Below are 66,121 nucleotides of genomic sequence, written 5' to 3'. Positions count from 1 at the left end.
GGCTATATCTTGATATCATGCACGTTTGCATACATGTAAGAATGTTTATACATATATACATATTTCCCACTCCTAAACTTTCCTTCATAAAATGAATATTTAGTATGGATTTGGAAGGAAGCAGTTATAAGAAATGGTCAAATGAGGGCCTTGGGTAGAGAGGAAATCCACCAGTAGAGCAGATGCTTAGCATGCACAAGGTCCTGGGTTCTACTAGTAGCAAAAAAAAAAAAAAAAAAATCAAATGAGAAGTAGGTCCAATTTATTTTTTTACATTGCTTTTACCTTCTTGATACTTTATGTCCTTTAGACAAAAAACAACAAAGTCAATTGTTCCCAGAGTTAGCATCTTCATCTTAATTAGTGTGATTTTTCTTATCGACAATGAGTAGCAGGCAACCTATTTGTGTTTTTAATTTTTGCTTTGACTGACAGGGACCTCAGGCTTTGTTCTCATTTGCAGTACTTGTTTAAGTTTTCAGGTACAAGTTATCTTCCTTCCCAGTCTTTTCCTACTCTCTTTGCTAAGTCTTTTTATTCTAGTTATAATATGCTATACTTTACTACAGCTGGGCTTTTTACTCATGCTGGCTCAGATCCCTTCTAACACAGGTGAAGCATAAATATCTTGTTATTTAAAACGTCTAACAGGTATAATTATTATTAAACGCCATCATCATGAGCTTAGGTACTAACCTGATTTTGTCCATTCCTGTGCTATGGTAGAGGTTGAATACACTTGTCTTCTCTTTTGAACTTCTGGCAGAACTTCCAGCTCAGAGCAATAACAAGCAGTCAGCGCAGTGCCCTGAGCTTCTCCTCTCCCAGGTGACTGTCTTGGAGGCCATGATGTGGTCCTGCCCACCGTCCCTGCCCCCAGTTACTATTTAATGCACAGCTGTCCTTTTCCAGCAACCCTCTCCTAGGCCATGAACTGGATCCTTTCTCCCAACCACCCACCAAAGAACCCCTGAGGGCTGGGGTGCTTCTGCCAGAAAGTGTCTAGTTACTTCATGCACCTGAACTACTCCTGTGTTGGAAATGGTATGAACTTAGTTTTTGACACTCCAAAGCCAATTGCTCCTTCCTAAACTAGACAGCTCTGAAGAGAAGTATTGAAGATGCTTCCCTCACAATCTGAGGACTCTTCCACCCCCAATCCTAGTGCTGCCAGTCGTTGTACAAATACAGCCTCACTTGCCCATAATCCACCAAAAGTTGAAGAGTTGGCTGTTCCTTGGGTTTTGCTCAGTTCTATAAACTGATCCTGCATCTCCTCTGAGGGTCTCTTTTTCAGCCCCTCTTCTCATTTAGCTTATTGAGAAGTTCTCTGAAACATCTCTATCTGTTTCTTGGAACATTGGATCTAGCATGGCATTGGCTATGAAAATAATTTGGAATGGGAAACATCTGTGGTTATCCCTACAGGGTGGATCTACTTCCTTGTGAAATAAGATGTGATGTCATGAAACTACCCCAACTTAAGCCTCCCAACAATCTCTGATAATAATTTCACCCCAAATCTTTAGTCACATATTTGATAAAAATATCATAGTTAGGAATGACATCCTTACAATGGCATAAGTAAACATAGGGTCAGATTGCCACAAGTCAGAACATGGACAACAATAACTGCTTAGCACCTGCATGTACACATACATACATACTTTCCTGCACACACATTCATTCACACTCACAGGTGCTAAGTTCAGACATAACCCTGAGATTCTTCCCTGGCTTCTCTTAGAGGAGAAGAGGAAGAAAAACATTTTAGAGAAATAAGAGGGTTCTGGGGAGAAGGAAGAAATGCTCAATTCAAAGAGGCTGGTACTACCCAGTGCATCTCTTTGCTCTGCCAGCTACTCAGAAGACATGAACAATGGGGTATTTATTTCCTTGGCACAAAACTGAACAGGCAACAAGAAGTTCAAGGAGGGGGTTAAGCTACCCATTTTTAGGTTTAAAGTCCTTTCTCAACATCACAATAGGGCAGCAAATAGGAAAAAAAGGAAAGAAATTGATCTGTTTGAACTCTAGAAAGTTATGGAGCCTGCTTAGGTGCCCTTCAATGGAGGAATGGATAAAGAAATTGTGGTATGTATACACAATGGAGTATTACTCAGCCATAAAGAAGCATGACTTTATGACATTTGCCAGTAAATGGATGGATCTAGAGACTGTCTTGCTAATTAAAATAAGCCAATCCCCAAAAAACCAAAGGTTGAATATTTTTTTCTGATATATGGAAGCTAAACCACAATAAGGCGGGGAGGAGGGGAAGGATAGAAGTTCAGTGGATTAGACAGAGGAGAATGAAGGAAAGGGAGGGGAAATAGGGAAAGGAAAAACAGTGGAATGAATCTGATGTAACTTTACTATGTACATATATGTATACACCACAGTGAATCTCACCATTGTGTACATCCACAGACTGGGGTCCTAATTAGAATAAAATATATTCCATGCTTGTATAATTATGTCAAAATGGAATTCCCTATCATGTATAACTAAAACTAAACAATCAAATAAACAAATAAATAAATGTAAAGAGAGAGGGGGAGGATTTAAAATTTGATCTGTCTTCTCCAACAGGACCATTAGCAGAAGCAGCAAGACCAAGCTGATGCCATCTGGTTGTGACCTTATCCAAACAGTGTGGTGTGCTTTCATTTCAGCTCTGGAGAGAGGAAGAAAAACATTTTAGAGAAATAAGAGGGTCACATAAACCACCGTACCCCTATTGCATCAATATTTGGGGCAAGATTACCTCTGTTGGTCTACACAGCTAGCCTGCACTTCTGAGAACCCCCAAGCAGTGGCCCAGTCCCTGTTCCTCTGCATTTAGCCTTCCGAGAATGAGAAGTCAAAGCTCAATTGGGGAAAATAATGTGGGAACCAAACAAATTTAAATGTGATGTTTGAGCCTTTCCACTGACCTATCAAAACACTACTGTTTTGCTATAAGAACGCTACAAGAAGCTTGTCTAAAAGAGCTTGTCTCCAGTGCTCTTGGCAAATGGGCTACAGCTAAGAAGGAGGAAGTGATTTGGTGAATACAGTAAATGAACAAAGACACTGAGCTACAGCCCCAGCCCCATCCTTCTAATTTTCATTCCTTCTGTTTGGGATTTTGATTGGGAAGGGTGGCGCTTTGCTCCAGAGTTCTGAAATATATTTGATATTTCTTCCAACCATTTCATCTTATTAATCTCTGCAGCTCCTCCTCCTGGATCCTTTCCTCTTCCCACATGAACTGCCAGCAAGTTCTGCCATCAAGGCCGAGGGACCATGGCAGCCACGCAGCCAGTGACAGAGGCCTCCAAGGAGGATAAAACACATACTCTCCTAGTTCCACAATAGCTTAACTAAGCTTAGCTAAACACTGTAATGTCCTTTCCTGGTAGAAAAAAATAAGCTTCCATAAATCTTCTAATGATTTTATCCCAGGAACATTATTTGAGGTAATGTCTTGATTTCTCCAGGTTTTGTTAACTGTTGCTGTCCCCAGTGCCAAACTGTGGACAAGATTTGTTCTCACCTGATCTGTTACATACTACTATAAATTTGGGGGGTACTGGAGATTGAACCCACAGGTGTACTACTAAGCTACATCCTTAGCCCTTTTTATTTTGAGACAGGGCCTCCCTAAGCTGCTAAGGACAGTCTGAACTTGTGATCCTCCTGCCTCAACCTTCAATCTTGGAATTGTAGGTATGTGTCACCATGCCTGGCCATGATAATATAATTTTATCTGAGGATACATTTCTGTCCTACTGAAGACCACATTACTTAGCCTCCCTTGTAGCTAGGTACAGTACCATTTAATTAAGTTCTGGTCACTCGATGGGAATGAAATGACAGACTTCCACTGACAACTTCTGACTGCTGTCCTTAAAAGGAAGGGACACGTCTTCCTTTCAATTTACCTACTTCCTGCTGGCTGGAGTATGAACATAAGAACCGCAGCTACAGCATGAGAGAGCAGCAGCATTTGAAGATGGCTAAGCAATATGGGGATGGAGCCTGACCTCCATGAGTGTGGAGCACCATATTAGTTCAAGGCTTCTTGTGCCCCAGACTGCCATACAAGAGGAAAATAAAACTCTATTTTTTTTAAGTCACTGATATTTAGATCCTGTTATTATTACAGCTAGGTCAATATCCCAACTGAAGATTTCACGTGAATATATCCATGTCAGATGGGGACTTTGCAAAAGGAGACTTTCAAAGAAAATAGGAAGAGAGAGAGAGAGAGAGAGAGAGAGAGAGAGAGAGAGAGAGAGAGAGAGAGAGAGAGATATCGAGGACCTGAAGTCAAGAAGCTGAGAATATAAAATTTCTATCTTTAGAGTAGTCAAGTCTCCTTCTGATTTCTTCTTTGCTGCTATCCCACCTACACATTCTGGTTAATGTCATTTGCATTATTCTGAGTTGTGTTCCAGATGCCTCCTGTGGCTTTGGATGGGTAGTAGACAGAGAAATGTTGAACCTGGAGATAAAGGAAGGGATATTTTCTCAGAGTATATGCTGGAGGTTTGTGGGAAACAGATTCATTTCACAACAGTGTGTCCATAGAGACTACAGTGGAGAGAGTGAGGTCGCTTTCACCCAACCTAGCAATAAAGTCTATGAGAATTATCAAAAGTTTAAGGCTGAGATTCAGAAGGTTCAAGTTCAAGAGAATCTCTGACCACACATGGCTGTTTTCTTCTTAGGAAACTAGAATCAGGGCCAAAGAATTTTCTGAGTTTCTGCTGAGGGGAATTCAGTCAGGCTGAAGATTATCATTCTGGAAGATGAAAAATGAATGCAAGAACTGGTTAGTGATCTCTCTACTGTTTCTAGTAGCCCTGAGATCCTAGAATAGCAAGGATAGTACTTATACATACTTAAGCATTTCGAGTCAATGAAACAGATTAGCTCAAGGAACGGAATATTGACTTCAGATACCCAGAAGTCTGGCAATAACCCTAGATGACATGGCACAATAATACACTTTTGATTAGATGCAGCAACTTTCCTGTTCTCTTCAATTCTGAATGCAGATCCCAGGGAGGGCACAGCAGTAGACTCTTAAAGATTTGGAGTAGCCTTAGCTCATAATCCATCCATCAGAGGTACTATCTACAGCAAAACTGTAGCCTTAGCTCCTCTAAATAGGTTGCTCAATTCTCACATGGTTTCAGAACAACTTGAAGAATGTATTAAGACAGCAGTCAAATCAGTAGGCAAAATGTCCTGAGGAAGATAGGTGCTCTCTTTAGAGCTGTCCTGGAAAATTACTGATACTAGAGATAGAAACTTTTGACTTAGTGATAGTAGAAAGAAAATCAAGTCAAGTGAGCACATATATACAGGGAAGGCTTTAATTGGGATTTCAGCCAAAGGGGTAATTAGGGCTTCAGCTGAAGGGTACAGCACTGATTCAGGGGACCAAGTTGCTCCTCAAACAAAGGATATTTAAATTTTATTGACTTGCTGGTATGAGCTAGGATCTGGTAATTTCTTTTTCTTTTTTTTTTAATATACAAATCAAAAATAAAGCTAATTTAATTTGCACATATACTTGATATACAAATATAACTGCTTTACATTTTGCAGAATTGTGAGATATTTACTAACAGAATCATGATTTCCTTAGTTTCAGCAATGACTCTCCTAGAAATTCTTGATTCTTCAATTTCTGAGTCTTTGTGGTTGTCTTTAGATAAGATTCTGGACAATAACATATAGCGTATGTTGTTGGATGTGACTTCCAAGAAAATGTCTTAAAAATGGGAGTCTTTTCCATTTATACAAAGACCTTTTAGTCCATCTCCATATTCTTCTTTTTGCAAACTTGATAACTAACACAATAATGGATGTGTTTTATTCAATACCATGCCTCTTGGAGGCAGCTTGCAGTGTGCAAAGCCACAAGGATCTAGTAATTTCTATTGGCCAGGGGGACAATTTCAAAAGATGCTTATTCTTAAGAGATTCAAACCATTGGGCCTTCATGGTCATCTTGGACTCTTCTTGTGGGCTCCGTGGTTGTGTGTGAACATCCTTGCTTTGTGGTTTCATCTGAGATTTATGATAGGGTTGAAGTGACTGCTAAAGCTTCTGAAAAAGGCATTAAAGTGGGTAGAAGAAAGCACATACCAGCTCCAAAAGGCAATCAACTTGTCTATTGGCAGAGTCAAGGAAAATCTGACCCCAAAGTTAAGGCAGAAAAGGAGACAGACATAAGACCAAGGCAGAGATTCCATTCTGGTAACCCATTAGTATCTGCAGGCCCAAGTGAAGAATCAGTGTTTTCGGCAACTACCCTCTTCAAATCCTAGAAAAAGTAACCTAGGCAACCATTAGCATCATAATCCATCCATCAGAGGTACTATCTACAGCAAAACTAGTGGGAAATTAATAATGCATTGCCCACCTGTGTAACTCCAAAATTAGTGATTTTTATGTTGATCAAGACAAAGTGAAGCAGGAGGGTTTCTTTAGGTTTTTCCCTGGTAATAATTTCATCTTGTGTGAACATTCTGCCTCTGTGATTTTTATCAGGATCACATGGCAGTTCTGTTGAAGAGTCCAAGGGTAGAGAAGCAACATGCCATGCTACAAAAGGTTAACTGTTTATTGCACTCAGGGGGTTTATTTTATTGTCCCAGACTTTGTCTCATCATGGTGGCCCCTGTCTCAATACTGTCCCTCAAATAGCATCAATTTGTGTTGTCCACAAACCCCAAGACATAGAAGGAGTTCAGTCAATGTCATGAGAGATGTCTAAGGTGGACATAGCTATTGTCTCTGGGAAGGAGGGTGTACTGATCCTAGAGAGCCGAAGACATTGACCTGAGTGTAACATGAGAGACCTGCCTGAGTGTAGGGATTCCCTGGCTGCTCAGTCAGCTGTGTTTGTCCTCATGTTCCTGTGGAAGGTTACAGATGGAGTTTTATGCTTGTTCTTACCATGTTCCTTGAATTATTTTGCACAGGATCTCCTGGAGACTGACCATCTTGGAAAAACCAAAGTCACAGGGAGTCACATGGAACTGAGAACTGGAGACATTTTTCTGCCTATCTCTAGCTACATATACCAAAAGCATGTTTAGAAACAGAGGAAGCATTAGAAGAAGAATCCTTGACATTAAAGGCAGACAAGGCTAGTCCCCAGAAAAGATGGGTAATGAGGCAAGAAAAACTAGTGACATTTATAGGGATTACCTTTTTTGGGTGCCACTATTTGCTTATTTACTTGGTGCCACCATTTCATGGAAGTACTAACAAATAATAAAAGAGAATTGACTAAGTTAATAAAATTGGTGATGAGTGATTTTACTATATAGAAGCTCTGGGCTTTACATGCACTTTTTAGTCCAAGCTGCATGGGTCAATACAGTTCTGTGACCATTATAGGATAATCAACACCTGACCAACACATATGTTCATGGATACTTTCTGGAGTTACTGGGTTTGTTCGTGGTAGCCTCCTCATTGATAGGTTCATGAAGTATTGCCAAATAAAGGCAGTCCAGGAAAATCCTAGAAAGACAGCTTTAGTCTCCTCAGAGAAATGTATCACCTCCACTACTATAGGACTTGCTCAATCAGGAGGTTCTTGAATGGATCCATATCTCAGTGATTAAAGTATTGATTGATTTCAAAGTCATTTAGACAGAAATGATGACATTACCATTCTTTTTAAATTTTGTATTGGTGCATTATAACTATACATATTACATACTCAAACATTAACTCAATATAGCAATATAATGTGATCATTTTCACTCCCCAGCGCCTCCCTTTTCCCTTCCCTTCTCCCTTTTCTGGTCTCCTTCCTCAATTCTACTGGTCTCTATTTTATTTTCATGAGATGGCCCTTCACCTTTTTTTCTGCTTTTTTTCTATCGCTGGTTTATACATATGAGAGAAAACATATGACTTTTGACTTTTGTTTTTTATTTATTTTGCTTAACATAATGCTCTTAAACCATCCATTTTCTTGCAAATGACATAATTTTTCTTCTTTATGGCTGTATAATACTCCAATATGTACTACATTGTCTTTATCAATTCATTCATTGAGAGACACGTAGATTGGTTCCATAGTTTAACTATTATGAGTTGTAATGCAATAAATATGCGTATGCCTGTATCACTATAGTATACTGACCTGAATTCTTTGGGATAAATACTGAAAAGTGACTTAGCTGAGTCATGTGGTAGTCCCATTCCTAGTCTTTTGAGGAAACTCCATTTTCATAGTGTTTATACTAATTTACAATTCCAACAACGTTAAAGTGTTCCTTTTTCCCCACATCCTATCCAGAATTTATTATTGCTTGTATTTGTGATGGCTGCCATTCAATTGCAGTGAGATCAAATTTCAGTGTAGTTTTGATTTGTGTTTTCTCAGTTGCTAAAGATATTGAACATTATTTTTCATGTTTTTATTGGCCATTTGTATTTCTTCTTTTGAGAAATGTCTGTTTAGTTCATTTGCCCACTTTCTGATTGGGTTATTTATTTATTTGTTTATTTTGAGTACTTTATATCTTCTGAATATTAAAACTCTGTCAAAAGAATGGCTAGCAAAGACTTTTTTCCCCATTTTGTGGGTTCTCTCATGCTCTTGTTTCCTTTACTGTGCAGCTTTTTAATTTGATTCCATCTCATTTATTAATTCTTGGTATTATTTCCTGAACCTTAGGAATCCTGTTGAGGAAGTCTTTGTACCTAAATGTTGCAGTTTGACCCTACATTTTCTGCTAGCAGTTACAAAGTTTCTAGTATGATTCCTAGATCTTTGATATATTTTGAATTGACTTTTGTGCAGGTGAGAGGGATATACTCTCATTCTCCTACATAGAGATAACCAGTTTTCTCATTATCACTTGTTTAAAAAAAAAAAAAAAAAAAACTATTCTCCAATGTATGTTTTTGGCACCTTTGTTAAAGATCAGATGACTGCATCTGTGGGTTCACCTCTGTGTTTTCTATTCTGTCCCATTAGTTTATGTGTCCATTTTTATCCCAACTTTTTGTTACTAGAGCTCTGTAGTATAATTTGAAGTTTGGTATTATGATGCATCCAGCTTTTTTTGTTTCCTTAGAATTTCTTTGCCTATTCTTCCAGATAAATTTTAGGATTGTTTTTCCTAGTTCTGTGAGGAATGTCATTGGTATTTTGGTGGGGATTGCATTGAATCTGTAGATCGCTTTTGCTGATATGGCTATTTTAACAATATTAAATCTGCCTACTTGTGATCATGTGAGTTCTTTCCACATTTTAGTGTCTTCTTCATTTTCTTTCATCAGTGCTATGTAATTTTCATTGTAGACGTAAGTGTTTTACCTCCTTGGTTAGATTTATTCCTAGGGGTTTGGGGATGGTGTTGTTTGTTTTTGAGACTTTTATGAATGGGATTATTTTTCTGATTTTTTTTTCAGGAAATTCATTATTGGTATATAGGAAAACTACTGAATTTTGTATGTTGATTTTGCAACCTACTACTTTTCTGAATTTTTATTAGTGCTAGCAGACTTTGGTGGTTTTTGTGATCTTCTGGGTATAGTATCCTATCATCTGCCAGCAGTGATTATTTGACTTGTTCCCTTCCTATTCATATTCTTTTATTTCCTTGTCTTGCCTAATTGCTCTGGCTAAAATTTCAAGGACTATGTTTAATAAGAGTGGTGAAAGTGGGTATCCTTTTTCCTGATTTTAGAGGAAATGCTTTCCATTTTTCCACATTTACTATGATATTGGCTTTATGTTCAATGTATATAGCCTTTATGATGTTGAGGTAAATTCCTTCTCTCCCTACTTTCTTCAGTGTTTTTATAATGAATGGGTGCTGAATTTTGTCAAAGGCCATCTCTGCATCTGTTGAAATAACTATGTGACTTTTGTCTTTAATTGTATTTATGTAGTAAATTACATTTATTGATTTGTATATATTGAAAGATCCTTGCAACCCTGGAATGAAATCAATTTGGTCACGGTGTACAATCTTCTTAATGTGTTGTCGAATATGATGCACTAATATTTTATTAAGGATTTTTGCATTTAAGTTCATCAGGGATATTGAACTGTGGTTTTCTTTCTTTGATATGTCCTTATCTGGTTTTGGTATGAATGTGATACTGACTTCATAGAATGAATTGGAAGTATTCTACCCCTTTATTTCATGGAATAATTTGAGTAGTATTTACATTAGTTCTTCTTTAAAGGTCTAGTAGAATTCAGTCAAGAATTCATCTGGTCCCAGGCTTTTCTTTGTTGCAAGGCTTTTTATTACTGTTTCAATCTCATTGCTTGTTTTTTGTTTTTTGTTTTTATCTGTTTCGGCTTTCTATATCTTTTTGGTTCAATTTTGGTTGGTTATACATGCCTAGAAATGTATGTATTTCTTCTAAATTTTAATTTATTGAAATATAAATTTTCGAAAAAGCCCCTAATGATTCTCTGGATTTCTGTGATATCTGTAGCAAAATCTATTTTTTCCTTCCTAATTTTATTAAATTGGATATTCACTCTTTTTCTTTTGGTTAGTTCAGCTAAGGATCTATCAATCTTGTTTATCTTTCCAAAGAAACAACTCTTTGTTTCCTTAAGCCTTTGTATTTTTTTAATTCTCTTTTTCATTGATTTTGGCACTGATCTTATTTATTTATTATCACTTTTTGGTTCTTTGGATTGAACACAGGGATGCTTAACCACTAAGCAACATCCCCAGTCCTTCCTATCCCTTTTTTGTTTTTTATTTAGAGACAGGGTCTCACTGAGTTGCTTAGGGCCTCTCTAAGTTGTTGAGGTTGTCTTTGAACTTGTGATCCTCCTACCTCAGCCTCCTGAGTTGCTGGGATTACAGGCATGTGCCACTGCTCCCAGCTAATTATGCATTTCTTTCTACTGGTTTTGGAATTGGTTTGTTATTCTTTTTCTAGGTCTCTGAGATGCATCATTAGATTGTTTATTTGGGATCTTTTTGATTTTCTTATGTAGGACCTCATAGATAAAACTTTACTCTTGGACTGGGAATATAGCTCAGTTGGTAGAGTGCTTGCCTTGCAAGCACAAGGCCCTGGGTTCAAAACCCAGCATCGCAAAACGCCCCCCCCAAAAAAAACCAAAAAAAAAAAACTACTCTTAGTACTACCTCAATAGTGTTCCAGAGATTCTGATGTCATAATACATTCTCAAATGATTCAAAGAATTTAAAAATTTTCCCCATTCATTATTCAAATTATATTGTTCAACATTCATGTATTTTACATTTTTATTTATGTATTTTGTATTTTTGTTCATGTAATTTCTGTGCTTTTTCTGGCTTTTAATCTCAAATTTCATTCATTATGAATTAATTTATTATAATATGATAAGATACAAGGAATTATATTGATTTTTTATATTGCTAAGACTTGCTTTGTGTCCTAAAATATTATCTATTTTGAAGAAGATTCCATGAGCAGCTGAGAAGAAAGTGAATACTGCTGTTGTTGGATGAAATAATCTAATGATGTCTGTTGAGTCCATTTGACTTAAAGTATCTTTTTTTTTAGGTTTGATTTTATGTCTGGATGGCCTACCTATTGGTGCAAAAGATGTGTTGAAATCACCCAGTATTATTTTGTTGGTGTCCAGAAACTCAAACCTAAAAAAAAAAAAAAATACTATAAGTCAAATGGACTCAACAGACATCATTAGATTATTTAGGTTCAGTAGTGTCTGTTTTATGTAATTAGGTGCACTGATATTTGGGGCATAAATATTTACTATCTTTACATCTTCTTATTGGATTATTCCCTTTACCAGTATCACATGACCTTGTTTGTCTCTTCTGATTAATTTTGTCTTGAAGTCTGTTTTGTCAGATATATGAATAGCTACCTTGCTTCTTTTGGGGGCTCCATTTGCACAGAATACTATTTTCCATCCTTTTACTTTTAGTCTTGTATTGTCTTTGCCTATAAAATGGGTCTCTTGCAAACAATATGTATTTGGATCTTCTTTTAAAATCCATTCTGCCAGTATATGTCTTCTAACTTTACATTGTTTTTGTTACCATTTCAAATGTTGTATCATACTCTTTTAAGTGGCTCAATGATATAATTGAGTTAACCATTGCCCTTCTGCAGATGATTCAGGTTGCTTGCTACGTTTGATATTTTAAAAAACACAGCATTTTTGTACATTTAATTTTTCATTCCTTGCAATATCTGCTTGTCAGTTGTTTCTCTCTCTCTCTCTCTCTCTCTCTCTCTCTCTCTCTCTCTCTCTCTTTCTCTCTCTCTTTTTTTTTTTTTTTTGTACCAGCGATTGAACCCAGGGGTGCTCAACCACTGAGCCACATCCCCAGCTCTTTTTATATTTTATTTAGAAACAGGGTATCACTAAGTTGCTTAGCACCTTGCTAAGTTGTTGAGACTGACTTTGAACTTCCAATCCTATTGCCTCAGCCTCCAGAGCTGCTGGGATCACAGGCAAGTGCCACCACACTTGGCTCAGTTGGTTCTTGATACAGATTTATATGCTATTATGCATTTGACACCAAAATGAACACATTTTAAGTTCCTTTTGCCGTGATGAGTTTTGAGTTTACCAAGGACTTTCACAATTCAATCTCTGACTGAGATAGTAAATACTTCAAAAAAAAATTTGTCTAGCAGGACCCCTTATAAACTTGCAGAATCCTAACTCTTTGGACTGATTTTTAGAGGGAGAGTCAGAATCCATAATCAGAAGGATTTAAAGCAGTAAAGTGATACATTTGTACAATGTAGGATGGTAGTTAAATCCCTGGTTTTTGGAGTAAGGCAGACCTGAGACTGAAATCACATTCTACTTGTTCCGTGATGTTTGGAGTAGTTATTTAATAACAGTCTGTATCTCAGTTATCTGTGTAAATGGAGATGGCATTTTATCATTTTTTTTTTCTGGATTGTAGATGATGTATAAGAAGCCTTGTTGACTAAAAGCTGGCAATAATGATGGTTCTACTTATATTTAGGCAAAAAGATCAGATACTTTCTGTATCAGACATTGAAACCATTACCTGATCTCTGAATCCCCTTCAGGGCATTTTCATGTAATTGTGATCCAGTCTCTGTAATTTGCTGTAATGAGGTTCACCAAAATGTAATGACATACTGACAAACTGGCATGTGACACATTGAATCAAATTGAAATACATAGAGTGATTCCACTCTCTTACTGAATCTTAAGGGAAAGAACCAGGAAGGCCAGAACTACCCAGTGCATATGTGACCCTCAGCATATGTTTCTTGCTGACACTGTCAAAGAAGCAATGGATGCTTGTGAAATGGCTCAATTCATAACTGAAAGGGATTAGTGGCTGGGAAAGGTTGCCTTTCATGGAGACTAAATTTTGACCCTGGTAACTTCTCTCCCTTCGTTATAGTTCTGAGAAGTACAGAATCAGTGTACTGTGGAGAGCCAATTAAATACCACTCATTATGCAAAATGAATAAAAGACCGTCTTTATTCCTGAGAAGCTTAGAGCAGGATGACTAGAACTACTGGTTGAGTACCTACTCTTTTCCATACATTTTTAAAGACATCATTTTTTTTTTATTTTCACGACATTATAAGAAAGGTATTTATTTCTCATCTTATAACTGAGAAAGTTGAGACTCAAAGTCCAAGTCTATACTGTAAGTGACAGAGCTGGAATTTGTCCCAGTCTGTTCAACTCCAAACTTTATGGCTCATTCCTTTACATCAAGATAATTTCCAGAAATTTCTTCCTCAACAGAACTATCATCTAATGAGTAGACTTGATTGCCACTGAAATCTGTTATTCCATTAGTTGACATGGTAGGAAAAGAGACAAAGTATTGTCAAGGATTTGTTCTAGGATCACATATTATATTTTATTTTTAGTCTCTTTTCATCTGAAGTAATTCTTTAGTCATTCTTTATCTTTTGTGACCTGGTGGAAAAAAAAAAAAAACTGAGTAACAAAATAAATTATAATAACAAATTCTAACCCATAAGGGGGAAAAAATCCCAAGAATGCATGAGTTCAAGATGATGTGCATCAATGAATGAATGAAGGGAGAAGGGCTGGGATAGGCCTCGGTGGTAGAGGGATTGTCTAGAGTGCACAAGGCTCCACCAAAAAAGGAAGCAGAGGAGGAGGGGGAACAGGGAAGACAGGGATAGCTCTTGTTGAAAAAAAAACAGTCAACTAATAAATGCAGTACAAATGATAGAATAAAAAATTCACCATTTGATTACCATATTAGTTATAATCTGACAAAAGTAATCAATGGATTCTAGGGAGTCTCATGGGCTCCCTTCTAGGTTGAATCTCTGGCGACAGGCAACGGGATTTCCTGTCTCCTCTGGAGAATGGAGAAGGGAAAGTGAGAAGGAAACAGTCAGTAGGGTTGTTTTCAAAATGTCTAGTAGGTAAAGGATCAATGAGGAATATTGTAAAGAAAAAAAATCAAAGCTTTACTTTGAAGAAACCTGGTAGATACCATTTTAACAAGGGATCAAAGTTAACCTCATCAGTAATGAAAGGAACACATGAAATGTACCTGCTGCTATGATGCACTGAGAAGGACACATCACCTGTGTGGCACTCCTCAAAACACACAGCCTGGGGCCGGAGATGTATCTCAGTGGTAGAGCACCTGCCTAGCATGCGCAAAACCCTGCGTTCAATCCCTAAAACAAACAAAACGAAATAGAAACAAACAAACAGAAAAACATGGTCTAAATTTAATCATGAGGAAATATCAGAAAAAAACTAAGGTGACAATCAATAAAATAAATGGCATACACATTTCAAATTCTGACTTTAAATCAGAAAATTTAGAGCTTTCCTAGGCACACAGCACTAGGAATGTACATACAAGCTGTCTAGGGAGATCCGGTTCTAAAGGGAAAAGATTAGGTCTTTTTTTCTGCTCTGAGTCTCTCTCCCAGGAGACACGTGTGCCCATCAGGATGCACTAACCATGCCAGAGGTGCTGTGCCTACCTGCTGCTCCCATGTCTGCAGAGTCACTGACTCTACCTGCCAGGAGTTCACATGTCTGTTAGATGTTTGGCCAGAGCTTTGAGTGCCCTAGAGTTTGGAGGTAATTTCCAAAAGGCAAAGAGGACAAACAAAAAGAAGTACCACTCAAAGCAGAAATATCCTGGCTCTAAGGAAAAGAACTAACTTCTACTGAATCAGCTGAGAAAAGTGAATTTCCAGTATGACAATGTCAAGGACAGTTGCTGGGTGGAGTGCAGCCTCTCTGAGATGAGTTGTAATCACCCCCTTCCTAATGCATTTCCTATTTTTCCCAGAGCTCCCCTCCACCTCTTGATCCAACTTTGGGGCTGGTCTGATAGGCTCTCCTCTAGGTAGCACTTCTGTCCCCTGGGCAGCAGGCACACCTGTCTCCTCTGGGAAATAGGGACGAGACTGTGAGAAGGACACAGTTTGGGGGATTGTTTGCTAGTAACCTATGGAATGACGAGCTGTTACTACACCAAAATGATGTCTGAGCTCTTCCCGCATACCGCATCTGATACCGGAGTCTCCTCCAGGCCATTGGCAGCATGGCAGACTTTTGAAATGTGACTATGAGATCTCCTCCTTGTCCCTTCTCCTTCTCAATGGCCTAACACCATAGGTCAGACAACAAATCAGGACAAATGCCTAGAAACAAGGTCAGTCTGGAATCAGGCCAAGACAAAGGGTCAAACTGACTTCATGGGTTCAGCAGCAGATCAGGTAAAAGTTGGCAAGAGGTCACGATATTGATCTGGGACCCAAATGAGAAGTTAGAGCAGAATTGGGAGTGACAGGGTGGGCTGAACCTCAAAATACATTTTATATAGAGTCAATTCAGGATCTGGCCAAGGTCCCTAGGTTTGTTACACAGTTGAGGGCTCCAACAAAAGAGACTGGGGACAAACTGGTGACCAGGTAGTGAGGATGAAGATCAGTGGTCAAGAGGAGGCTGGGTCATCCCAGTGCAGCCTGTATTCCAGTTTGCCCAGGGCCCACTCCTGGACAGCCTGTATTGGACCAAGTGGTACAACAACCAGAGCCTGGGCCATGGCTCGCACTCCTTCATCTACTACGAGAACCTGCTGCTGGGGGTTCCAAGGCTGCGGCAGCTGAGGGTCCGCAATGATTCCTGTGTGGTGCACGAGGACTTCCGTGAGGACATTTTGAGCTGCTATGATGTCTACTCTCCAAACAAAGAAGAGCAACTCCCCTTTGGGCTCCTGGATGGCACAGCGTGAGTAAGCCCCCACCAAGGCCACAGGGCTGCCCCTCTGAGCCTGACACCATCTCTAGGAGTGGGAACCACTTTTGCTGAGCCCTCAAGAACTGTATGGGTGGGCATTTCAGGGGACTTGATGGGCATCTCCTTGAGTCCTAAGTACAACTCTGTGGGGACCTTGGTGTGTGTCACTCAGGAATAGAGGAGACAGGCCGTAGCCTCTGTACCTCTTCCCACATATAGGTCACAATCACCCTTCTCTGCAGGCAGTCCCCACAGGGAAAGCATCTCTGCTCAGAAGTCTCTTGGGGGTGTGACAAAGGGGTGAAGCTGACACTGCCACACAAGTCATGTTTGGAGAGCCCAGCCCTTGGGACTGATGGGTGGATGAGATGAGGGAAGCAAGAGAAGGAGATGGACAGAACAGGACAGAATGGGGAGGAAATAGGAGTCCAGGTTAGAAATTTGGGGAGGTAGAACAAGGAATCTTGGGGTCAAACAGCCACAAGAGCAGTAAGGATCCTTTCTGGATTTACAGTCAAGGTGCTTCCCTTATGGAGACTGCTCTGGTTTGGGTCAAAAGTGGGATTTGTCTTTGTCATTGAAAAAACTGGAAAATGAGGAGATTTACATCTTAGTTTTAGTACTGTCACTATATAGCTACTTATGTCTTAGAAATCTCTGAGTCTCAGTTTCCTCATCTGCAAAATGTTGACAATATTTTCCTTCCTTTCTCAGTTTTTTAGTATTGAAAAATCATAGATGTGAAATATATATTATATGTGATTATACATATATAAAATTACAATAATATATGCATATATGTATATATAGTGTAGATATGTGATGCATACAGAAGTGGTCCAGCGTGGGTGAGGGAAAGGGTTTCTGTCGGAGGGATGAGTTGGCTGTAAATTAATTGCTAAGAAACTTATTTAATAGAAAAACCACAGGAGACAATTATCTCTTTTGAGTCAGAGTGGGCATGACGGATTGAGCCATGCCAGATCTGGCTCTCATAAAGATGGAGGAGCCCACCTTCCCTTCACTTATAGTTGTACAGGTAAAGGAGGACAAGAAGGAGCTTCTTCTGTGAGAAACAGGATGGGATGGAGTTAAGGAAGCCATTTGCTCTAGAAGTTATCCCAGGAGGACCAGCAAATTCTGGGTGGTGAGTCACTCTGCACAGATACCATACATACGCCAGGCGATCTGGAACAATCTCTCAATGATTGACAGTCCCTGAAAGCCAGATTTCTGTGTGATGGCTCACCAAGCCTGATTTTAATTACTGGCCACGGATGGCTTCCTGCACAATAATATATGTGTATATGTATATATAGTGTAGATCTGTGATGCATACGGAAGTATAAGGCCCAGGCAATCAAAGTGTTGCCATCGTCTTGAAGATGAGCTTTTGGACTGGCTCAGACTCTCTTTGCTCACATGGTTTTTTATGTAGCAGGTGGATGTTCGAGTCACAGGAGGAACAGAAGGCTCTTCCACAGCAGCAGACTCACAAGCTAACTAATACAAAATATATAATTGGATTTTAAAGTATTTTAATCTTCATATAAAATATAAGAGTTTTATATTAAATAATCTTCATATAAAAGACAATTGAGTGTCTCTGCACTTAATATTATATTTATAATATTTTCTGCTTTGGTAGCACATGGACCGCCCCCCTACTCAAAGGAGTTTATAGTTTCCTGAAGAGACAGATTTGCAAAGGGTAGTCACAATGATGGTATGTTCAAATCACAGAATGCCTGAAGGCAGAAGCAGCAGGAGAGTCACCTCATTTGGAAACAGTAGGAAGGGCAAGAGGGAAGAGGGTCAGAGAAAACATCACAGAGGAGGAAGTTGGACTCTGATCTCACCCCTGCGGTTTCCTCTGCCCGAAGATCCTTCCCTCTCTCGTCTTGTCCTGTTCCTGCTCAGTTCAAAGGCCAGCTCTCCACATAATGTCCCCGTCACTCAAAGAATGAATGTACTTTGCACTTTTCTTATGAACTGTCTCCTGTTACCTTGTGTCACACTGTAGAAATTTGCCTGTGTGCAATTAACCTCCTCTACTAGATTTCAAACTCATTAATGGAAGGTGCTGCCCTCTTACACATTTTTGTATCTGCCACACAGCCTAGAATATGGCTGACACACAGTGCTTGTTGAATGAAAGATTAAAACCTAATAGAAAGGGCTACATCATTGTTTCCCATTCTCCCAGATGCTTGGCTCTTCAAACTTTGGTAGCTGCTAAATTAAACTGCTATTTCTATTGCCCAAATAATAGAAGACTTTAAAACAACAACCACTCTTCCTAAAGTCATCTCCTCTAGTCCCTTGTTGGCAGTAAACATGTTTATAATGCTTTAATGCCAGTCAATCCATGGGGCTGGTATGCTGTTTCCTGCTTTTTTAATAAATACTACATTCTCATTGTCAAAGTCCTAGACAACATGAATGCAGAACCACTGTACCCATCAGCAGAGTAAAACCCTCAGCACAGTTGCCTGCTGCAGCAGTGGAAGGAGGTAAGAAGCAACTCAAGTCTTGGAAGATGGTGCCTTACGTACTCTTTATAGAAGGGGTCTTCCTCTTTCTAATAGTGGGGGGGTAATCAAATGCTTTCAGCCTTTTAACATAAATAATAAGTTTGTTAAGGTCTTGGTAAGTAAACTCAAATAACAATCAAATTTATGGGAGAAGTGTTGCAGCTTATCCTCGGCCTTTGGGAATCCTCTTGAGAGCAGACACTGAGTTGAGCAGGGCAGTGGCTATTCATTGACTGTTCAGGGGACAGGTATTGGGCACCCCCTCATGTCAGACAATTTTCCAAACTAAGCTCCCATCCCATACGGAAACAGTTTGATTCTTCTCCAGAATTTTGTGGGAAGAATATACTAGCCTACAAAATAGGGTTTGGTTTTTATGTGCTTTGGTCTTCCCCATAACAATTCAGTCTTCTGCATTTATCTTAATAACATTATCTACAAAGATGAAATCAGAAAATTATAGAAACCTGGGAGAAAGTCTGCCCATGTTGGTTTATACACCCCCTGTGTTAGAAACTAGCCTGCATCTTCCCAGATTTAAGATTGGCAAAAGGTAGAACACACATTGCAGATATTCCTCAGAGTCTGTTGTCCCCTGTCACTCTAGTTACCTGGACATATTGTGGAAACTGGGTTTGGGATCAAAGTTCACTCACTGGTTCAACTGGGGAGCCACTGCAAAGAGCAATCTTTATTAAGAAGGAAAAGAGGCCAGGATCTGCATATCCTAGTAAGACCACGGATGTGTACTCTTAGGACCAAGTTGTAAAAAAAAGAAGAAAACATTCTCTTCGTGGAGACAATAGCATAACAGCTGCAATTTTTAAATATTTTCTTCAAGATTCCACAAAACACTATTAAAGGTTTAGTTGCAGGAGATTGGAAGGAAACATGCAGGAGCTGACTTGCTTGGCTCTCAGGAGAAGGCCCTGTACTCCACATGAGCCACTTCTGAGTCACAGGCCTCAGAGGGAGGGTGAAAGGGCCTCCTGACATTCCTGGGATGAGGATGGGGAATGTCCCAGACAGTGGCAGGTCCTGAGACTCAGTGGGGTTGGCTGGTGCTGCTGGGGGGTGGGGGCAGAAGCACAGCTTAGAGCAGGAATGGATGGGAGCTGCCTCTGCTGCTGTCAGAAGCTCCTCCTTCCCATTTGGTGAGACTTGGGCTTCCCTGTCAGTCTCTGCATACTTGCCCACCCCATGCTCCCTCTGGGATGAAGTGGACCCCAGACCCCTTACAGTCCTGCACCTGCTATAACTTGGACGACTTGCATTCATTTATTTTGGCTTCAGAATCTTTGCTGTTTCTTTCTCCTCTGCCCTGGTAATTAAATGAATGAGTCAATAAAAGAAAAAGATATTGGTCCTCTGATACTTTTCCAATATCAGTGAAAGTCATACTTTCTAATCTTTTATATTCATCTATACTATTTTTTTTTTTTTTTTTTTTTTTTTGCGGTGCTGGGGATTGAACCCAGGGCCTTGTACTTGTGAGGCAAGCACTCTACCAACTGAGCTATCTCCCCAACCCCATCTATACTATTTTTAAAGATCCTATATTTATAATCTGTGTGATCACAATTAGCTTAAGCCCAAATTCAAATAAAATATCTAATTCAACCTCAGCCAGACTGGGCTGTGTCAAGATTTCACTGACAGGTGACAGTAAAATGCTTCCTTTGTTCAACTGAGTGTCCCTCCTCCCAAAGTCTCAAAATATTAAAATCCTAGAATCTTTGAACTGGAAGGGACTTTGTCCATGTAACTATCCCTCAGTCCTGCCACCTTTAAAATTATCCCTTTTAAATGAAGCTACGTCCCAGGTCCTGCCAAAATGTTTTGGTTTGCCTCTTTGTAACCCAATAGCTTGAGATTGTTGTGAGGTCATGGGTGTGGCTGGAAAAATTACTCCCTGTGACCAACAGCTCTTTCCTCACCCTGCACTGCTCTCATGCTGTTTCTAATGAATAAAACATAGTCACATGACATCTTGTACTTTTCCTTTATTCAGTTTATACTGGTAATCACTTCCTTTGTGTGATCAGAGAACTATCCATTGTATATGGTTAGAGATAATGAGAAAGAGCCATGAAGAAGCTCCTGAACTTGCTGAAGTGTGGAATGGGACCCTGTTAGCTATGGGATGGTGAGCACAAGTCCTAGACTCTGGGTGCACAAAGTATTCTGTGTCCTTCTTTAACAAGCTTATTTATTTATAGGACAGACATTCCCATTAACTTTCTTTTTCTGGGAACAAGTGACTATGTTCCTGTCAAAAGAAAGGAGGGAAGAAAGGAAAGAAGAAAAGAAGAAAGGGAGAGAGAGAGAGAGATTCAGAACATTTTCAAATTCACTTTTCACAAAAATACAAGCTTTGGCCAATTTGAAAATTTGAACTTTGAGTAAACTGAGCATGAATCTTGGTTTTTGTAGAGCAAGGTGAATCTCGTGGAAGATCAGGTGGATATTTGTGATGAGGATTAAGGGACTTAGGATAAGCCAAATATACCCAAGATTGGAGTTCCAAAAAGATAAGTCTTCATTTCTCTTCATCTTTACCCATGTATTCTACCAAGGAAAGTTTTTCTGGACACCACAAACACCTTCTAGAACATTTCCATCTATCAATACAATGTAGTGGAGAGTCCTTTAAGTCTGATCCTGAAATTCATTTATTCAATAAATATGTATTATGTTCCTTTTTTTCTAACATTGCACCAAGCACATTGGATGGGAATATGAATTAGGCATGATCCTTGACTTCAACAAACTTCTATGTTAGTGATAACTAAAGAAAAAAATTCAAAGGATCTGGAGACCTGAAGCATTTTCTGGAATATTAAGGTGATTACACATGGGTATCCTTTGTAAATAAATGCCATCCTCTTATCCTCTATTATTGAAATCAAGACTCTGAATCCAAATACACCTGTGTACACAAAAACCTTAAGTGATTAATTATACCGTTAAAGTTTAAGCTGGTTCCTTCAGCCCCAGCCATCTTTCAGGCTTACAGACTGTGCTTTTCCACACTACTGTAGAGTTTCTCTCCACCATGTGGAGCTACTGTTTCAAGTGCTGTTGGCTAGCCAGTTCAGAGTAGGACAAATTTTGAAACAAAAAGAATGAGAAGGGATGGGGAGGGTGCCAGAAAAGTAGGAATAAGGAGAGGTTAAAGAAGAAAGCAGGCTATCTGCCACCTGGGGATTCCCAGGTAACCCCCATCTGATCCAATTCTATTAGGAAAGTTATGTCCTACTCCCAGTAATTCATTGTGGTTTCATCCAGTAGTTCTGAACCCTGGCTGACCACAGAACACTAGGAAAACTTCCCCCCACCCCACCGTACCAAGGATTAGACCCAGGGTCTCTTAACCACTGAGCTACATTGCCAGCCTCCCCTGTCCCTTTTTAATTTTTTAATTTTGAGACAGAATCTTGCTAAGTGGCTTTGGGCCTTGCTAAGTTGCTGAGGTTGACTTTGAACTTGGAATCCTCCTGCCTCAGCATCCTGAGCCACAGACCAGGAAAACTTTTTAAAGATACATATCCCAAAGGGGATCCAAGATGGCGGACTAGAGGGAGGCTGTGTTCCTTGTCACTTGTAACTCTGGTTTCAAGCAGAGGATATCTGTTTCTTGGTAAGGCAGTTTTGGCTGCTTATCGATCCCCTGATGTTTACCCCATTTGTCCACTGTGATCACCTGCAGTATGCCTGCATATCGATACCTTTTTTGAGTGCAGATTGCTCACTGTCAGGCGCCTATCATCTGCCATTTGCCTGCCTCTTGCCTGTCCATCGCCTGCCTTACACCTATCCATTACCCACCGCACAAGGTTCACCTCCCGATCGTTCGACAACAGTCAGCAAACTGATCGCTGACCGCCAGTGGAGCACCAGCTGCCAGCTGTTGCCTGGAAGTTCACTGTTACAGTACCTGCAGGTATGATTACATGTGACTGCCGCCATTTTGAGACAATAGCCCGGCCCCATAGGACCTCTGGCCAGACTGACTGAGCCCCATCTCCAGGATCACTCAACCTGACCAATCACTCCCTGCCTCCGGGGCCATCACATCGACTGCCTGCTCCCTGCCGCCAGGACCCCTAGACCAACTGACTGCACCCTATCACCGGGACCCCAGACTGACTGATTGCACTCCGCCTCCAGGATCCCAAAACCACACCAAACACACTTGACCTCCAGGACCCCTGCCTGACCAACTGCACCCCGCCTCCAGGACCTCCAGCTCCTCCAGCTGACCACATCCACACCCTGAGCTGCAGCTCTGCATTTGCCAACACATTTGGAAGCCAGAGCGGCCATCTTGGATAATCCTGGAAGCTATAGCTCCAATCTTTACGTGGGGCAAATCCCATCCTGAGATGTCTGCTGGAGGCTTGAAGCTCATTGTCAGGTACCTCTCATGCATCAGGCTACTGAACACTGGGAGGTTTCATTACTATATGACTATTATACTGTAGATTTTCTTTTTTCTCCTTATTGAAAACATTTAAGTTTTTATTTCTTTACTTTTCTTGCTCTCTTTTCCTTTTGTTTACCTGTTCCCTCAGAGTCTCTTTCTCCCTTTTTGCATGCCAACATCCAATATCTTTTGATCACACTCTCGCCCTTTCTATTATCTAGAACTTCTGTATATTCTTTTCTTATCCTATTAACAGCCACATTCTACATCTCTCTGTATCCTCTTTGTCCTCCATTTGAAACTGCAGACCTTATTGCAAATCTGTTTGTTTTACTGAAGATAATATTTGAACTCATCCTGTTTATTATGACAACATTGTTATTGTCCTCATAGGGGCTATTTGGTCTAGGATTGCATAGTGTCTGAATTGGGCACTACTAATATTGATCTCCCCTTAAAGAAAGGGTTTTGGAAACCTATACGGCCACTATAAACCTGTAGGGGGAAATCTGCAATACCCCAGATCTGCACTGCTAGAGGGGAAGATACATGAACAACATGAAAAAACAAGGGAAGAAAATGATCCAAACAAATCTAGATTCTATATTAATAGAATCCAGTGACAGTATGTTAGAAGAAATGTCAGAAAAGGACTTCAGATTATACATGATTGAGATGATTTGTGAAGCAAAGGATGAGATAAGAGAGCAAATGAAGGCAATGAATGATAATACCAATAAGCTGAAAGAGCAACTGCAGGAAGCAAAAGATCATTTCAACAAAGAGATAGAGATTCTCAAAAAAAAAAAAAATCCTTGAAACGAAGGAAACAATAAACCAAATAAAAAACTCAATGGAAAGCATCACCAAAAGGCTACTAGGCTGTATAGATCAGGGTACAAGTTTTATTCAGTTCACTCCGTCCTTTAAAAGTTGCATGGCAAGAGGGGTTTGCCCCATTCCCTGGAGCTGCCTGTGGTGTGTGTGTGTGTATGTGCGCGCACGCACGCGTGCATGCGTGTGTGGTGACTGAGGATGCAACCCAGCTGTGGTGCCTCCTTACTAGATGACTCATCCTCAGCAGCCTCTGTGATTTGAGGGTGCACGAATCCTTGCAAAGTGAGATGTGAAGGTCTCATAACAGAGGTGTTGATGGGAAATGTCATCATCTCTGTGAATCATCCACCCTGTGTGGGGCCCTGGGAGCTGGACAGATGCACTTGCTTCTGGCTGTGTGCTGTGGGAACTCACTGTGCTGGCCACAGGGGGCAGCTCTGGGTGCTTCCCTCCTACACACAGCACAGTGTGGAGGAGACTGTGTTGGGACAGTGGTCAGGCCAGAGTTCACATTGTGGGGTCGTTGGATTCAGAGACTCATTTGTTCCTCTCCTTCACATCCCATGACCCACAGGCAGAGCCTCTCTCTACAGACGACTGAGATGTCTGTAGTTCTACATCAGCTTTGGAGGAGGTTGGGAGTTTCCTAGCTCCCCAGGGTTACTGTGAACCATTTCTGACTCCTCTGGGGATGGAAGTGGGGAAGCTGTGGTCCTGAAACCAACCTAGAAGTCCCATCTTCCTGTGATCTCCACTTCCTGAAAGCTCAATGCACTCATGAGTACCAGATGATCTGTGACTTGCCAAAGTTGAGTCACAGACTCAATTCAGTAATTACAGAATCCTGGGTGGTCAGGGGCTTTGGAGTTCATATGGTTTAAGAGTGCAGAATAGGCAGAATCCCCTTCCCTATTATCCTTCTGTCAGGTCTCCAAGCGGCCCCACACTGGAGAGTGTCAATGGGGATTTCACAGACTCATGGGGAACCCCTTCTGTTGTGGGCAACTCTAGTTCCTTCCTTTTATGGAGTCCCCTCTGTTGCCAATACCAGACAGAGGACTGAAGGAAACAAAGAGGACTGACACTTGAGCCTTTTCCCTTTTTTCTTTTTTCAACTTTCTTTTTTTGGAGCCATACCATCTACTCTCTGAAGTGACAATCTTGCATGTGTTAGAATGCCCATAGTGACCAGATTTCCTTAGTCATCCCTTCTCCAGGTTAAAAAATTTCTGTTTTCTCACAAAAGCAGTTATCATAACATGGTATCCAGAGGTGGTATTATGCAGAAATTGAAGACATAAGCTCCGCATTTGCATAGATTTGGCTTCAAACACCACGCCCCAACACCTAACCACCTGAGGTCCCTTGAGTAAGTTTCCTAACTTCTTTGAGCCTGATTCCTCATCTGTACCTACTTGATTCAATAGTATTATGTGAGCATTATTATGACCTAGTATCCTTGATGTTGGTTATATGCTACCTGACATATCAAATTCCATTTCAGAGTGCTCACCATGCTGGTTGCCTGTCTCCAGACCTGATCAATTTGATGCCCATTACTGGAAAAAGTACCCCATGGGCAATCTGACAGCAGAGACCTAGGATGACATTACTTCTGGTGGACCAAGATTTGGGGGATCCATGAGGGCACACACAGAAAGTGATATCCAAGCTGAGAATGAGCTATGAGGGGATCTTTCTTGAAAAGGAGGTGAAGAAAGAGGAAGTTTCTAGGAAGAGGGGATGGCATGTGCCAAGGCCTCGCAGGGACTGAGGGCACAGTTTACTGAAGATGAAGCAGTGTGACTGAAGCAGAGATGGAGAGGAGCAGAGAGGTGAGGAGGACAAGGCTGCTGTGTGAGCAGGGAAGGTCAGCAAGGCCTCTTTGGATATGACACGGAACTGGACTCTGTCTTGAGTGTGACCAAAGAGCCACTGAAGGTTCAAAGCATAGGAGTGAGGTGATACATTTTAATTCTTCAGGGAGGATAAAGGCTGGGCTTTGGGGCAGAGAGATGTCTCTGGGAAAGTTGAGTGGGACAGGTATTTTACTTAACCCTCACAGCATTCTTATCAGGGCCACTAAGTCAGCTTCGCTGATTTAGTGTAGCAGGCTACTTAAGTACTAGAGTTCTGAAGTCAGACTGTCTGGGTTCAAGACCTGGCACTTCCAACTGTCAACTGTGATCTGAGCAAGGTTAAATGAATAGTCCACCAATTTTGTGCTAAGCATTCAGCACAATGTCTAACTGGTACATGGTAAATGAGGTCTATTATACAGAGCTTAAATCTATACTGCAGCATCAGGGACCTAAACAGTGATGGAGGGTGATGGAGACACAACTAATCTGATGCTTTTAAGTCTATGAAAACTTCTAACTTCTGTGAAGTCAGCCATAGCCCGCAAACATGCAAATGTGTGTGTTCCATGTTACTTTATTTATTTTTTTATTACTATTATTATTTTTTATTTTGTGGTGCTGGGGATTGAACCCAGGGCCTCATGCTTGTGAGGCAAGCGCTCTACCAACTGAGCTATAACCCCAGCCCCTCGTGTTACTTTATTAATACCCATCTACATCCTAGTATTACCAGAGATGGGATCTTCGGGCTTGAAAACAGTAGAAATGAGACTGAGCAAGTATTGTGAGCACACAGAGGCAAGAAGTTAATGGGGTTGCCACTGAAGGGAAACAGCAGTTACAGATGAACCAGGCTGCTCCCTAGACAAAGGGAGATGTTAGCTTTTCTTGATTTTCTCAGGTAGACTAAAGTCTGACAATTTCCACTGGCCAGGGGCACAGTTCCAACAAATGTTTCTTCTTGCCCAGGACTCAAACTACCGGGCTATCATGGTCAACTTGTCCCTGAAAATGCTGATTATTGTTGCAGCTAGCATGATCTTCCTGAGCAAGCATCATGACTCAATCCGTGCCTTAGGATAGGAGTGAAACACTTTAGATGTTTGGGCTGGTGTGGCTGCTGAAAAAGTACAAGTTTGGGGTAGGAGAAAATAACAGCTCCAATCAGCAATCAACAGGCCTACAGGCAGAGGCAACAAAAGGGACAGACATAGAATGAAAACAAAGATGCTGAGATTCTTCCTCCTGTTCTAGTCACCCATCAGACATCTGCAGACCCAAGTGAAAAGTCAGTGTTTTCAGCAAAAGTCCCTTCAAGTTCTAGAAAAGTAACCTAGGCAACCATTATCTTCCATAAGTTATGTCGGAGGTGTTATCTGTAGCAAAGCTAGCAAGAAGATAATAAAGTACTGCCCAACTGTGTGACCTCCAAAAGTAATAATTTTTGAGTTATCTAAGAACAAGGAAAGCTGGAGAGTTTATTTAGTTTTCCATGGTAACCATTTCATCTGCTTCTGAGGTTTTATCAGGGTCTCATGATGGGTCTGTTGAAAAAAGCACCAAGGGATAGAAGCAGCACACCAGGCTACAAAGCCGACAGGCATCCCAGATCACAATGGTTTGCTTCACCCACAGGTTTATTTCATTGTCCCACCATTCTGCCCCACAGTGGTGGTCCCTGACTGTCTTGCTAGCTAGGATACTCCCTACCCAACACTAACTGAGGCAGAATCTTGAGAGAATTCTATTAGCAGACTACGTTTCTGTGTTTTATTGCGGTATTTAAAAGATGATATGAAAACACTAAAGAACATATGGATATATAATTCACTGTAACATTAACGATATGTTCACATTACCAGTCTTCACCCATATGACTATGTATTTTACATAGTTGTATTATATTGTATACTTTCATGTTTAATTATATCATAAACATTCTGTAATTTTTCTGTTTATATATTTTCATTTAAATGGTGGCAATCATAACACAATTAACTAAAACACTTGTTTTTTCAATATGTGCCTATTATGGGGAAATATGTGTGTACCTGTTGCTATTTTTCACTTTTGCTGAATGGTTTCCTTGGGAATTTCCAAACAGAAACATTACAAGGCCAAAGATAAGGATTATCTCACTGGTACTTGCTTTGTGCTGTTATTTTGCTTCTGTAAGAGATTATACATATTTATTATGTATAGATCTGTAAGATCACACCAATTTTTTCCTAATCTCATCAAAAATTGGATTTTATCCTTTCTAATTTTTAGTATTAAATAGGTATAAAATGGTATAATTCATCTTAATTTTCTTCTCTTTGATTACTATTGAAGGAAGATAGTTTTCTTGTGTCTTAATATATAAAGCATACTTATTTTATGTAAATTCCACAAGATATGCTTGAAGAGGGACAAGGGAGAGAAGGGGGATCATAGAGAAGCTGGACCACTAGACCTTCGGTGGGCAACCAAGCACCAGGGCTCTCATTTCCAGCACCTGGTTCCTGGGAACCGAAAGAAAAGCAGTTGTGCATCTCCTGAGCAGCAGTCTGTCCTGGGATGGGCCCTAGTAACCTAGCTCAGCCATGCTGGCCACATTTCCTCCCGCTAAGCTTTATCCCAGGAACTTGGTGGCCTAGAAACCAGGCTATTTGGAGTCTGATCTGGCTGCACAGATCAGGCCAAGTGGGGGGACCATCCATCTTCTCATATCAGCTGTGCAGCCCTTGAAGCCTCACAAAGAGCTTCCACACTAGGATCTCATCCCACCTGACAGCAATCCTGTAAGGGATAGATGTTCTGATTTCCATTCCGAAGATTAGGAAAATGTCCTTGTTGTCATTACAAATAGTTCGGGAAAGATCAATCATTCAGAAGAGTTCCTGATGGGTGGAGTTGATCCTGTCCCAGCTATTGCTCAGCAGAGAAAGTGCTGGGATGAAGGATCTTCCTGCCTCTCTCTCCTGCCTGTCCCCACACCACTACCATGATATTGACCAAAGGGCTCCCAGCTCTTTGTCTTCTAGCAGGGAGGGATGGCTGTGGTCTTTGTTGAGGGAGGAAACACTGAAGGTCTTTGTGTAGAAACAATGGTGACTTGTTCTTGGAGACATATTGTTGTCTCAAAGGTGCACCTGGGACTGGCCCTGTGTGGGAGAGGCTCTGAGCCAGGTCAAGGCTGAATCTGGTCATCATGGAGTAGAGAGGAGGGCAGAAACACTCTTCCTTTGGTGACTTGTGTCTGCCCATCAATTAATGTCAACTGGACACTCTTTACCCATTGCTGGCTCTGAAGAAATCCCCCTCTGTCCAATCTTTCAATGGGTTTCAAGATTCTGTTCAGAATTTGGTAGAATCTTGCATTATCAGAAGATGAACTGAGCTTGGAGATCAGGAAGAAATTGTCTTTCTTCCCTGAGTAAGTAAGGTGCACAAGCAAGGGGTTATAAGACTATGAGAGCAATCTGTTCATGTTATTGGTGGTGGCAACAGGAAGCCTGGGGTTTTAAGATGGTCAGGACTGGGTAGAGGTTCTAGAACCAGAAATGAGGCATTGGGCAATGGTTGTCAAAGATGTGCTCTGCGGATCCCTGGGGCTTCCTGTGCTCTTTCAGGGGGGTTGTGAGATCCTCTCTTATCCAATAACATATCTGTTCAAGGTCATATTTACTTTATCTACACCAACTAAAGCAACTATTGCAATAGATTGAATGCAGAAGCAGATAGGAGAATTCAGCTATCATTTGCGAAGCCAGACATTGAAAAGACTAGCAAACATGTGACACATTCCCTCATTTCTCAGTAAAAATTTTTTTTGCTTTGTTTTAGAATAGTCGTTCTTTATAAAAATGTTGTGTATACATATATTGGGTTTGTTAACATCTTTTTTTTTTTTTTTTTTTGGTAACAGGGATTGAACCCAGGGGTGCTTAACCACTAGCCACATGCCTTTTAAATATTTTATTTAGAGAAAGGGTCTTGCTGAGTTTATTAGAGCCTCACTAAGTTGCAAAGGTTGGCTTTTAACTTCTGATCTTCCTGCCTCAGCTCTGGAGCAGCTGGGATTACAGGTGTGCACCACCACGCCTGACTGTAAATATCATTTTTTAATGAATTATAAATATTTTTAAATTTCCCCTGTTTTAATTTCTAATGAAGTCATAAGGGATATATCCCAAGTATCAAAACATTTTTGGAGTTTACAAAACTTTTAAGGATTACAAAGGAGTCCTGAGAATACAACTTTTTTTTTTCTTCATATTATTATATAATTTTATATTATATACATTTATATTATAATTTTATATTATACACATTGTATTACACACATATCACACACATTCCACCTCTGGGACAATGGAACAAAATGGGTTGCGAGAACCTTCAGGCTAGGGGTTTAGCTCTACAGCAGGCACAAAGTATTGGGCTCAATCCTAGCACCTAAAAAAAAAAAAAAAAAGGAGGACCTCGCCCCCACCCCAAGAGTTCTAAGAGATTTTGAAAAGAATAGCAAAGTGAGGCTTAGAAACAGAATAATAAAACCAGAGCATCTAGAGATGAACTATTTCAACTCTAGTTACAGTTCAAATCTGTACTACTGGTAAACTATGCCTCACAGATGTTATAACTAAACTGTCCTCAAACAAAAGATGTAAAGAAGATAGGTTATTCTTGAAACAGTTTTAGGTTAGACACTAGTCACTCTTCGGTAAACTCCTTCAAATTGAACTAAAACTCAATATCCCATTGGGATCATTCATCTGTCAACATTTATTGAATGGCCCTTCTGTGCCACACACTGGTTAAAGTGCAAGTACACAGAGAAGATTCAATACTTGCTTTCAAGTTTATAGAGCAAACAGGTTAGAAAATCAACGCTTACAACTATAGGATAAATGCCTAACAGGAATGTTCAACATATGGCAAGAGGCTGAATAAACTGTAACAGAAGTGTGCCCCAAAGCAGAGGGCCTTCCAAAGGACATTTAACCTCTTATTATAATCCAGATAAATGAACCTGAAAGTTCTCTATTTTGAAACTACTCATAAAAGAATAAACGAGTACACACCAAAAGTGACAGGAACTACTGATGTTTATGTGACAAAAAGGGGAAAAGCAGTGACAGTCAGGAAAAATATTATCACGCATTTATATAAAAGGGCATTTTAATTCTTGTCCTTAGAAACTATAAAGACTACACATGATTCGGAAATGGGACTATACCAAACAATGGCCAAAGAAGAATCGTCCATTTTATGCCTTTTCTTTTGTCTGGTCACTCAGAAATATAATGTTATCAGCTATGATTGTTGTTGCTTGTCGCCTCACATTATTTTTATCCATGTATTCACCATAGTCTACTTTTCCTTCCACATAAATTCGAGACCCCTTTTTCACATACTGATATGCTACATCTCTGAGGCCTGGCCGGAACACTGATATCCTATGCCATGTTGTCTTTTGACTGATGTCACCCATTTGGTATTCTTCATTCTCCCCTGATCGCCACATCTCATTTGTTGCTAGAGAAAATATTGTTACTGGATTTTTCCCTTCCGCCTGTCTCAGGACCGGGTCCTGACCCACTCGCCCAAGTAACTGCACACGATTAAGAGATCTTTCAAGAACCAAACTGCTGGCTATTTCAGACTCATGTCTTACAAACTGATGAAGTACCTGTAATACAGGTCTTGGAAACATGGCTTCTATTTTCTTTTCTTACAATCTAAACTTTTATCTTTTCCGCTGGGAAGACGGACGCCCTTTCCCAAACGTGACGCTCCCACCCAACAACTTGGGAAGAAACGGCGGAGTCCTTCCCTCGAATAAGAAGAGAAAACACCGACACAGCACCACCTCCCGATTCGCGCAGGCACGCAACACCACCAACACTGGGCTCGCGCCCTTCCTTACTCCCTCCCTCACCTGACGCACTCAGAATACAACTTTCGAGAATCAATTGTGTAGAGACTGAGTCTGAGTTGGTTGAATGAGAATTCATAGCATGGAAGAAAAGAACAGGTGTGACAAGGATGAGATCCTGAATATCACACACAAATTCATTCAAAGATTCATGAAGTCTCACTAAGTGCCAGGCCCTAGGTCAAGTGCATGAGACACAACCTCTGCCTTCATGGATCCAGAGAGGTCAACATTTGAACAACAGGGACAGAGTGATGGGCACCACAGTGGAGGGGGGCTCCAGGACCCTGGGGAGATAGGAGGGACAAAATAGCCAGGGAGACCCAAGAACTCTTGCAATGCCACCGGCAGGTGCCCATGAAGTCTGAGGAGGCTCAGAGTCATTGCCAGGGAGGCCCAGGGTTACTGACACTTGCTTGCTTCCTTGGTGTCTTAACAGCGCTGGCGCTCAGCCTGGAAGAGCCAGGGGTTGGAGGAGGAAGCATTAGCCAACCAAGGCCTCGGGCAATGAATAGTCGAGAGCTTTGCCATAGTCAGCCTCAAAGGGCAAGTGAGAGGTGACTGTCTAATGATATTTCTCTATTATCATACTATTACAAAATAATAAAAGTAAGACTGGAATGTCATTAAATTTTTACCTAACATATAGTCCCTGTTTTAAAAAGTGAAATTATTCAGAGTGTCAAATGCCCTCCCTGGGGTCACTGTGGAAAGTCTGCTGTATCATCTCAGCCACTTTCGAGACACACCCAAGTCTACATGAACTTTAGACGAGAAGCTTTGGTTGCTTGCACCAGAAGGATGTGTGAGGTCAATGCAATGCCCCCACTGTGAGCCGGAGTGTCTGCTGATGGTGTGGAGGCTCTCCTAGGGCTCCCAGGGCTGATGGCAACAGAATCAGTGAAAGAGGATCTTTTGGTGCACTTTGTTGAAAGTAAATTGCACCTCTGAATAACTGCAGGGAGCTGTTGGCTTGCAGAGAAGTGTCCTGCTTCTTCTGGACACTTCTGGGTCCTGGGCTGGCTCTCCCAGTCCCCCTTCCTTCCCTCTTTTCTCTCCCAGGCTCTGGCCCATTTTGCTTCCTCCTGACCCACCTCTGCCTGCAGCTTTGGTGTCCTCTTCTCTACTCCCTGGTGCCCTGCCTCACAGCCTTTTCCTTGTCCTTCTGTTTTTGACATGGGCCTAGGACTTCTTGGGATTTTTCAAATATCTTCCTACTGGGAACATTTTCCACTTTTAATTTGATCTCCAGGGAGAGTTTGACAAGGTGTTTTAGGAAGTTCATGCCCTTCAAAATGGCAATATGGTTTCTGTTTAAATTATTTTTAAATCAACCAACACATTCATTACTGAGATTTTCTTCCCTTCCTGTGGATCTATTCAAGAGCCTCCTGGTAAGCACCAAGTGAAAATTGCCTATAGAAAAGGGAATGATACAATTCTCTGAGTGCCCAAAGCTGTCTTCACAGGAACTTCCCAGGCTATTTTTAGTTTGCATATTTCACCAATCAATCAGTTACAAACCTAGTAACTCCAGAGAGCATTATGACCCCATATGTTCCTGGCACTGGGTTTACACACAGTTTGGTCATTGTGTTGATCATCATGTAATGGTCACAAACCTTACCAAACCATATAGCTTGCACTGTACAAGTACAGGTCAAGTCCAGGGCTTCTATGTAGTGAATTCACCTATCACCAACTCTACTAAGTCAGTTCATTTGTTAAGAGACTATATGAAATTGTGGTAACCAAATATAGTGGCCCCTATATAAGTGGTCATTAGTTTTCCTGCCTGGTTTCCCATCTCTTCAGGGGTCTGCATTCTCTAGGGCTCTGGCCTTGGCAAACTTTAACCTCAAGGACTCCTTTTCTGATGCTTCCTTCATTTCTAGTACTAAACATGTTTTTTGGCTCAGCTAGATGCAGCAGCATAGTTAAGTGTTTGGGTCTCAGCTCAATATGACTCTCTGTTGGTTTAGGTTAAAAAAGATTGTCGGGTCTCTGGGAGATTCTGGGGAAAATAGTTCAAGGAACATGGTAAGAACAAGCACAGGTCTTCCTCTGTGACCTTTTGCAGTGATTCCAACTAATACCACTGACTCAGCAGCCTCAGATATTCCCATATTCAGGTCCCTCATGTTATGCTGTAGTCAATCTAGACACAGTGAGCCCTCCTTTCCAGAGACCAAGGCAAGAAACATCTCAAGTATCTCTTATGACATTGACTGAAGTCATGCCATTTTGGAGTCAAAATGATGCTATTTGGGGTATAGTATTAAAACAGTCAGGAACTACCTTATCAATACCAAGGCTGGGATGATGAAATAAATTCCTAGGTGCAGTATTTTCCCATGATGACTTGTTGATGAAAATTGATCTTCCTTGGTGTGCTCTCCCTTTCTATTCTGCAGCTAATTATAATTGGATCCTTGTGCCCTGTTCTGTGGTCCTATCTCTAATCTTGTAGGTATTTGATTTCATATTCCCTCCCCTGATCTAATCAGTTACATTGACTCCACATGCATAGGTATGTACAGATCTACTATTCCTACTATGCTAAGATGGCAGGGGTAACTAGAAACTTCAGGGAGATGGTTAACCAATACTTGGATTCATATTTCATTTTTCAAAGCAATCCCCTTCAACCTGATTGAATTTCCTTCAGCAAAAACTCATAAAACTCTTTGACCCTGATTCTGAATTCCTAAGAAGAAATTACCCATGTATGGTCATAGGTTCTTTTAAAATTGAATCTGAATCTCAGAGGCTTGAAAATGCTTATAGACTGTTGCTGGGGCAGGTGTGAGTCCCCTAGGTCTCTGATGTGAGATGTGAAATGAACTAATTTCCCACAAAACTCCAGTGGATCCTCTGAGGACATAACCCTTTCCTCATCCACAGTTTCCCACTTTCCTGTCTATTCAATAATACAGGAGGCATTTGGAACCCAAAGAGTGTTAATTAGAAGATATGGGTAGGATAGCAGCAAAGAGACTGAAAGGAGGAATTGTCCAAAAAGAATTAGAAGAACAACAATAACAATGTAAGAATTTTTTATTAGGGAATTTTCTATCAAGAAAAGGAACAGGGATCTGTGTACCCGTAAGTGGTTTTAACCAAGAGATCTGTGATGAGACCCGACTTTTCTAAGGATACAGAGTTTGTGCTCACAGTTTGTTGATTTCAGCTCTACCTGTGTATTCTTATTTTCTTAGAAAGTGTCCTTTTTCAAAATACTCATGACATGAACATATTCATGTGAAATCTTCAGTTGAAATATTGATTTAGCTGTCATAACAGGCCCCAAATAACAGTGGCTTAAATAAAATAGAGGTCTATTTCCCTCTTATATGACAGTCTGGGGTATAAGAAGCCTTGAACTAATATGGTCTCCATACTCATGGGGGTCAGGCTCCTTGCCTCTACTGTTTTTCCATCTTCAAACACTGCTGCTATCTCATGCTGCAGCTGCTATTCTTATGTTCATACTCCAGCTAGCAGGAAGTAGAAAAGTAGAAAAGAAGACATGTCCCTTCCTTTTAAGAACATGGATCAGAAGCTGTCAGCAGAAAGCTGTCACTCCACTCCCATTCCAGTGGACAGAACTTTATGAAATGATCACCATACGTAGCTGCAAGGGAGGTTGGGTAATATGGTGTTTAGTTGGACAGAGATGTGCCCCCAGATAAAATGATATTATTATGAAGAAGGGAAGGAAATGTATTGGGGAATAACTAGTAGTCTGTGGCAGACAAGGTAAGAAGAGATCTTGTTCATAGTTTGGCACAGTGACTGTTAAAACAGAACCTGGAAAAATGAAGGTATTACCTCAAATAATGTTCCTGAGAAACATCATTGAAAAATTGACATAAGCTGATTCTGTTCTACTAGGAGAGGACATTATAATACTTAGCTAAGCTAATGTGAAACTATTGTTAGAGGCTGTTGGGGAGACATGAGAAGGGGTAGTTACATGACATTGCATTTTATTTTAGAAGGAATAGACTACAGATGTCTCTATCCCAAATTATTTATACAACCAAACTATGCTAGATCCAATGTGCCAAGAAATAATGTTTCAAAGAACTTCTAAACAAGCAAAATGAGAAGAGGGGTTCAAAAAAAGGCCCTCAGAGGAGACTCAGAATCAATTTATAGAAATGGCAAAGCCCAAGGAACTTCCAACTCTTCAACATTTGGCAGATTATGGGTGAGTGAGGCTGTATTTGTACATTGACTGGCAGCACTAGGATTGGGAGTTGGAGAGACTCAGGATTGTAAGAGAAGTAGATATCTAGTTGGAAAGGGACAAATTATTTTGATTGTCAAAAACTGACAATCATAGGACTAATGCAGGTGAATAAAGGAACGAGACACTTTCTGGCAGAAGCACCCAGCTCTCAGGGGTTCTTTGGTGGGTGGTCAACAGAAAGGATCTAGTTCATGTCCTAGGAGAGGGCTACTGGAAAAGGACAGCTGTGCATTAAATAGTAACTGGGGGCAGGGAAGGTGGGCAGGAGCACATGATGGCCTCCAAGGCAGTCACCTGGGAAAGGAGAAGCTTAGGGCACTGTGCTGACTGCTTGTTATTGCTCTGAGCTGGAAGTTCTGCCAGAAGTTCAAAAGAGAAGACAAGTGTATTCAACCTCTACCATAGCACAGGAATTGATAAAATCAGGTTAGTACCTAAGCTCATGATGATGATTAATAATAATTATACCTGTCATGCTTCTTTAATAATAATGTATTTATGCCCCACCTATGTCTAAAAGGGATCTGAGACAGAATATTTTTAAAAACCCTAAAATAATAAAATATGGTCCACTGGAAGTATAATAAAAATATTTCATAAAAAAGTGAGAAAAAATAAAGGAGGAAGATAATTTGCAAAAAACAAACAAACAAACAAAAAACCCAAAAAACAAAAAACTTAAGATAAACAAATACTACAAACTAGGAAAAAAAAATATGAGGTCCCTGGAGGCCAAAGCAAAGAAGAAAACATAAGTAGATTGCCTAGTTCTCATTGTTGCCTAAGAAAAACGCTTGTCATTTAATATAGGGATGATGGGATGATGGGAATGCTAAGCCTGGGAATAGTTGACCTTGTTGGTTTTTATATCAAGAACATGGAATTTTATAAGGGTAAAAGTAATATTAAAAATTGGAGCTACTTTTCACTTGATCTTTTTTTCATGGGAAAGGGAAGGGTGCTGGCAGTAGAACCCAGGATCTTTTACCTGTTAAACACCTGCTCTACCAACTGGCTCCTCTCTCTACCCCAAGCTCCTCCTTTGATTATTCCTTCTATCTGCCTCCTTCTAAATCCATATTAAGTACTGATTCTCTAAGGGCAATTTTAGGAGTAGGAAATACATGTGTATGTGTATAGGTATAAACACGCATATATACATTCGTGTGTGCTATCATTATATATTCCTGAAACCCAGCTTTACCCAGAAATGAAGCTTGGAAGGCAGGAATGTTCCTAGAACATTATTAATAGTTGACCGACTCATCAGGCCCTCTTAAATTGAGGGTAAGAATGGATTTTAATAAATGTAGACACTGGCACAGATTTATGTGTAAGTCATTCATTACCTTCATTTTCTAGCTCCATTTTCCTCAGAAATAATGCAACATTTCTAAAAATGTCAACATTTCCAAATATACAAGGACTACCTTACAAAGACACAAAGTCCAATGAGAATTGGCTTAAGTCATTAGGGGATTTACTAGCTAGGTAACGAAAGTCCAGAGAAGGGCAGGGTTCAGGGTTGATGAATCTAGTAGCTTAATGGCATCACTGAAGACCTGTCTGCTTCTGCTATTCATTTCTGCCAGCTGCATAATGACTTTCATCCTAAGACTGACTCTTCTAGGGCTTTTTCATTCACATCTAGTAAGAGAAGATTCCAGAAAGTTCCAGAACTCTCTATGATTGCTGGATCTGAAATGTTTTCCATGCTCAACCCTGAACCTATAATAGTGCCAAGGGAGGAGCCTTTGAGGATTTGCTTTGACCTGAGCTTCCTGGCCAAGGTTGGATGTAGCTTCTGGCAACAGAGGTGAGATAATCAGGAGAGGGGTGATACTTCAAATAAGATCATGGTATTAGGGAAGCAATAACAAAGTTCATAGTGCAATATTGAAGACCTGGATATTTAAGCCTCCTGTAACTTGGAAACGTACAACTGGAAAGACTATATCAAATGTTTTTAATATTTTATACTCATTATTATTGCATTAATTAAACTCCAGGGGAATAAAAGAATAAAATGTATTATGTGTTGATTATCAAACCATGTTAGACAAGTGGCTCTACCACTGAGCAACAACCCAACCCCAATAGTTTGCATTTTCAAAATAAGATTTAATTGTAATGATAGCATCTATTCATTTTGAAATGTTTTTGTTACCATTCTAATGGCTGTATCATACTCCATTAAGTGCTTTAATGAGATCATAACTGACTTAACCATGCCCCTCTGCAGGACATTTAGGTGTCTTGCAACATAGGATATTATAAATAAACCAAATACTTTTGTATTTGTGATTTTTCCTTCTTTGGGACTCATCCAAGTCAGAGTATAGTTTTTGTTGCAGATTTACATACTATTATCTGTTTGACACCAGAATTAAAACATTTTAAGCTCCTTTTACCATGAGGAGTTTTGAGTTTACCAAGTGTTTTCACAGTTCACTTTCTGACTCAGACATTAAACCGTTCAAAATAGTTTGCCTAACAGGACTCATGTAAACTTGCACAATCCTAACTCTTTGGGTTGATTGTTGGAGGGAGAGTTACAGTTTATATTTAGAAGGATTTAGACCAGTAAAGCAATACATTAGTGTGGTGTAGAATGATGTTTAAATCCATTGTCTTTAGAGTAAGGCAAACTTGAATTAGAATCCACATTCTAGTTGATTATTAAAGAAGTTATTTGATAACATTGTGGATCTCAGTCAGCTGCTGTAGACAGAGGGGTTGTTTACCATGTCTTTTTTTTCTTTTTTTTTTTCCCCTGGAATCAGGGGAGATATTATATATAAAGTCTAGTGATATCAATAATGATGGTTCTTATTATAATTGAGCCAAAAAGAGAAAAATCAGATATTTGGTTTTAGATGGTTGAAACCTTCTCCTGGTCTCTGAATACCCTTCAAGGCTGGGGAGATAGCTCAGCTGGTAGAGTGCTTGCCTTGCAAGCATAAGGTCCTGAAGTTCGATCCCCAGTACCGGAAAAAAAAAAAAAAAATACCCTTCAAGGCATTTTCATGTAATTATTTCCAATCTCAGAAAGTTTCCTGAAATGAAGACCTCAGAAATGTAGTGATTTACTGACAACCTGGCATATGACACAATGAATCAAATTCTGAATCCTCATTCCCTGACGCAGTGTCACTTTTTGAGACACACAGAGCAATTCCAGTCCTTCATTGAAATTTAAGGGAAAGAACCAGGAAGGCCAGCCCTAATCAGTGCAGGCACCCCATCTGTGTGACCCTCAGATGGTCCCTGTCAACACTCCTAGCAGGACACTGGGTATTTGTGAAGTGGCCCATTTCATGGCTGAAAGCACTAGTGACTAGGAAGGGCTAAATCTTAAGGAGCCTGAGTTTTGTCCCTGTAACTTCTCTCCCTTGGCTATAGTTCTGTCCTTGGAGAAGTACAGAATCGGTGCACTGTGGGGGTGGGCAGAGTTAGAATTCAATCCTGGCTCCATTAGGTGTTTTCTTGGGCAAGTGACTTAAACTCTCTGAGACTATAAAATGGGGATAACACCAGAACTTGCCAAATTCAGTTGTTGTCAGATTAAATGAAAAGCCCCCAGACACATAGCACAGAGCACATAATAGGTGTTCAGAGGCAATATGTGCCTCCTCTGGTCATTTCTTTCCCTCACATGGAGGATGATGGTGATATGGGTATGTTGAGTCCCTATCACATTCAGAAATCTCTCAGCCGGTGTTCCAGTTAGGCAAGCTGGTTCTTCTCAGTAAAGTCAAACTAGGATCCTTATTACCTGAATAGAATCGAGTGGTGGCTGTGAAGGGAGGGAGACGCCAGGGGAAGACCAACATGTTGAGTTCAACCCTCTTCTACCACAGTGTACCCGAAGGGTATGATGCCCTTGGTGACTGCCACTGGTTCAGGTGGGCAGTGGGTTCAGTGTTTTTCCTCTGGGGCAGGGGCGGTGTGTTCTAAGAGGACTGTGTAGTTCATGAAAGCTCTTCCAACCCAGGGAGGTTCTGAGGACCCCCAGGACAGATGTGTTTCCCTCCTTCCCACTCCCAATCTTGAGAGTCACTGAAATGGACACTGGGAAGCCCACTGCCTCTTGATGTCTCTATGCAAACAGTGGGATTGATTATCTGATTGCAACAGATCAGGGAAGTGGTTCTCAAAGTATGGTCCTTGTACACATAGCACCAGTATTATCTGCATTATAAAAGCAGATGTTGAACTCTACCCAAACCTACAGCAATGTGTGTTTTACAAGACTTCCAGGTGATTCTGCTGCATGCTCAAGTGCACATCAGTGGAATAAGAAAGGAGAGAAAGTCATAAGAGCTGAAGTCATCCCCCTAACTAGCAACCCTAGACTCCCTATGTCCTGCTTTTGGGTTCAGATCGCAGCAGCCTCTGAACCTGATGCCCATCTGATTCTCTGGATGGGTGGCTTATTGGGGAGACCGAGTTCTGCCAGCACCATTTCTACCTCACACTGTATAAGGGTTACTGGCCAACTGCATACTCATTAGGCCAGCAAAAGACTGGCTCCATTTCTCTTACCCAAGACTTGTATGAATTTATTGTTCTCCCTTTTGGCCTAAGGAATGTTCCAGCCTCTTTCCAACACCCATTAAATAGAAGTTGTCCTGGACTATTTTGATGACATTGGTGTTAGGGGCAAATAAGGAATCATAACACATTACTCAATCTGTAAATGATTCACTTATTTCATTCCATCCTGTATGATAGTTATTTTTAATTTTCTAGTGTTCATTCAGCTTAATAAATACCAAGAAAAATGCAAAATGAATAAAACATAGTCCTTGTCCCTGGGAAGCTTAGAACAGGATAACTGGAACTACTTATTGAGCACCTATTGTTTTCCATGCATTCTAAAGATACCCTTGAAACATTATAAAAAAGGCATTACATTTTCCATCTTTGAAACTGAGAAAGCTGAGACTCAGAGCCCAAGTTTATATTGTAAGTCACAACACTGAGATTTTTGTAGGTCTGCCTGGCTCCAAACTTCATGCTGACTCTGCTTCACCATGTCATTCTCGGACAGACTTATTATCATTTCAGTAATGTTTCATGAGTAACCTTTAGAAGGAACGAAGAAAAACTATGGCTCAGGGCCCATTGCAGAGTCACATACTATATTTAATTTAATTTTATTTTTGTTTCTTTTCATCAGAAATAATTCTTTAATCTTTTTTTTTTTTTTTTTTTCTTTTATTACCATGACAAAAAAACTTGAGCAGCAACTTGGGGAAAAGGTCTCCAAGAATGTATGAATTCAAACTGATGCGCATACATGATTAAAGAAAGGACAAAGGCCTAGGGATGTAGCTCAGTGGTAGAAGGTTTGCTTAGCATATATGAGTCACAACCACAACAAAGGAATGGGGAAGAAAGGAACAATTCCACTTGAGCAGAATGCCAGCTAATAAATGCAGTAGGACAGTTGGAATAAAAAACTTGCCAATTGACAACCACATAAGATATAATCAGACAAAAGTCATCAATGCATACTTGAGGGAGTCTCATGGACTCCCATCTAGGTAGAATCTCTGACCACAAGGCAGTGGGATTTCCTGTATCCTCTGGAGAAAGGGGATGAGAAGAACAACTTCTAGGGTTGTTTTCTTGTCCACTCTAGTAGGTGAAAGATCAATGAGTAATATGACATTTACTTAGTATCCAAGTGTCTCCTCACAACACACATATTCATTATAAGGAGAAAAATCAAAATTTTACTTTGAACAAATCTGGTAAATACGACCTTAACAAGGAATCAAAGGTAACTTCATCAGTAGTGAGACAAACACAATATATGTACCTCCTTCTAGGAGGTACCTATATGGCACTGTATGGTATTCCTCAAAACATACAGCCTGAACTTCATCATGAGAAAATATCAGAAACAAACTAAGTTAAATGACAATCTATAAAATAAGTGGCATATATACATTTCAAATCCTGCCCTTAAGCCAAAATCTTAGAACTGCCCTATTTTAGGTACATGAGACTAGGAGTGTTCATACAAGGGGTCTCCAGTTCTTCAGGGGAAAGGCCAGGTCTTTTTTATTTTAATCAGGTATGCTCTGATTCCCTCTCCCAGGGTACACCTGTGCCCATCGGGATGCACTTGCCAGGCCTACCTGCTGCTCCCATGTCTGCAGAGTCACTGCCCCTTTAAGCCAAGAGGCCACATCTCTATTGTAAGGTGTTTGGCCAGAAATTTGGAGTGCTCTAGAGTTTGGAGGCACTTTTCAAAGACTGTAGAGGATAAATAAAAAGAAGTGCCACTCAAAGCAGAAATGTCTTGGCTCTAAGAAGGTAATAGCGGGAAGTTAAGCTGAATTAGAAGAGAAAAGTGAAATTCTAGAGTAGCAGTGTCAATAGAGAGTTACTGAGTGAAGTTCAGTCTCTCTGAGATGAGTTGGGAGAAAAGGAGACCTTATAGCCACACCCTTCCCTAATGCACTCCCTGGTTTCCCCAGAGCCACCATCAGTCTCCCCGCCAACTCGAGGGGTAGCACCTCTATCTCCAGGGTAGCTAGCTCTCCTCTCTCCTTCTCAATGACCTGACACCATAGGCCAGTGTGCAGAGACATCAGACAATAGGTCAGGATGAATATCCAAAGATGAGATCAGTCTGGAATTATGCTGAGTCAGTGGTCAAGCTGCATTCTGGGTTACACTAGTGTTCAGGTGGAGAGGGTGAGAGGTCAGGATGTTGATCTGGGAAACAAACCAGGCATTAGACTAGAATTGGGAGTGACAGGGTAGACTGAACTTCAAAATGCATTTTACACAGAGTCGACTCAGTATTTTGTCAAGGTTCCTGGGTCAGCTGTGAGGGGCCTTAACATAAGAGACCAGAGACAAGTTGGTGACCAGGAATGAGGATGAAGATCATTCTCAGGGTAGGGGTCAGGAGGAAGCTGAGTCAGCCCAATCCAGCTTGTGGTCCAGTTTGCCCAGGGTCCGCTCCTGGACAGTCTGTGTTCAACCATGTGGTACAACAACCAGAGCCTGGGCCACAGCTTGCACTCCTTCATCTACCATGAGAACCTGCCGCTGGGGGTTCCAAGGCTGTGGCAGTTGTGGATCTGCAATAATTCCTATGGGGTGTGTGACACTATCTTAAGGAGTCAGAACCGTTTCTGCTGAGCCTATATGTGTCTTGAAGGTGGGCATTTCAGGGAACTCAGCAGGCATCGCCCCGAGTCCCAAGTGCAACTCTCCGGGGACTTTCGTATGCATCACTCAAGCATAGAGGAGACAGACTATAGCCTCTGAACATCTTCCCACACAGAGGTCACAATCACTCTGATCCTTCTCTGCAGGCAATCCCCACAGAGAAAGCTTCTCTGCCCAGAAGTGCCTTGAGAGTGGAACACAGGGCTAAAGTTGACATTGCCACACAAGTCATGGCTGAAGAATCTGCCCTTGGGTTTGATGCAGGAGCAGCAAAGGTTTGGATGGATATGAGGGAAGAAAGGCAAGCAGGTAGAAAGGACAGGAAAGAAGAGGTAGAAATAGGGGCCCACGGTCACAATTTAGGGGTAAAAACAAAAGCATGAGGTCAAATAGTCACAGCACAAAAGAGATCATTTCTGGATTTATGGTCAAGGTTGGGATTTGACTGGTTGGAGCCAGAAGTGGGGCTTGACTTTGTCACCCATAGCCTTGAGACAGAGTGAAAAATGAGATTTACATCTGAATTTCAGTACTGTCACTATATAGCTGCATCTCTTTGAAATCTCTGAGTCTATTTCCTTTTTCTGTAAAATGTGGACAATATTTTCACTCCTATCTAAAACAGTTGTTAGTATCAACCAAAATGATAGATGTGGAATATGTATTACATGTAATTATATATATATAAAATCACAAAATATATATATGTATATACTCTTATGTACATATAGTATGTGTTTGTAGATATGTGATATACATGGAAGTGTAAGGCCCAGGCAATCATAGTGTTGCCATCATCTTGGAGATGAACTTTTGGGCTGACTCAAACTCTCTTTGCTCAGATGGCTTTTTCTGTGGCAGGTGGGTGTTCTACTCACAGGAGGAGCTGGGGTGCTCCTCACTGGGGCAGACTCACAAGTTACAGGGGAGGTAGCAACTACCTGGACTTCCCAGTGTCCAGACAGGCTAGTGCACTCTGGCACCTTCAGCCAGGGGCACTGAGGTGGTCTTCACTGACTTCTTCAATCTTTTCTGCATTCTGAGGTGGGCCTTTTCCCTGTTGTATCCTCCATCCCTGGTTGCTGGTCCCTGTCTGCTGTACTTGAGATCCATCCCTAAACACAGGCCTGGGGTGGGTGTGAGAATCAGGTGAAGTGGGAGAAACTGTCCCAGGTCATCCCCACTAACTCTCTCCCCCCCCTACAGACTGGTGGTGGAGTTCCCACAGGAGGTGCCATCCTGTCCTGGCAAATCCACATAATTAAGCTGATCTGCTATGTAAGGAACTGGGATTTCTTCATCGTTGGCTGTGAGATCATCTTCTACATCTTCATCTTCTGCTATGCGTAAGGAGTTCCCAGAAGTCCACATGCACTGCCTTCACTACCTCAGAAGCATTTGGAACACACTGGACCTGGTGGTCATTTTGGTGAGGGACAGATGTTTGGGACATGGGATATATTGGAGGAGGCGGGACCTTCACGTTGATGGGGTCTCTGAGGTCTTCCTTTTAGACCCTCCCTCTGAGCTTGGGTCCAATCACTGGGACACAGCTCACTGAGAGAGAGGCTGATACTCCCCTGTTCGGCTCTCCTCCTCTTCTGTGAAGTGGGCCTTTCTCTTTTCTTTATGCACTTGTTACCTGCTTGAGAGCCTTCAGGAGTTCTTTGTAAACTACCAAACAGTACCTAAACTCCTCAATATTTCAACTCTACTAGAACGTGGGCCTAATTAACTTTTTAAATGATTTTATGCAATATTTAATATATATACGATATGTTTGAAAGAACACAACAAATCAACCACCTATCCTTCATCAAGTTAAACAGAGTTGAAGCTGTTTCATCAACTTATCTGCCCAGATGTGTGTGTGTGTGTGTATGTGTGTGTCTGTGTGTGTATGATTGCAGAGAAGATTCATTTACTATTTACTAGACATATATTTATGTTTTATATAAAATAAATATATATTCCTAATACATAGTTGAATTTTAAAGTATTTAATCTTTATATAAAAGATAATAGGAAATTTACTCCCTTGAGTCTTTTCTGCACTTAATATTATAATATTTCCTGCTTTATTGGCACATACTTCTAATTCCAGCTACTTGGGAGGCTGAGGCAAGAGGATTGCAAGTTAGAGGCCAGTCAGCAATTTAGTGAAATCCTGTCTCAAAACTAAAAATAAAATGTTCTGGAGATGTAACTCAGTGGTAGAGCATCCCAGGGTTCAATCCCAAGTGCTGCAAACAAACATGAACAAAGCACCAACACTGATACGTGTATTTATTTTTACTCATTCAGTTCTCCTGTTTATGGAGTTTATTTTCAATTTTTGCTACAAATTTTCCATGTTTTCTTATATGCACGTGCCAGAGTTTCTCTAGAATTGGAATTTCTGGAGTACAGGACACAAATATCTATGACTCAATGAGATGTTAATAAATTGTTCTCCAAAACTGCCACCAACTTGCAGTCTCACCAGCAGCATATAGGAGCATCCGCGGCTCCATTTCCTCACCTGTGCTTGATACTGTCACACCTACTTCCCAACCTCCTGTAGGAGCCTCAAGTCCCACTGCTTGCTGTATGAATCTCTTATTCCTGCTAAATTGTCATTCTCACTGGTCACCAATGGGTTCAGTACTGGGTTTCCCTTCTCCCTCAGAATTTATTGAATAATTGCCCCTGTCAGAAAACCTGCTAAATTTTAGGAAGACAAAAACAAGAGGACAAACCCCAACCCTAAAAGAGTTCATAGGTGTCTGGAGTGACAGATTTGCAGTTAAAATGTAACAGTCACAATGATAGTATGTTCAAACCAGATTGTCTGATGGAGCAGCAGGGAGGGCAAGAGGGGAGTCAGAGAAGATTTCACGGAGGAGGAAGTTGGACTCTGCTTTCACCCCTGCAGTGTCCTCTGCCTGAAGATCCTTCCCTCTCGCCTTGTCCTGTTCCTGCTCAGTTCAAAGGCCAGCTCTCCACATAATGTGCCACTCACTCCAGGAACATACTTTGCACTTTTCTTCTGGCCTATCTCCTATTACATTGTCTCACATTGTAGGTGTTTGCATGTGTGGAACCTCCTCTACTAAATTTTAAACTCATTAATGATTTACACATCTTCGTGTCTCCCACACAGCCTAGAATATGGCTGACACACAGTGCTTGCTGAATGAAAGATTAACACAGGGCAGAGGGGGTTGCATCATTGCCACACATTCTACCAGATGCTCGACTCTTCAAACATTTAAGCAATTGCTAAATTGAACTGCTATTTACTGTTGACACAGTAACAGAAAGACCTTAAAACAACAACTCTCCTTAAAGTCAGTCATCTCTCCTGGTCCCTTGTTGCAATAAAAATGTTTTATAATGTTTTAACTCCAGTCAATCCATGGGGCTAGTATGCTGTTTCCCACTTCTTTAATAAATACTACATTCTCGTTATCAAAGTTCTAGCCAACATTAATGCAGAACCACTGTACCCATCAGCAAAGTAAAAACCTTAGCACAGCTGCCTGCTGCAGCAGTGGACAGAGGTAAGAAGCAACTCAAGCCTTGGAAGCTGGTGCCTTACATACTCTTTATAGAAGAGGTCTTCCTCTATAGTGGGGGGTAATCAAATGCCATCTGCTTTGAGTCTTTTAACATATAAAGAAATAAAATGTTTGTTAAGGTCTTGGCAAGTAAACTCAAGTTTCTTAGAGTCAAACCGACAGAAGTGTTGCATCTTGTCCTTGTCCTTAAGGAGTCCTGTTGAGAGCACAGACTAAGAGGGACTTAGCAGTTGAACAGGGCAGTAGATATTCATTGACTCTTCAGGGGACAGTAGTAGGCAACCACTGCGTGTCAAACAGTTTTCCAAACTAAGCTACCACCCCATATAGAAAGAGGGAATTTCATTCTTCTCCAAGTTTCTGTGAGAAGTATACTAGCCCTAACCTCAGGCCTCTATGGAATAAGAATTTGGTTTTGGTTTGGTTTTCCCCGTAGCTTTGTATACATATCTATTTAATGACAGTCTAAAGATGAAATCAGAAAGCTGTAGAAACTTGGGGAAAAAACACTCCATGTTGGTTTATACTTTGAAACTAGTCAGCATCCTTCCCACGTTTAAGGCTGGCAGAAGGCAGAGCAGACACTGAAGATATCCCTTGAAGTCTGGGTTGCCCTGAGTCACACTAGTCACTTGAACATTCTGTGGAAGCTGGGTTTGGGATCAAAGTCCACTAACAGGTCTACCTGGGGAAAGAATGTTCTTTCATTAAGAAGGAAAAGAGGCCATAATTTGCATATGCTAGTAAGAAGGTTTTGATGTCCTTCATGAGGGAATTTCATTTGCATCTAGTCTTAGGACCAAGCTGTGGTGGGGTGGGGGGGTGGCGGGAATAGGCAGAAAAGATTCTCTTCCTGAAGACAGTAGCATAACAACTGAAATAAAATAAAATATTATTTTATTTCAAGATTACACAGAAACATTCTTTTTGCAATTAAAGATTTAGTTGCAGGAGATTGGAAGGAAACATGCAGGAGCTGACTTGCTTGGCTCTCAGGACAAGGCCCTGTACTCCACATGAGGATAACACTTCTGAGCCACAGGCCTCAGAGGGAGGGTGAAGGGCCTCCTGACATTTCTGGAATGAGGATGGGGAGTGTCTCAGACAGTGGCAGGTCCTGAGACTCAGTGGGGTTCACTGGTGCTGCTCAGAGGACAGAAGCACAGCTTAGAGCAGGAATGGATGGGAGCTGCCTCTGCTGCTGTCAGAAGCTCCTCCTTCCCATTTGGTGAGACTTGGGCTTCCCTGTCAGTCTCTGCATACTTGCCCACCCCATGCTCCCTCTGGGACAAAGTGGACCCCAGACCCCTCACAGTCCTGCACCTGCTATAACCCGAAGGGCTTGCATTCATTTAGCTTGGCTTCAGAATCTTTGCTATTTCTCTCTCCTCTGCCCTGGTAATTAAATGAATGAGTTAATAAAAAAAAAAAGGGGGGGAGGGGGGTCGGCTTTAGCTCAAACGGTTACTTCCTCATGCCAGACTTTCCATCTGTCTTAAAAAAAAAATAATATTGATCCAGCTTTATTCAGTATCAGTGAAAGTCATACTTTCTAATCTTTTATTTTCATTTAAACAAAATTAATATTACTTTTAAACATCATTTATTTGCAATCTGTGTGACCACAATTAAACCAAAATTCAGATAAAGTATCGAATTCAACCTCAGCCAGATTGGGCTGTCAAGATTTCAACACTGGCCATGCATGGTGGCATAAACCTATTATCCCAGCAGCTCCGGAGGCAGAGGCAGGAAGACCGTGAGTTCAAAGCCAGCCTCAGCAACTTAACGAGATCCTGTCTCAAAATAAAAGGGGCAGGGATATAACTCAGTGGTTATGTGCCCCTGGGTTCAATCTGGGTCAACTGCCCTCTCCCCACAAAAAAAAAAAAAAAAGCAGATTTCAACACTGACAGGAGACAGTGGAATGCTTCCTGTGTTCAGCTGAGCGTCCCTCCTCCAAAACTCTTGAAATATTAAAATCCTAGAATCTTTGAACTGAAAGGGACCTAATGATTACCACAAGGTAATACCAGAGGGAACTCAGTCTTACTACCCACAGGTCCTGCCGCCTAAATTGCCCTTTCATATGAATTTAATCTCCACTGAAGTTGAATTTTTTTGTGTTACCTCTTTGTAATCACAAAGGATACAAATGGCTGAGATTGTTTGAGTTCATGGGTGTGGCTGGAAAAATTACCCCCTGTGACCAACAGCTCTTTCCTCACCCTGCACTGCTCTCATGCTGTTTCTCATGAATAAAACATAGTCAGATGATATCTTGTACTTTTCCTTTATTCAGCTTCTGCTGAGAGCCACTTCCTTTGCACCGTCAAAGAAGCATCCACTGTATGCAGTTAGTGATGAAGAAAGAGACAGAAAGAAGCCCTCCAACTTGCTGAAGTGCAGGATGGGAGTCCTTACTTCTGGGATGGCCAGCACAAATCCCGGACTCTGGGTGCATACAGTAATCTGCTTCCTTCATTAACCAAGTTGTTTACTTTCCAGGACAGAAGAAATTCCCATTAACTTTCTTTTTCTATGAATTAATGTGTATGTGCCATCTGTCAAGAAGGAAAAGAGGGAAGAAAGGAGAAAAGAAATAAAGCAAGGGAAGGAGAGAGAGATTCAGAGTGTTTTCAAATTTGCTTTTGAGAACAAAAACTATGGGCAGTTCAGAAGTACAAACCTTCAGTAAACTGAACATGAATCGGTTTTTGCAGAGCAAGGCAAATCTCTTGGAAGATCAGGTTTATTCAGAGCAGTGAGGGTCAGTCTGGATAGAGCTGAGACAGCAACATGCCCATCCTGAGATGTGGAGGGGACTTGGGGCTGCTCTAACCAGGTCAGGCCATCTCCAGTCACTGACATTTGGCTCTGAAGTGACTGCTTGGCATGTGCTAGTTGTTCCTGTAGCTTAATTATTCCTGTGCCAACTTGGCTTGTGAAATGTTTACCAGCAATTTATGGTTCTTCGATGAAAGGCACAAACAGGCCCAGAGGGCTTTTTAAATGCTGCTTTCCTAATTTCTGTTTTTGGAAAAATAAAATGGAAAACAAAGTTACCAGGAGGATTCTCAGCAGGCCTTCCTTGGGGTTCGCAGGGCCCCAGCATGAGAACAAAGGAAGGCCACAGACATGGGCCTTCCTTTATAAAGCAGCTATAAACTGTTAAAGAATATAAAGTTATATCCTTTTATTTTTCCTTGACATACATGCTTTCTTACTCTTGAAGGCTAGTTCTGGATTTGGAAATCTCAAATTGCTGATAATGTTACAAAGCAGAAGGCAGTACTGTGGGCAGGGCTGAACCTCCACCCTGACCTCTAGCACCTTATATAGAAGGAAGATTCCTTTTTTTTAAATTTTTTTTTTATTTTTAACTTTTTATTCCTTTATATGCAGTGCTGAGAACTGAACCCAGTGCGTCACATATGCTAGGCAAGTGCTCTACTCCTGAGCTATAATCCCAGCCCAGAAGGAGGATTCTTTGAGACTGCAGAAGTGTCTCCTTCTTCATCAAATGGACACCTTCCTCACTGCATGTAGGGTTCAACACTGCACACCAGGCTGTCCCCTCCACATGGGTATTCTCCTTACCCCACTCAGCCTCGAGAACCCAAAGCCCAGCAGTCCCTGCATGAGGCCTCCTCACCTGCTTAGACTGCAGCAGCCCATTCGGCACCTCTGACCCCACAAACTTAACTGCCATGAAAACACCTACCCTGCTGACCAATGTCACTGGAATTGCAATTGTTGGTGAGATGAAAGAAGGGAAGGAGGGGAGAGGGGAGTGGGGGAAGAAGGGAGAAAGGAGCAGAGGAAAGTGAAAAGGTAGAGGAGGGGAGGAGAAGGAGCAATATTTCTTTGCTTTCATCATGGAGAATATGGGAATAGTCTGAATTAATGATAACCCCACATTAAAAAAATAATTCAGTGGTAAATAGCTCCCAGTAAGTCTCTATTAAAATGCACATCTATTGCCTGAAAGACAGCAGTGTTTAAAGAGATAATCCTTTAAACATCTCCTATTGATGTAATAAGTTCAATGAACAAATCCTTATTGAAAACCCCCTTGGACCAGGTACTACTAGGGAGATGGCAGTGAAGCAGACAGACACAACCCTGTCCTCAGGGAGCATCCTAGAATATAAGGAACACAGAAAGCACAGGGGCGGGAGAGGGCTTGACATGGGGGCTAGCCGATAAAACTTCTGGACACCTGAAGAAATTAAACTAAATGAAATTTAGTGGGAGAAGGGAGAGGGGGCTGTGGAACGCTCTGGAAAAAGGGCAAAGAATATTCTCAGGCTCTAACAGTGGAATATCATGGGAGTAGAGAGAACAAGGATTAAGGGTGGACAGGGATGAGGGAACTACATAAACAGAGGGGGGGGGGGTTGGTTGGCTCCCAGTGGGCCTACAAGGCCATGTTAAGAAATATAGACTTCACCCTGAAGGCAATAGAGATTTCCTGCTATTGACATGTCATTTACTTAAGATGGTTAAATGGTACCTCTTTTTTCTTATTCTCTTGAGTTGAAGAATTAAATGAAGTTTAAAAACTGCCATGATACCTCTTGCCTCTTTTTATGAAGTAATAGTCAGAGCTCCAATTTCTGTCTTCCTAGCATCACTTATCCCTTTTTAGGCTGGGGAGATAGCTCAGTCAGTAGAGTGCCTGCTTTACAAGCACGAGGCCCTAGGTTCAATCCCCAGCACTGCAAAAAAAAAACAAAAAACAAACAAACAAAAAACTTATCCCTTTTCTTCTTTGAGAAAATATCTTTCATCTGCGTTGTAAATTATATTGTAAAGAAATATTAACCCAATTCTTAAAAGTTCCAATTTGTCACTAACCTAATACTTCTTGATGCTCAGGTTTATACTTTTCTAATAATATTATTTCTACCATGCAGCCTTATTTTATGGGTGCATGAGCTCCTGAGGTTTGAAAGAAGAGGGTGACACTGTCACAGATATTCATGGGATGAACCAATCCCCACTCTATCTTGGTTATCAATAGCCAGATGGGCTCTGACCTTTTGCTCCTGAAACTCACTCTCCCTAACCCAGAACTTTCCTGGACCCCGAGAGGTTTATCCACAAGGCAGCAGTGTGTCTTTGGAGAGAAATACAGGACTCCTGTTCTACCTTTTCTCTTGGCAGAAAATGAATGACAAGGCACCCAGCCTAAGTAACATCGCCAGCCTTAATTTTAGTAATTCTAGTAGCACTGTGTACCTGAGGCTAAGTAAGTGGCAGGGCGGGTTTCAGGGGACCCTGATTTTTCAGACTGTTACATGCGGAAGTCCAGTGTCTGGAGGAAACAAATGTCAATATACTTAAGTAGTTAAAGAGAAGGAAAGTCGGTCTCAAGGGAGAGCCATCTTCAGCTACAATTAAGGGTATACCCTAAAAGAAATCCTGAACCTTCTTCTTGAAAGAATGCAATATATTAAATGCTATATCCCCCTACCCCAATTCATAGAGTGAAACCTAATCCCTTATGCAATAGTATTTGGAGTGGGTGCTTGGTAAGTGATAGGTCCTAGTGACATTGATCTTCTTACAAAGAGACCCAAGAGCTAAACATCACCCCTTTCCCAAATGAAGACAGAGAAAAGATGTGTGACCCAGCAGATGGTCCTTACCAGATGCCAAACCTCCTGGTGCTTTAATAGACTCCCAGCCTTTAGAACTGTGTGAAATACATTTCTGTTGAAAAAGCCACACATCAGCCCGCATGAATTAGACAAAGAGTAAACCTGTAGTTGGCAAGGGAATTTAACAATGCTGACATTGCTGAGAGAATCTGAAGAGGAGCAGCACAGGTAGGCTTGAATTCCACATCCCGCTGAGCCATCACCACACAGGCTGTCCACCTCTGAGATCACCTAAGTTCATTCAGCACCTTCCCACTGAGCAGGGAGCCTGGTCAGGGATTTGGCCTGCCTCTGAGACCAGAGGACCAAGCTCAGTCCTGCTCTCAGGCATTCGCAGGTGCCTCTTTTCCTGAGAGACACAGAACTCCTTAGCTCCCCCTCTTCCCAGAGCAGCAATGGGGAGACCTGGGCATGGAAGCAGTCTGGGTTGAATGCAGAACCTATCTCCAAGCTCTCCTGGAAGGACACCCAGAGGCCCAGAGATTATGCCTTGATGGGTCTGTGAGGTCAAAGCACCTCAAGGTCCAAGGGCAATAGTGTCCTGAGCTGGAGCTGCAGCAACATATTTCTATGTTCAACTCATGCTTCTGCCACTTACTGCTGGAATCATGGATAGGCAAGTCATTTGATCTCTCCATACCTCACTATCCTCCTCTTTTAAACGGAATCATGCAGTACACATCTCATAGGGTTATGGTGAGACGACCTTGTGATGATTCAACAAAATGACTCTTGTGAATTGGCTTGTAGGGTTCATTCAATACCAGTTGCCTACTCTTATTCCACATACTAGTCCTTTGCCCTTCTGCTGGGTGAAAACACCTCTATGCTTCCTGACTTTTTCCATATAGAAGACTCCAAACTTCCAGCCCGATGATCAGAATTTCCAAAGCATCCAGACACATTTTGAAGGTATGGGAATGGCTACAGGATAGCCCACTTGTGCCTGGTGGAGTTGGTACCCAGTGGAGGTGCTCAATGACAGCAGGGTGCGTCCGAGCAGTCGCACAGATTTTGCGCAAGTTTCTGGTTATTCCAAATGAACTCCCTGGGGTCTCGGGTTATCATCTTGGAGCTGGTGGTTGGGGCTGAGCATTTGTTCGCCAGAGCCCTGGTGGAGGGAGGCTGGCTACTCCACTCTCGGGGATGGAAACCATGTTTCCTCTCCCACGCGCCTGGGGAGATGGGATAAAGATGGAGTCGCGAGTGGTCGGCGCTATGTTGGCTTCCCCCACTGTTTCGCGCGCAACTTCTCCGTGCGCGGGGGGCCAGTCCTGGGATTGGATCCAACCCCAACAGTGTGACAGGGTCTTCTGGCCTAGAATGCTCACCAGCGGCCCGAGGCCGCGGGGTAGTGGGCGGAGAACAGCGGCGGGTTGGGGGAGAAGCCAAAAGCAGAAAAAGAGGGGCGGGGGAGCGACGACCTGGCGGCAGTGGGAACAGCAGATTGCGCCGAGCCAATGGCGACAGCAGGACGAGGTGGCACCAAATTCCCGTTGGCCAATGACGACCAGAGTTGAGGAAGCCTAATTAGCATTTACCCCCGCGGCCGGGGGTTGTTGTCTGCAGTGTTCGGATGCCTTGACTCTCGCGGCGCTCCGGTGCTTTTGGTCTCCTCCCTTTTCCCGCCCTCACCTCCTTTCCCGGCTTCTTCGACCAGCTTTGCGCTTTTTGTCCCTCGTTGTTAAAACTGAATCAAGGAAATATGGGACACAATCACTGCCAGCTCTAGTCTGGGAGCACAGGGAGATCTGCGCACTGCAGTTTCCGGCCGGGACATCCATCGAGCGCGCAAGGCGCACAGACCGTTCTGAGCGCAGCGCACTGGATCGCGGCTCACAAGCGGTCTCTAGAAGCGAAGTCAGTCGGCCCTCGGCCTCAGCAGATCGAATTCCGCTCGGCAGTCTCGGCCCTGGAAACGTGATCCCAGCATCACAGAGGCAAGATGCCGGCACATATGCTGCAGGTGAGCTTCTCAGAAGTGGCTCCGGCCACGCGTGCTCTCCGGTTTGAATTGATTTCCAGGTGACTGGTTGAAAACTCCTGGGAGGACTTGGTCATCTTTTTTCCAGCTGCTCTGCCTTAAGTCGATTGCTTTCCTCTCGGTTGGTAACTAGATTTTTAATAGGGGCACTTGATTCCCCTTGTTTCTTAGGCTTTAAAGTAAAGAAAAACCCGGTGGTGCCGGCGCTTTTATGTATATACGTAGGGTTTTCCTTTGTCCGTTACCACGGGTAGGAGTGTTTCACCCTTCTTTCCTTCTGCCGCTTCACCTTGATGTTTGTACCCCCAATCTGTCTGCATAACCTCTGGAAACTTCCCGCTTCCATCTCATGCCACGCTCATGTAACCTGGGTACTGGGGCAGGGTCTGTGTCTTCACAGCGCCCTTCCCCCAGTCCTATTAGAGAGCAAATGTGATCCCGCTGCTGCAAGTCTCTGCTCTCTCCTGACTCTCCTCTTACTCTCCTTTTAGCTCTCCAGCTCCTACACCACCACCACCACCATCACAGCGCCTCCCAAAGGGAGCTCGCAGAATGGAGGGGAAAAGTTGGAGAACCACCCTCTCTACACTGAGGAAGACATCCGCCCTGAAATGAAAGATGACATATTTGACCCCAGCTATCAGGATGCTGAGGGCCCCAGGCCCAAGCTTGAGTATGTCTGGAGAAACATCATCCTCATGGGTCTGCTGCACTTGGGAGCCCTGTATGGGGTCATACTGGTTCCCACCAGCAAGTTCTACACTTTGCTCTGGGGTAAGCAGGTTCCCTTGTCCTGAACCAGTACCCCAGGTTTCTCACTGATATTTAATAAGGTGGGGTCTTCCACAGAGCAGCTGCTACTCCTTGTCCTGTTTTTGCCACCCATATGTCTTTGGTTGCTTGAGAGGCTGACTGGGATGGGAATAGAGCCTAAAAGGATTGGGATGTAGGGAGTGTCTGTTCTGAGTGTCAGGGAGATCATGGGTGCAGGAAGCTTTGCGTTGTAGACAAGTGACAGAGACTCCTATTCTGAAAGAGCTTTTCTGTTTGCAATATTTGCTTGGCTTCCACAAAACTATTTTTGACCTGACCCCCCTGGGCAGATAGGCTGATTTATTATGGAAGAAGATGAAGAAAATTTCTGTATACTGTGCTACTGTTACCCTAGGTAAGCACATGCTAGCCAACAAATGTTCTTGGAATGAAATATTCCTTTCCTTGATTCAGCCTCTCTCCTGAGGCCACAAGGGCGAGCACCTTCTAATACCAGTTCTCCTGGCCCCTCCCTAGCCCTCAGGCAGCTGTAATGAGGGAGATTTCTAGTTCCTCCCTGACCCGCCCTTAGCTCAGCTTTTTCAGGGATCTGTGGCTGGAGGCTGAGTAGTCCTGCCCGCCGGATCCACACATGCACTTTGCAGGCAGTTTCACCTCTGAACCTGAGTTGGAAAGGGGAAGCAGGGAGCTTTACAGACCCAGGTGTCCAGATGCTGCTCTGGGTGGGGAGCCAGGATGCCTTCAGAAGACCATAAGAAGTTTCCTGAAACAATCTAAGGTGTGGGTTTTTTTCTGGCAGCTATCTAGGAGAGCGGTGGTTTAGAAAGGCTGGCTGGCGGGCCAGGTGTTAGACTGCCCCCTCATAGTCTCTTAGGTCTAATAGGTGGTGATATCTGGTCCCTTGAGCTTTGTCATAGACGTTCTCAGGTGCCACAGGGAAATGTAACTAAGAAGAACCCCTTTCCCAGTAAAAGTTTTTCCAGATAAAAAGTGGGGACAGCACTACTTTGTTAGGATCAATGAGTGTGGATACAGTAGGCAGCAGAGTGCCTGGCTTCTTATCCCGGTTCCCCTTATAAGATGCGATGGCAGATGCTTTTGGATTCAATATCCTGGGGCAATCTGTACCATGAGACAACCCCAGATGTTCCCTTGCTTCTTGGCCAAGTGTTTCTGCTTTGTCCAATCCCTTTCTGTCCTCCTGGTAATTGCAGGGCTCTGGCTCCATTGTGGTTTTTCCAGGTAAGGGTAAAGAGTATCAGAAGATCTCAATTGCCACATGGTCAGAGGCCTCATGTCACCTGGATCCTCAATTGCAGCTCAGAGGGAATGTGGACAACACTTTCCTTTGAGGGTCACTGACCCTGTTGAGGATCCTGAAGAAGGAACAGGACAGGATACAGAAGGCAGGGGAGGGAGAGGAGGAGGCTGTTTAGGAAACTGTTATTCTGGCTGTAGAAGAATTAGAACAATTTGTTACAATTGCTTCAAACCTTGTCTCAAAAAATGGCTTCAGTTTACTAGCTAGGTGGTCTAGATAAACACTTAACCTTTGTGGGAATCTATTTCTTCAACTGCACTATGAAGTGTTAACAGGAGCTGCTCCATTCAAGGTATGCAGTGAATTACATAATATTAATATTTTGCTAGAACCTGAGTCACTGTGCAAACACAATTTTGCAGGGCTGACTTTCTCAGAAACAGCCACGCTGCCTCCTACAAAAAATACTTTTGTATCAGGTGGTAAATAGACATATCACTGCATCCTTTGATTGTTCCCTATAACATATGGCTGCTCCAACTGGTCAGTGTGCAGATAGCTCTGGCTGCTCTTTTCACAACTAGCTCACAGGTCCTAAGCTCTGTGGAGTACTTTGGGGCCCTGAATGTCTTACAGAAGTTCAGCTGAAGGTCAAGGGGAGATAGGCTCTGGGATAATGTCCCTGCAGACTGACAATGACAAGTGGCACCAACGGTTAAAGGCCTATTCTGCTGTCCTACCTCCTTAGATGCTGGTATGTAGAGATGATGATACTTTTAAGTAGTAAAAGCTAACAGGCTACCAGGTACTGTGCTACACATCGGTAATCTGGAGGCTGAAGCAAAAGGATTGTAAGTAAGAGGCCAGCCTCAGCAATTTAGTGAGACCCTGTCTCAAAAAATAAAAAGGGCTGCTTACTTATCTCAGTGATACAGCACCTCTGGGTTCTGTCCTCAATATGAAAAAAACAAAAACAAACAAAAAACTCTAAGAGGCCTTAGTTCAGGGGAGGCAGATCTTCACACAAAATCTAAAAACCACACAGACTCTGGCATTAGGAGAGAATTTTGACATGCCTTGTAAACTTGCATGTTGGTGACTCCTGTTATCTTATCCTGGCAGCCTACGTGTACTATTTAATCAGTGGCCTGGGCATCACAGCAGGAGCTCATCGCCTATGGAGCCACCGAACTTACAAAGCACGGCTGCCCCTGCGACTCTTCCTGATCATTGCCAACACCATGGCGTTCCAGGTGAGAAGCTGGTGCTGCTTAGCTCTTGTGCCTCTAGCCAGTCAATGATCCAGGGTGGAATGAAGAGGATCAGTACCCAGAGAGAAGCCCCAGTAGAACAGCCATTGCCAGTTCCAGATACTGTGGTCACCTCAAGTGAGGCTCAATGCTTAATTACATCCAGCTTGGGGATACTTCATCACTGGGATGGGAAATAGGAGGTGAATAAGAAAGGCTATCAAGATAGGGAATTATTGTTCCTCCCAGTGTCCCTTCTCATATAGTGTAGCTGTTGTTGTCCTTTAGCATAAAGAACCATAGTCAATCACATGCACAAGGTCCTGGGGCTCAGCACCACACACAAAAAAATATGAGCCATGGTCATAAACTAGGCACTGAGCCTGGTTTCCTGGGCAAACAGTGGACATTAAACTTGTGCTCTTAGGTGACTATCTTAGGACCCCGCCACAGTGGGATTGAAGAGGATGTGTTGTACACTCATGAGCTCTTTCAGATAGTAACAGCAAATACTTAGCACTGTGCTAAGTACTTGACATAGCTTACTCACTTCCTTCTAAGATGGCTAGGAAAGTAGGTCTTATTATCATCCCCAATTTACAGATGAGGAAACTGAGTCATGACTAACCTAGTGTGGCAGCACCAGATAGGACCACAATTACTCTGCTCTAGTAACTTGTATTTTGAAGTTCCTGCTGTTTACCTGAGGGCCAAAGGGAAGGAAAAGTCATATTGATACATTCTTGAAGAAATGGAAAGAGTCCCCAACAAGCCCAGATGTCCTTTGGAATTGTAGTCATGGTCATGAATCACTTGCTGTTCTTGTTCAGTTAGGCGAGCAGTCACATGTACAGGCATCAGCGTAGAGCCTCTGCCACCCACAGACTACCACTCTGGGGCCTGAGGCCACTTGATTCATAGGTTCCCTAAAAATTGGTCCTTGAGGACCTTGTCCCTCCTTTGCTCCAGGAATAGCAGTCTTTCCCAATGACACTGTCTGAGCTCAGTGTGATTTACTTCCATTCTCCCCATCATATAACCTGCAAGAAGCAGCGTTGCTATTCCTGTGGTCTGGGATTAAGTTGATTTTCTACCTGAGCTTCAGGGTCAATTGTGCAGAAGAGGGCAGGCTCCAACAAGTCTTCTTTGGAACCAAACTCATAGATACTTTGTGAGCTTGGACCCTTGCAGACATCCAGGCATGGGACTTCTCGCAGGAGAGTGTCCCTCCTCAGGTTTGTGTTCCTCTTCTCTGTCCCTCCAGAATGATGTTTATGAGTGGGCCCGAGATCACCGCGCCCACCACAAGTTCTCAGAAACAGATGCCGACCCTCACAATTCCCGCCGAGGCTTCTTCTTCTCTCACGTGGGTTGGCTGCTTGTGCGCAAACACCCAGCTGTCAAAGAGAAAGGCAGGACGCTGAACTTGTCTGACCTAAGAGCCGAGAAGCTGGTGATGTTCCAGAGGAGGTGAGTGAAGGGAGGATGGGGCTGGGGATGTGGCGTTGGGTATCTGGGGTTCAGGGACCCAACTTTTTCTCTCAGAATTTATAAAATAAAAACTGAGTGACTTACTGGGTTTGCATGTTTAGATCATTTAAGTTAATTTTTAATGTGGCACAGATCCTCAGACAAACTAATGCTCTGTTTCTTTGTGTGTGTTATCTGAGTGAAACAAATCAAGGGCAAGAAATGATTATTGACGTAGGACAATCAGGGATACAAAAATGAATATAACTAAGTCCTTATCTTAAAGAAGTGTGAAGCCTTTCAGTGGATTGAGGATAAACCAAGTACCTGAATAACCATGATACAAGGCAGAATATCGGCTATACCCAGGAAGAAGAAAGAGGAGGGAAATTACTCAGTAACGCACTCTAGGGAGAGGTTTACAAAAAAAAGAGTAGCATCAGAATCCACCCATGGATGGAGACTTTCTCAAGGATGGATAGACAGGGATGGTGCAGAGAAAATGAAAAGAATGAAATAAAGCCTCATGCATGTTCTAGGAAGGTCCTTCTGTTTAGAGTATAGGGATGGGGCTGGATAAAGGATTAGAGACTGATAGGGTTCCTATAGAGTCCTAGGCACAGATGTAGGATTTAATTCAGCTGGCAACATGGAACTACTACTAATGGTCTCTGCGGGAGTGTGAGACAGTCAGGTGCGCTTCGGAGAGCCTGCTTTCAGGTTGGGTGGAAGTAACCACTGAGCCAGAGAGAGGAGAGGCAGGGACACAGGTCAGATGGTAGGAAGGACCCATGCTAGGGATGCAATGACAGCAATGGAAAGGAGATGGAGACAGGGAATGTCAGTCATACAAGTCAAAGATGTGACTACTGTAGGGAGGTAGGCAGTCAGTCCCCTTGGAATGTCAATGGCCTGGTTTGTGTGGAAATAAAGAGTAGGACAGGGCCTCTGGAGGGACAGAGACCTGCAGGTGATTAAGGACACTCAGTGTGCCTCCTGAGGGAAAAGCAAAGAATTATGGGTGGTCACAGGAAAACTGTGCTAAAAACTGATGAACAGGTTAAAGTTAAGGGAGTCCTAACTTTAGAGCTGAAGAATTTGGGCTGATGAGCTTGAGATTTGAACCCTCACCTATTTGACCAACATCACCTTATGGTCTCATGAAAAAGAAAAATGGATTTCAAGTCAGGAGATGGGAATCATTTAACAGGTCCATATCGCCTCATCTAAAACCTGACAGGAACACTATGTGCTTTAAAGATTTCCCACTCCATTTCCTCTATCTGTTTTATGCCATACTGTACTCATAGTGTGGGAGGAAAGATACAGCCCACCCAGTGGGAATGGACAGTCCAGGTAGGTGTGAGAGTTCTCTCTCCACTGAGTAAATGTGGGATCTCTCAATGTAGGTACTACAAGCCTGCTGTCCTGTTGATGTGCTTCATCCTGCCCACACTGGTGCCCTGGTTTTGTTGGGGTGAAACTTTTCTACATAGTTTGTGTGTTGCCACTTTCCTGCGATATGCCATAGTGCTCAATGCCACCTGGCTGGTGAACAGTGCTGCCCACCTCTACGGATACCGCCCCTATGACAAGAACATTAACTCCCGGGAGAATATCCTGGTTTCCCTAGGAGCTGTGGGTAAGTCATCAGTCCCTAACATGACCACATCTGGTCTGCTGATGAGGAGCCAGAGGAATCTAAATGACTGTTTTTATAACCACTTTGTAGTTCATTTTCTACTAGGGGCAGCATATTTGGGAAACCCTTATGGGAGTGAAGCAACAACTCTATGAAAGTGGAAAGGATGAAAAGTAATACTGCTTTTGATTTTAAGTTATAAAACAATCTCAAGTGCTACCCATTATTAGTCCCTTTTAAAATTTATTTATTTATTTATTGTAGTTGTAGATGGACAGCATTCCTTTATTTTATTTATTTTTATGTGGTGTTAAGGATCGAACCCCATGCCTCACACATGCTAGGCCAGTGCTCTGCCACTGAGCTACAGCCCCAGCCCCTTATGAGTTCCTTTGAGTTTTCCTTTTTCTAGTCATCTCATAGGTCTATAGTCTTACTTCAGGTGGGGGATGTCTAAATACAAAAGTTGAGATATCTGCATGGTTCATAACTCTAGTGTTTTATATTTAAATATTCTGTATAAAATTTTAATCTATGCCACACTTTTTTTTTTTTTTTTTTTAATCTCAATACTGTATTTGGATGTGCCCTACTTTTAAGAGTGTGCCAGTTGGGTGTGATGGCATGTGCATGAAATATAATCTTAGTTGAGGAGGATTGCAAGTTCAAAGCCAGCCTCCACAATTTAGTGAGGCCCTAAACAACTCAGTGAGACCCTATCTCTGAATAAACTATTAAAAAGCGCTGGGGATGTGAATCAGTGGTTAAGCGCCCTTGGGTTCAATCCTCCGTAACAAAAAAAAAAAAGGTGGGCCAGGCCTTATTATTTAGTGATGCCAATATGAGGGAATCAGTGCATCTGTTGGTGGCCTTTTCCCACCTCCTACCTGTCCCATTTTCTCTTTCCCTTTATTTTTCTATTTGTTTTACTATATGTTTTACTATATGTTAGGCACTCCCCTTTGCTCACAAAACTGTGGGAATCCTCCAGTAAAGCAAAGAATTTGATTACAATTTTCTGTTTCCTTCTTTGATGTTCACTATTCCTAAATTGTATCTCTCTATAATCCCAGTCCCAATTGTCAGAGTTGAAGGAAACAGTTCTACCATCTGTCTCCACTTTTTCCTGTCCTTTCATTCCACGTGCATATAGACTTTGACCAAGGCCTCAAGTTAATTTTCCCTGTGGAGACCTCATGGCCACTTCTCATCAGTGATGTGAGCTATTGTTTGAAAAGTATTTTCCCCCCTATATTTTTGGGACTTCCATTTATCTTCCCCCTCCTTTCAGGTACCTTTTACAATTATGCATATTCTTACTTTGACTCATGTTTGAAATACATTATCTACACTGTGCAAACCTGAATTTTCATACAAGTGTGCATCCTATATTGTAAATGGTACTATAGTGAGCTCTCCCAATTCTAGCCTCCCTAAGGACCATCATAAAAAAGTGGTTGGCAGCATCTTACTTAATTTCCATTGTCCTTCATTACTCCAAAGCTGCTCTTTTATCCTTCTCATCTCAGAGCTTCTCCTTCTCCGTTACCCCTGTTTCCTGCCTTGTGATGTTTTTCATCTTGAATTACCTCCCTCACAGTCACATGATCATCTTCTCTCTGATAAAGCTGACCTCCCGCTAGAGCCTTCCTTGGGAGGTCTCTTGCTGACCCAGGTGCTACCCATTAGCTATCCGCTCCCTTTTTCTCTTCTTGTTTACGTATGTATGATTCCATTTTAAATTGGATGTTAGGCTTGGTGATTGCTCACCCAGAGCCTTGCTATGAAACCATGTGTGGAAGTAGCAATCCTCTTGTCAACAGTACCAGTTACTCTGTTTGGTCTCCTTATCCTCAAGATAGATTTCCCATCACAGAGGTTCCCAGACGCATGGGTGACCAGGGTTTCTTGACTCATTTCTTTTTTTTTTTTTTTTTTTTTTTTTTTATTTTTTTGCGGTGCTGGGGATCGAACCCAGGGCCTTGTGTTTGCAAGGCAAGCACTCTACCAACTGAGCTATCTCCCCAGCCCCTTGACTCATTTCTTAAGATGCTTCTGAGGGCATTGGGATTCAGAGTAGAAGTCACAGGGTTCATCCATTCAGTCAGCTTTCTCAGAGGTTTGTGGCACCCTGCTGGGTAAGAGGTTGCAAAGATGAGGAGAACAGCAATCCACTGAGATCCATAACTTCTCTCCTTGCTTTTGTTCCAGGCGAGGGCTTCCACAACTACCACCACACCTTCCCCTATGACTACTCTGCCAGTGAGTACCGCTGGCACATCAACTTCACCACGTTCTTCATCGACTGCATGGCTGCCCTCGGCCTGGCTTATGACCGGAAGAAAGTGTCCAAGGCCGCCGTCTTGGCCAGGATTAAAAGAACTGGAGATGGAAGCCATAAGAGTGCCTGAGTTTGGGGTTGTCCAGGTTCCTTTTCTAAAGCCACCTGGGCAGAGGTTTAATGTTCTGTTAATTAACTACTGAGTAATGCTACCCAGATGCTAAAGACGATGACCTTAACCCATTCTAGTACAGTATTCTTGTAAACGCTCAAGTATTGAAAGGCAGCAACTCCCCTCTTTGATGCTAGGCTGTTTTTTTTCTCTTCTATTCCCATTATCCTTTTCTTTGCTTGGTTCCTATCACCTTCCTTTCTCTCCTCCCTCATTGCCTCCCAGGCAAGCACCTGTTCAGCCATAGGTTGGTGTCCATTGTAAAAACCCAGCAGTCTTTCTAGAGTCTAAAAGTAAAGATCTTTTCCCCAGATAACTCTTTTCTTGATCTCTCCTGAGCTTCCAGGTAGGTGACTTTAGCTAGATATGCAACAAAATCTTATCAAAAGTGCCCATTAACTGTCATCAGCCCATGCTTTACTAGATGGAAGGTGAAAATAACTATTTGTTGCAAAGCTTACAAAGCAGGTCATTCATCAGGGGAGAGTGAGCATGCAGGGTATGATTTGTAAGTAAGGATGTGGTTGAGGTGGGAAAGCTCTTTTTGTAATCAGACCCAGCTGCAGAAACCTGTAGTCTTCCTACCTAGTACACTTCCTTTTTCTCCTGATTAATTAGTAGAGTGGCCATGAAGTTTGGCAATTACAGCAGCACATCTTAATGTCTCAATATAGTTTGAATTGAGGCCAAATGGGAAGCATTAGGAAAAGTGGTCTCCGTTAGGGAAAAATATTTTCCCCTGTATTAACAAGGAGATTTCTTATTTCATAGACAAGCAAGTTGTCAGGTTGACTGTGTCCAGAAGTGATGGATACAGCAACAGCTCATAGAGTTTGAAGATTCTGTGAGCTGCTTGTCCAACTCCTTTCATCTTTCTGCTGTGCTATCTTCAGGATTTTGGTCACTGCCCTTGTAGTAATAGGATGACTGTGGCATTTCCAAACATCCAACAATGGAAAGATTTTAGCAGGTGAACTTGGGTCAAAGTTAAACATGTATAGACATAATCTGTATTGCAGCATGGAAATATTCACTTGGAGTATTTCCCTCTGAAAAAGAAATAAGAAGCTTGAAGGAGAAGAGGCATCCACTGGTGTACCCATTCCTCCCACTGCTGGGCAGGAGATGGACAGTTTGCGGGGCAGGGTCTGTAGGCAGCTCCTAAGATCACTTTGCAAAGGAAGGGCTCTAACAGCACATTGCTGGAGGGTTCAGAAGTTGCTGAGTAATTTGTTGGGTGTTCTAGTGAACCGAGTTAGATAGTAGGTCCATTCATCCATTACAATTTCTCCTTCGATAGATTAAAATCTAGGCTTCCTCCCCAGGTATTTTGCCCTTTCATGCATTCCTTTTTCTGTGACCATCCAGACTACCTTAGGACTGCCTGGGGAAGGGTTGCGGGGTAGGGATCTCTTAACTGCCTTGTTTCCTGACTCCACTCCATCTGTCCTTTTCTCTTATTGGTTCTCTTGGTTCTCTGACACGTGTCTTCAGGGCAGTGAGGATCCTGTCTAGGCAGCACCCTGTCCTGCAGACATAATGCTTATGGGCACTGAAATAAAGTAGCCTCCAGATCCTCTTCACCTCCTCCCTATGTGCCTCTGCCACACTGATAACTTCAAAAAAGTTTAGTGACTCCTCTCAAAATATCCCTGGCTCAGACAGGCTCCCTTCCCAATAAGCCAAGCCAAATACCCACATTGTGCCAGTGAGCTAACCGTGGAGCAAAGCAGGGTTTGTTGATAATCTCCTTTCTAGGACAGAAGGGAGCATACTCAGTGTGATTCTTGCAGGAAGAGGAGGACACCTTTTCCTCGTTTTGAAAGGAGGGCCTGACCAGGAGCCAGAGTCTGCTGCAAAGCTTTGGCTTAAATGTGGGATCTGAGATGCCATGAACTTTGCTGAAAAGAGTGTCTGTTCAGCAAACTTATCTGAGATCCCCTACCACTCAGCCAGGCAGACAATAGGATAGAAGTTGGGGGGAAAAAACCAGAATGTCCGTGGTTTAAAGACTATGGGCCTGTCCTGCCCTGTACCTCAGTCAAAGTGCAGAAGCCTGGCTTCGCTCTTAGCAGGATTGGCAGTGTACAATGCCAAATGCTCTGTCCATTGTTGAGGCCCGATGGTAGAAGGAAGCAGGACCTTTCTTCCTGCATCTGTCGAATAGAGGCTACAGGGACCAGCCTGCACTAAGGCAGCCTTGCTTTGAACTGTTCGTTAAGCAGAAAAGAATCTTATGGAATATCACTGTAGATCATATCTGCTGACCTGTGTGCCTACCCCCAAATATGTCTCTTGGATTGTTTTAATTCTGCAAGTCATCAGATATCTGCTTTAAAATATATGAACAAAACCCTCAATTTTCTCTTATTTCTCTTCAAATCCTCTTCCATGGATTTAATTCATTCCATGTCCCTACACAGTGAGGATGGAGACCTCAGACTGAGGGTACAGGATACGTGTGTGTGGGTAGTGGTACGTTGACTCAGTAAAGAACAGTTCTCAAGATTCTAAAGCTCAATGACACATTAAAATAAACTCTGATCAAGAGTAAATTTGTAACAGTTATGCTGACAATTTATTCAGGTGCCTTACCTCTTTTCTAATCCATGTTATACGTGAGCCTCCCTTGCTTCCTCTGAGTCCCTTAACTTCTGAGAGCCTACAGCAGTGCATATTTAAAATCTGACCCACTTGGAGGATTATCAATGCATTGATTTGAAGGATTCCCTTCTGGGCTTCATTTTGGAAACTTCTTAATC

The 66,121-nt window shown here is 42.1% G+C and overlaps 2 protein-coding genes and 1 non-coding gene across 3 annotated transcripts in view; 1 reads left to right on the top strand and 2 right to left on the bottom strand.

Moving 5' to 3' along the window:
• Nucleotides 1-26,537: 26,537 nt before the first annotated feature.
• On the bottom strand, nucleotides 26,538-26,611 carry Trnav-cac (transfer RNA valine (anticodon CAC)). Its single transcript has one exon. It is a non-coding gene; the product is annotated as a tRNA-Val (tRNA).
• A 4,462-nt stretch (nucleotides 26,612-31,073) lies between these two features.
• On the bottom strand, nucleotides 31,074-31,842 carry LOC124985295 (single-stranded DNA-binding protein, mitochondrial-like). Its single transcript, XM_047553907.1, has one exon. The coding sequence runs from the start codon at nucleotides 31,626-31,628 to the stop codon at nucleotides 31,182-31,184; it is 447 nt and encodes a 148-aa protein (XP_047409863.1). The 5' UTR covers nucleotides 31,629-31,842; the 3' UTR covers nucleotides 31,074-31,181.
• Nucleotides 31,843-54,077: 22,235 nt separating this feature from the next.
• The window catches only part of LOC124984655 (acyl-CoA desaturase 1), a 12,862-nt gene continuing 818 nt past the window's right edge, over nucleotides 54,078-66,121 (top strand). The window contains exons 1-6 of the mRNA XM_047552532.1: nucleotides 54,078-54,491; nucleotides 55,001-55,283; nucleotides 57,667-57,797; nucleotides 59,059-59,264; nucleotides 60,674-60,906; nucleotides 63,118-66,121. The exon at nucleotides 63,118-66,121 is cut by the window's right edge and continues 818 nt beyond it. Of these exons, the coding sequence (XP_047408488.1) occupies nucleotides 54,471-54,491; nucleotides 55,001-55,283; nucleotides 57,667-57,797; nucleotides 59,059-59,264; nucleotides 60,674-60,906; nucleotides 63,118-63,317 (1,074 nt within the window). The 5' untranslated portion in view covers nucleotides 54,078-54,470 and the 3' untranslated portion in view covers nucleotides 63,318-66,121. The remainder of the gene's footprint in view (nucleotides 54,492-55,000; nucleotides 55,284-57,666; nucleotides 57,798-59,058; nucleotides 59,265-60,673; nucleotides 60,907-63,117) is intronic.

This window comes from Sciurus carolinensis, chromosome 5 (genome assembly GCF_902686445.1).
Source record: "Sciurus carolinensis chromosome 5, mSciCar1.2, whole genome shotgun sequence".
NCBI lineage: Eukaryota > Metazoa > Chordata > Mammalia > Rodentia > Sciuridae > Sciurus > Sciurus carolinensis.
Note: the sequence above shows the minus strand (reverse complement) of the source record. Positions and strands in the feature narration are given on the sequence as shown.

Coding starts and splice junctions, on each gene's coding strand:
- LOC124985295 (XM_047553907.1), bottom strand. CDS start 31,628: ATGTTTCCAAGACCTGTATTACAGGTACTTCATCAGTTTGTAAGACAT.